This window comes from Varanus komodoensis, unplaced genomic scaffold (assembly GCF_004798865.1).
Source record: "Varanus komodoensis strain SLA01 unplaced genomic scaffold, ASM479886v1 scaffold6_2, whole genome shotgun sequence".
NCBI classification, from domain to species: domain Eukaryota; kingdom Metazoa; phylum Chordata; class Lepidosauria; order Squamata; family Varanidae; genus Varanus; species Varanus komodoensis.
In genome coordinates, this window is record NW_025336346.1 from 19004807 (window position 1) to 19076895 (window position 72089).

The 72089-nt window shown below is 40.7% G+C and overlaps 2 protein-coding genes across 5 annotated transcripts in view; both read right to left on the bottom strand.

The window, feature by feature from the left end:
* Window positions 1-969: 969 nt before the first annotated feature.
* On the bottom strand, window positions 970-42748 carry ABTB1 (ankyrin repeat and BTB domain containing 1). 4 transcript variants are annotated; one of them, XM_044451185.1, is made up of 12 exons: window positions 42519-42742; window positions 39841-39903; window positions 37671-37726; window positions 34822-34966; window positions 33036-33195; window positions 30536-30581; window positions 28189-28305; window positions 23633-23748; window positions 19265-19363; window positions 18347-18514; window positions 8516-8716; window positions 1679-5721 (listed from the first exon to the last, which is right to left on the bottom strand). In XM_044451185.1, the coding sequence occupies exons 1-12, from the start codon at window positions 42572-42574 to the stop codon at window positions 5515-5517; spliced, it is 1434 nt and encodes a 477-aa protein (XP_044307120.1). In that variant the 5' UTR covers window positions 42575-42742; the 3' UTR covers window positions 1679-5514. The 4 variants fall into 4 exon arrangements, with proteins under 4 accessions (XP_044307122.1, XP_044307120.1, XP_044307121.1 ...); XM_044451186.1 differs by lacking the exon at window positions 42519-42742 and adding an exon at window positions 42361-42504; XM_044451187.1 differs by lacking the exons at window positions 1679-5721; window positions 8516-8716 and adding an exon at window positions 970-1266 and having other exon boundaries at window positions 42519-42748.
* Window positions 42749-47481: 4733 nt separating this feature from the next.
* PODXL2 (podocalyxin like 2) overlaps window positions 47482-72089 on the bottom strand; it is a 64577-nt gene continuing 39969 nt past the window's right edge. The window contains exons 3-8 of the mRNA XM_044451412.1: window positions 71728-72089; window positions 69210-69284; window positions 65136-65292; window positions 62358-62419; window positions 57586-57765; window positions 47482-57432 (exon numbers count right to left, since the gene is read on the bottom strand). The exon at window positions 71728-72089 is cut by the window's right edge and continues 567 nt beyond it. Of these exons, the coding sequence (XP_044307347.1) occupies window positions 57223-57432; window positions 57586-57765; window positions 62358-62419; window positions 65136-65292; window positions 69210-69284; window positions 71728-72089 (1046 nt within the window). The 3' untranslated portion in view covers window positions 47482-57222. The remainder of the gene's footprint in view (window positions 57433-57585; window positions 57766-62357; window positions 62420-65135; window positions 65293-69209; window positions 69285-71727) is intronic.

Consider the following 72089-nt stretch of genomic DNA (forward strand, 5'->3'; position numbering starts at 1 on the left):
TAATTTTAATTATTAATGTTTAATTATTTAATAATTATTAAATAATTGTTTAAACTAATTGTTTAAATTAATTGTTTAATTGTTATTATACTTTGTTGTAAACTGCCCAGAGCTTGAGCTATGGGGAGTATAGACACTAAACAAACAAACAAACAAACAAACAAACGTGTTGCTTTCAGTGCCAACTGGAAATTAGACATGGTAATCCTCAAATCTTGACTCAGCAAGTTCATTTCTATGTTCCTTTGCATGCATCTACAACCCTGTTGACACAGAGTCTGTTTAATGAATGCAGAATAAAGTTCTGATTAGTGGAAGCCTTGCTCTGCTCAGCTAAAATCTGGATAGCAGTGTCCAACACAAGTAGCTACAAAATTTTATGGCCCCAATCCAGCTGATATTTTAGGTAACAATATTAACTGGTTGACCTTAATGGGAGTGTAGATCCTGTTGCTCCATCTAAAAATGCATCCAAACTTCTCACTGGGGCCCAGATGAACCTCATAATACAAATGGAGAAACATACCTTGCTGTCTTAGGGCACCTTTCTTAGCTTCTGGGGAAACACATTCCATTTTTCAGCTGAAATTTGTAATGCAATATTGTAATGCACACACCACTGATATCACTCCCTATTATCGGCATAAGGGAATGTTTCCCTGGGATTTTTTATCTTTTCTCCAGTAAGATATACTTCACATTGTGCTTTAAAGTGTTGCTAGGACTCTGCCCCCTCTCCCTTCTCCTGCTGTTCTTGAGGTCAGAATTCTGAACTCTACCTCTGACTTTCTTTCTAAAAAGCTTCAGTCCTCCAGTCATGCCACTTTATCCAAGAAACATAGATCTGGCCAGCGTATTAGGCACTGAACCTTCTTCCTTCAAACTATTTATCTTCCCTGACCACTGATTTTTGCACTTAGTCGTCACCTAACCCATGAAGTTAGAGAAGTCCTTTTAAAAATGGCCATGTTGGGAGTCTTGTGACTGCTGTGGTTTATTAAAGCAAGCATCTCTGGTATATTTAATTACTCATGTTCAGTGTAATGCTGTCGCTGTAAATCCCTTGAGCGACAGCCACGGAAATGGAAGTGCCTTCACCTACTTACTAAGTAGAAACCAAGCAGCAGTGGCAGGGCCTTCTTCAGGAGTGCACTCAGGCACTGAGAAGAGGCCCAACACTACAGGGCTTCCAAACCCTTTTTTAGTCCAATGGATGAATACCTCCTTGGAGAATCTCTCAGGACCACATTGCAGTGGAAGACTGGGCTAAGGGGAAAAGAAAAAAAAGTACGTGTTTACATCTCAGTAATGGTACTTGACCAGATGTTTTGGGCACAGATGCAGGATTAGATAACTGTAGTAACACCCTGCAGAGGATGCACTGCTCTTAGTTCCCTGACTGTTATATTGTAGGAATGAGAAAATATTGGCATTTCAACAAGGCAAAGGGGCTGTGAAATTATGCAGATTATGTGTAAGCATGATCATTGTCAGAAGTACATGAATTAAACCCACCAACATTCAGCTTTTTTCACTCACTCCAAAGCCAGAATATTAACATATAAAGCTCTCCCTCATCCTTTTCCTTCAGCTTCACTGGCACAGCTATGTGCTCCAAGAAACCTGAGGTTCTCACAACATGTGTTACTGTAATGAATGAGGCATGTCAAAACAGATCTAATGAAATAGACTCTTTATTGCTGCACACATGCTTATATATTAAGCTTTTAAATATATTAAAATGCCATTCTGAAAAGCTTTACATTCTCCTTATTTTAAACAAGGATGGGCGGAGCCAATATAAACAAAAATGGGATAATAAACTGGAAAAAGAAATCTTATGTTTAAATTGCCTTGCAATACAATTATATCAATAGCCAAGAATAAGTTCAATAAATAGCAGAATTCCATTAATTCATTTTTTTTTTTGTTTCTAAAGTAACAGTTTTTCACTGTATGTTATGCTAGTAGCGGTTCACCCATCTCTGTGCAGAAATACAAAGGGCAAGAAACTAAATACTACCAACTGGAGTAATGGGACAAATCACCTGAGGACAAGAACTCGAGACTTAGCTATTAAATGCAATCACACTGGCACGTACTCTTATTTTGTCTGCCATATGTAACAGTCCAAGCAAAGCTTTATCACTTGCTGGGTAAAAAACAGAAAGGACACCCTGACTTTTTATTGCAGAAGTAAATCTTTTCATAGCCAATGTGTTTTCTTAAAAAGAAAAATTTGTTTAAGTGCAAGGACCCATTGGCATGTTTCTTGCATTTCACTTTTACTTTACTGGACACTTGGAATAGGAAAATTTTAAGGTGCTTTTCCCCAGACCTCCCTGTATTTCCTAGTTTCTTTTTGCCACAATAATTTAGTGGCCATGTAAACTCTAAGTGTTTGTATCGTCTTGCTAAATATAGCAGATATAATAAGAAAAAATTCAGATGGCTCTGAGGACGACCAAGGGACACAATGACATCAGCAGAAGAGTAAAGGAGTAACAGGTCCCTTCTAACACCATTTCCTTTTGTTCACAGAGGTGTTCTTTCAGGTGGCAACTCTTACAAAAACCTTAACAGAGAGGATTTAAGCCTAGGTAGGCCAGGTTCCAAGCATTCCAGAAGCAAACTTAGCTTTAAAAACTACTTTTGGTTAATGAAATGCAATAACTTGGCCAGGTGACTAGTTTACTGTTCCTGTATAATAGACCTTTCCACCTGAGTAAGCATCACTCCTTTTAACAGGTGTGTCTTTCCTGGCACACAATCAGGAAACAAAGCATCAACATTCTAAGCCACTCTTGTAAAGATGAAAGGTTTCAACTTTAAACGCAAACACTGCATGCGTCCTTTCTGTATTTGCACCCTGATGTATAGTACCATTATGGGTTATGTTCATGTACAATTGAGGAAAGTCTCATTTAGAGGCCAAACTTTACTATGAGATGTTCTATGTTCTGCAAAGCAGAGCCTGAAACAAGACAGAGTTGAAGTGACTCAACACCCAGAGTCCACTTGGAAACATCACCACCTACAAGGTAATATACAAGCCTCCGGAGACAACCAAGACAAGACCAGAAACACACTCAGTTCAGCTACTGTATCTGTTAAGTGGCATGAACAGCACACTGCTGGGCATACACATCTACCACCTACTGCTGTACCTCAACTCTGGCACAAAGCACTTAACAAAAGGTATGCCTAGTTTGGCAGGTAACAGCCCAGCTTATACGGTTGCCTAGAACCCGGTTACAATAAGAAAATAGACAGAAAACTGAGGTCGGAGGTGCAGATAGCATTCTGACTTCACCACGGCCCTGGCCATGGAAAGGAAGAAACACATTCTTGGCCTCACTTCGGTTGCAAGCAGAGCATGGGAAGTTAGAAAATAGGGGCACAATATCACATCGGCAGGACCAATGCTGCCACTAAAGGTAACTAACCTATGAATGGAATTGCAGTGACACTTAGCAGCAATCACTGTACATGAACAATGATCCCCCAAAATGGACTGTACCTATTTCCCTATCAGGTTTGTATTCATAAGTGCACAATCCTAAAGATGTAATGTGTTAAGAGCCTGGCAATTCCTTGGCCAGTGTTAAAATGTCCAGGTTTAGCAACACACCCTTTTCCTGCATTTCTCATTTTCTCCCCAAACCTCCCTAAACTACTCTTGCAAGCCAGAGAGAACATGCTGAAGTCTCAAAGAAGTGATTGCTTGGAAAATTTAAGAGTTGTTTGCCTTTAAAACCCACTAACTCAAGCAGCCTAAAGAGTGTATCTGATTTTTACCAAATTCAGCAGGGATAAATGCTTACACTGAAGCTGGAATGGCACTATACAGCCCAGGTTATACCTTCCTCCAGCTCTCCATGTTATTGCAATTGATGGATGAACGGCTCGTAACTAATACTAACTATAAGAACTTCTGTGTCCTAGGCTCACCGCTTTGCTTGTAGTTATTTTCCAGCACAGAACAGGAGAACCTTGTCCCACTTTGCCAAGTTAGGAAAGGATTTACTTCTCTTACAACTCTTAGCAGCCATAATAATCAACTTGACAAAACCATTTATAGCTTCTAATGTCATTGGACAAAATAAACATAGCTATTGTATAAGGATACGACATTTGACCTGACACTGTCAGTGCATCCAACAGCTAAGTGCTGAATATCATATTTACATAAGGATCTGCATGTGTGTTCCAGACATAAGAGCCCCCTATGTGCACTGGTGTACACAACTGTGGACGTTAAATGTGTGGACACTGGGTGTGTCAAGAGGCGGACCCAGTCAGCATGACAGTAATTCCTTCATCCCACCGAACACCAGCATCTGCACAGGGTTAATTTTTGCTTCCACTGCAAAGGAAAACTATTGTATCTGTCCATCACAGAATCATGCAAGCATGCACACACCCATTCCACACCAGATTCTGAAGTGTTGGTAGATCACATCAACTAATCCCTCGAATCCAGTGAAATCTAAGAAATGCCATGATTGTGCTTGCAGTGAAACAGGTATGAAGCAACGTTTCCTGCTGCACCTTCACAGTTGAGTGCACCCTACAAAGGCAGCAGTTTCAATGCAGTAGGCAGCCATGTGCTTTTGCACTCAAGACAAATGCCAAGCCATGCAATTTGGTAGAATGCCACACTATAGAGTGTAATGAAAATGGGGAATAAGAAAACCAAACTTGCAAATTAACATGAGCTTCTGGAAGATCAAAACAGAAACCTGAGTTTTTTCTTCTGCTTACACTGTAAATCAGTCTTCCTCAACCTGGGGGCTTTCAGAGGCATTTGGACTGCAACTTCCAGAATTCCTATCCAGAAGGACCATTGGCTGGGAACTGTGGGTGTAAAAATCCAAACATGTCTGGAAGGCACAAGGTTGGGGAAGGCTGATGTAAATCTCATGTAAATGAGGTTGCAGTATGAATAGACGCAGCCTTTTCTGCAAGGGTAGTTATGGGTTAGGGTTAGTTATCATGTAGTTATCATGTAAATGTAGTTATCATGGCACTGCATGAATACAACACACCTACAGCTTTGTAAAAGCATCTAATTTCTCCTGTAAAATATGGGCCATGGAAGACAACCTGGTTTAATCTTAACTGGCCACGGTCTTGAATTTCATCTGCTTTGGTCTTCTAGCAGGAACCTGTTGTGCCAATCCTCTGCAGGTTACACCAATTTTCAGTAGACACTGTTGGTCTGTGACATCTGGTGATATCACAATGTGCCAAATCATACTTTCCTTAAATTGGACTTGTGCTATCAATACAAACTGTTTTCTTTCCAAAATGTGAACTGCTTTTGAGACATAATTCTTGGGAAAGGAAAAAAATATCAGTCAAGATACTAAAGACATTAGAAACTGATAGTATGCACAAAAAGTGAATGGAGCTATAACATTCAGGGGCAAGGAGGGAAGAAAAGATGAGAATAGCATCGGTAACTGAACTTTGAGCTGATCCGCCATACAGTCACAAAGGAGATTTTCCAGATTAGCATTCAAGTCCTATACTGCCCAGAAGATTATCCAGAGCTTCCAGTTTTTGGTTAGCTTCTTCAATAGCACTGTATGTTTGCACGTTGCTGGTTATGTGGAAACGGATGTCATCAACAAGAGGGATGGAGTCTGTCTCCTGCCGTTCTTCCACTGCCTCGGCATTCTCCTTCACTGCCACTGCAAACTCCTCAAGCTCCACCAGCTAGAGAGGCAAGAGGTAAAGGAACAAGCAGGCTGATGAAACAGAGAGAATCCCCAGCACAGAGTTTTCATCTATATTTTAAACAGCAGTACTATTAGCTGAGAAATAATTATGATTCAGAGTGGATAATTCTGCACCATACTGACACAAACAGTGCCCCAAAAGTGCACATTCAAAATAAAATATTAAATTGCAGAATGGGGAAAAAGAGCAAACACCCTTCACCAAAGGCCAGTTTTTCCATAAGACAATCTAATTTAATTTCAGGCAAGAAAGAAAAGGACATCTTTAGAATGCAAGCTTTTGTTTAGAGCAACTTTGCTAATGAAATGGGGGTATTAACTCTTTGAAGCATTCTTTGTATGTCATGAAAAGGCCTTCCTCTTGTGAACCTTGCTCCATTATTGATGCTGTTCTGGTTAAAGCATCCCCTTCAACCCATCATTTAGTGGAGTATTTCACAAATAAAGTAGCAAACTTTACTCAGCACAAAGTAATGCAAAAAGTGGTGTGTCAACAACTCTATTATTTATTTCATTTCTATGCTGCTCCAGAGCCCAAGCAACCTGGGCAGTTTACAACCAAATCTTCCCCTTTTGATACACGCCATCGTCCATTCCTCTTCTGGAGGTTTCCATAATATTCCTGTGGCACAGGAACAGGTCTCTATGACCTTTCTGCAGGGAGGGTGGAGACACATGTCAGCCATCAGATGAAGAAATCAACCCATGCTTCTATCCCATGTTCCAAGATTGTGGTACCAATTCCTTAAACAGTTACTGCTGGTGGCTCCGTCTGCACCAACCAAAACTAAGATGTAACAAAAAAAGAACCTCCCACAATGAACGGTGGTGAACTTTAGGAGCAAGCTTTCATTTTGGTTTGGTCATCAGATCAGAGGGATCAACAGTGAGAACCAGTTTCAGGTCTATGACAAGACAACGAAGCTCTGCTTGTTCCTACTGAAAAAAGCAGAACTTTTGTGTAAGAGGAACTGTTAAATTATTTTGTTCAGAGTGTTTTCACAGGCAGGAAAGAATTTCACACCTCTCTCAGTGTCTGTTAAGTAAAGAATGTTGCAACTCATGTGGGAGTTTTAATTAGAGCCATTTATAAAGAAACCAGTGAACTGACTTGGTTCCAAAACACTTAACAGAAGCAAGACTGTGCCTGCCACATGTGTACAACTGGTCAAGTGTAAAATGAAATGGAAAGAAGCGAGTCCACTTTGCATGTACCTTGGGACAAGGGTTGCTATGAACAGCCAATTTTACTATTCGCTGTTTAGAACACAATTTGGAATTTAATTTCGACACCAGTTTAGCCAGGATGATTTAAATTCCTCTCCTTCATAAGGATCTCTAAGGGATGCAGCATAAAATAGCTCAGAGTTAAGGCAGCAGGATGTACGTGCTCTTGTGCAGTAATTCTGCAGGGCTAGGAAAACATCTTCTACTTCATGAGGAAATGGTCCCCGCCACCAAAATTTGGCATGGGAAGGTTAGGCTTTAGATGGACAGTTAGGCCAAAGTTCCCTCATGGGCTCTTGCCATGTATTCACCTCATGACAACGCAGTAGCAGAATGAATCCGGTGCTATAAACCACAGACGATGGTCGTGCAGGAGGCACTTTCCTCCCACAACGTACGCTGTGCCAGCACACTTCTGCACGACTTGCAGCACCAAACACTTCCATGCATCTGGAAGTCCCTGCATCTTGCCAGCCAAATTAACCAAGCAATCAGATGAACTCTGGATGTCTCGGATTCTCAGAGACCCATTACTTGAGAAATCATAAAAACACTCGTTTTTTGCCATGCTTTATTTACGTATCACATATCTGAAGTGCCAACATACTTTATACATTCCGGTCTTGTAAATTAGAGTGATGTTCATTCCCATGTTACAGACTGGCAGGAGGGGTTTAGGCCAAAAAAGCCTGTGGCTTGTAGAGGGTCAACTTGTGACTTCATGGCCAAAACCAGATTTAAAACAAGGACTTCCTCCCACACACTAGTTACCACTAGGCTCTGCCAACTGGGGTAGTGCAGCTGCCAGCAAATACAGGTTTAATGCTCAATTACCATACAGCAAACTCTTTGTCCACTAAGCTCAGCATTGGATACTTGTACTGGTAACAGCACTTCAGGGTCTAGACAGAGTTTTCCCCTTACCTGCTACCTAACCAGGGATTGAACCTGGGCCCTTCTGCAAACAAGGCAGCTGCTCTACTGCAGAGATAATCCCTCCCAGAAATACAGTTGCCTCTGAGAGCCAGTGTGGCACAGTGGCTAGAGTGCTGGACTAGAGCTCAGGAGATCCATGTTCTAGTCCCCACTTGGGCAATGAAATTCACTGGCCTCATAAGGTTTGGGTGAGGATCAAGCAAAGAGGATAAACACCATGTCAGCCGCCTTGGATTCAGCACAACAGGAAAAGGGTACAACACAAATACAATATAAACAGAAACTTCCACAGTGATGTGTAAAGCTAGCTCAAATGGAGCTTGCTGACCTGCACCACTCCATTACATGCTTCAGAGTTAGTTGTGCACAACAGTGCCAACAAAGGAGGAAGGAAGAGAATTAGGGAATGTTTTTATTGTCTGTCCTTGCAACATGGGAAGGAGCTCTTCATCTCACTCAACATCCATCTCTATTTGGCATGCATGCTCTTCACTGTGATCATAATGCTCAGTTTTTGAAAATGTGGGCAGGTTTAAAGGCTTTTAATAAATGGACAACCATCAGCTATTTGAAGCTGAAACAGGCAACCATAAGGTTTCCCCCCTTACCTTCTCAATGATCTTTGCCATGTATTCTGTGCACTGGTCCTCCAGCCGAGTCAGCTGGAACAGCTTTGCAATCTTCCAGATGCTGACCACACTATCTTCATCAAGAACCTGGGCCAAAGTTCTCCCACACAGACGCTTGAGCCCAGGTAACAGGTATATGTCTGCGACACACAACACCTCATAGGCATTCTCAGGAGAAAGCTGCCAAGGCAAAACGGGCATCAACCAAAACCAGCATCCTGCCTGAACACCAAACCACATATGACTGCAAAACCATCTTAAATAACGCAAATTATATTAATCCATTGGAGGCTCAGAACTATCAGAAATATCTAGATTTCTACACAGATCTGCACACATACAAGCTACATCAAACAAACAGACTTTAGTTTTGTCTGCTCAAATGTATAGCAAGGAAAAAATGGAGGAAAAAAACATATCAGTAAACAGGTTTGGATACACCTCTATTTGCAGATCGGTCACCAAGCACGGATACAATGAAATGTCCCAACAATACACAAACGACATCACTAAAAGGATCGTCAGTTCTCTGGTATTACAACAGGGCTTTGCAAGTGCCAATACACAGGTGGAAAAGAGTGATATGATAGCTATGGTTTGCTTAGATTTCCAAAAGACTTGGGCCACTCCAAACACCCCTGAACAAACTTAGTAGCCATGCAAAAAGAGGGGAGGTCAGTTGGCTAAAGAACAGAAAGCAGAGAGTAGGAAAAATGGCAAATTCTGCCAACAGAGGGATGTGAACTGTGGGGTTTCACAGGGATCTGTTCTGGGACCAATGCTTTTCAACAAATTCATAAATGATCTGGAATTAGGAGTAAGCAGTGGGGGGAAAAGGGATTGTGAGGAGCTCCAAAAGGATCTTTCCAAACTGGGAGAATGGGCACCCAAAGGGAAAATACAGATCAATGTAAGAAAACAATGGTGCAGAGGAAAAAATTCCCTATTTTATGTATAAAATCATAGGATCTGAGCTAGCATCGACTGAACAAGGATGAGATCTTGCACAGCTTGATGAAACTGTCAATCCAGTGTGTGGTTGCTCTGTGTTAGGCATAATTAGGAAAGGAACTGAAAATACAGCTGCTATTATTATACTATTCTTATTCTTATCTATGATGTGACCACACTTTGTATGCTGTGTCTACTTCAGGTCACTGCACCTAAAAAGGATTTTACAGTTGGAAAGGTGCAGAAAAGGGCAACTAAACTGATCAAGGGGTGGAGCAACTCCCCTGTGAGGAAAGGTTTCAAGAGCTGACATTATTTAGCTTGGGAAAGGGGTAAGTAAGGGGAAACAGTATAGAAGTGTACAAAGGTATGCATGGTACGGAGAAAGATGATAAAGAGACATTTTCCCATCTCACAATACAAGAATCCAGGGTCACCCCATGAAGCCAACTGATGGGAGATAAGAGAGAACACAAATAAACTATGGAATTCAGTTGCACGAGATGCAGCAATGGCCACCATTTGGATGGGCTTAAAGGGGACTGGACAAATACATGGAGGACAAGGCCATCAGTGACTACTTCTCCCGACAGATACAGAGTCGTGCAAAAGCACTCGCCTCCTCTGACTTTTCCACACTTTGTTGTGTTACAGCTGGATGGAAATTGATTCAGTTGACATTACCACTTGATGGACAAGTGCACAACATCATAAAGATGCAATGCATTTTACTGTGGCACAAAAGTTTAGTATGTAAGACAATCTGGCCCTTGTTGGTTGCACAGTCATGCACCTGCTTTGTTATGGCATGATTCAATACACACTGGTGCAACCCATTGCCTCTGAAGCACCACTGGTTGAAAGGAATTCACTTGTGTTCAGTCCCAGTCCCAGATGATCTTAGATTAAATACGTGTTTCCGGAAGGCCCCAGAGTCTGAAGAGCATATCTAAACAAACAGTATCATGAAGGCTATCAGAACAACTCTGGAGCTATTGAAGGAGGAGCTACCAAAACAGCTCTAGGAGGGGGTTTTAGGAGGGAACAAAATTCAATTCTACAGTCTGCTCATGATTTGATCAAATGAGTAATCAGGCCAAGACGGTGCATTCTGACTGACTGATAGCTTGAAATTGTTCACCTTAGGTAAAATGTTCATATATTATAGCGCCTTTCTCTTCAGTTAAGTCCAGTGTACAGACTGGATAGTTTCATTTTGCCTAATATGGAGAAATTAAGCAAGGTGGTGTGCTGGTGTTCTTTTACAGGAAGAAGTGGAGACCCCACTTACAGGAAGAAGCAGAGGCCCCACACCCTGGAAATGCCAAGTTCTCACAGAACAATTCTGAGTCTTAGTTGCAGATTTCTCTATTGTAGGCTACAGCATGATACACTGCCACAGGGCCCACTGCCCACATAAAAGATCCCATTTGATCTTAAACAGCAAATCTCACCTCTAGCAGCCTGGGATTTCAAGGACCTTATTCATTTCTCCCTGTCCCACCACATGCATAGTTTGTCATTCATCAAGTAAAGTGTAGTTAATTGCACCAAAGCATTCAGAATTTTTTATGACAAGTAAAAACTATAGTTTTCTACTGGACTTAGATGTTAGCATCTAGCAATAATTGATATGATCCTGATGGCTCTTTCCACTGGAGCTTTCTATATCAAATCTCCCAAGTTGTCAGGGATGCTCTAAAAGTGCTGTCCTCAACATAGCACTTACAAGCTGAGAAGTACCCATGAAGACCTCTCCAGGAGCCCATGAAGCATCTGTGTTCTCCTCGCTTGACTACCTTCTGCTGCACTTCAGAAGCCAGAAGGCAGTAACTGAGCCTCAAAAAGTATGCTAAGAGGTGAGAGAAGAAGTGAGAGTGTGTGTTCTTTTCTCACTTTCTCTCTCAACTCAGTGCACTTCTGCTGGTTGAGGTGGGCAGCCAAGCAGAAAGCGCAGCAATTCAGAAGGAAAGTGCCCTACAAAAATGTTTTAAAAGGCAAGCAGAAAGCAGAATACAGAGGGATGGGGAGGACGGTGTCCTTTCATTTTTCATTTCTGCCCCCTGTGGATCTCTGTGCCTGTGGCTTCCCACCCTAGTGTCTTTGTGCCCCCCCACCCCGATCCCTACATCTAATTTACCCTCCTTTCTGGGTCTGCTTTTTCCCTCCCCTCTATATGCATGTGTTTCCACGCTCTCTGGTGTACAAGGCTCCCACCCCTCTCTCTGGTCCCTCCCCATGTATGCACTTAAGAGGATCTCTGGGTATGGGCAGGCATGACAATGACCAGACTGCACAATCTGGGAAAGAAAACAAGCCATGGCAGCTTATTTTCTTGACCCGTGAGCATGAATCATGCACCGTGGAAGTACTACAATACCCTTCATTGGGCATTACATGTCATGCCATCTGAACCAGGCAAGGGTGGGAGAAAGGCAGGTCTACAAGTCACCCCAGAACCCACAGCCTGTTCTATGGTTACAGGGTAGTTTGTGCATTGCCCTTCCCTTCCCCCACCAAGTTCAGATGACACAACAACCCATGCCTGGTAAGGGTAATTATGGCAATTCCACAGAGTATGACTAGCATGTGCAGGGGGGTCGTACAAACCTGCCCAGTCTCTCAGAATTCCAAAATGGTCCAAAAACCCCAGACGCAGGCGAGCCCTGCTGTAAGCTGAATTTTTGAGGCCCTTTAGGGTAACTGGGAGACATAAGATGACCCTGTAGGAGTTCTACATTCACCCTTGGCTTCTTATTCTTTTTAAGAGAAAGAAGCTGCCAGAGCTGAAAGCTATCTTTGATGTTTGGCATGGCATGCTCCATCGTACATAAGCTTGTAACTGAGCCCAGATTGCTCCCCTCCATACAGAAATCAAGCAACTATTAACGTATGGAATGGAACAACACTTTTTGCTACAATGGACATTTTAACTGCTGCAATACAGCCTAGCCAAGAGAGTTTACTATCTAATATTGCTTAAGATCTTGCCTTACTTGGCACAACAGTGGACTGCAGTTTAATTATTTTCCCTCCAAATAGGTGAGGTTTGAGGGAATTTGCAAGCAAAGGCATTTAATGAATTCGGGATTTAATGGTTTCTTGGGCTTCTGGTTTAACATCTTGCAACAGCACTTCTGACTTCAAAAGCCAATTTGCAAGCCTACTACAAAGCCTCAATTATATAACCCCAACATATTCTTGGGGACAGCACTTCTGGGGGTGGATAACAGTAGGGCTATGTCGGCTCCAAGCAGTCCTGCAGCACACTGTACTGAGCATCATGCCCTGAATGTTAGGGCTGCTGCTCAACCGAGACTGCCAACAGCAGCAGGGAGCGAGGGCAGCCTTGCTTCATCACTCTACCTCCCTCTATTGTTTGACAATTGGTCCCCATTACTGTTGATATTGGTAGCAATAAGAAATTGTTTCTGCAACCTGGCTCATGGTTGTGCTCAAAGTTTGTGGTTGTGATCCAAAAATGTTGTGAAACCAGCAAACTCATCAATGAATCATGGCGCGCCCACCTGCAGATTCTGGGGAATCAAGCAACTGGAGGCTTTGAGAACGTCTGGTTGCATTTGCATCCTGTAATGGTTTTGGGAAGATTCTTCTACTTTTCACTGGTTCTTGATGCTCAGATCTAATGTTTCACCAGCTGCCCCTGCATTATCTCTCCATTTTGCTACCATATCTGACATGCTACTCTTTAGTGACTGAACTGCTATCATCCACTCTCTTTTTGTAGTGTGATTTTAGCAGTTCAGTGTTTCACTCAGTAGTATCTCTGCACCCTTGTTATTTAAAAATCTAGCTATCTTCAGCAGTGTGTTTGGGCTTCTGTCTTCATCTGACAGTACTAGATTTGCTGTCCAGCACTAGTCCAAGATACAATTTCAAATCCCTTTTGTATGGCCAAATTGATCACTGCTCCATACCCGACCTGAATGTCTTAACTGCATCTATGCCTCCTTCAATTCACATCAAGCAGTCAAGCGAAGTTTCCTGTGCCATCCACTGACATCAGGTCTGACCCAAACGGTGAGTGCAAAATCAGAACACAGAAACTAGCCTTTAAGGTCATAAAGGACAGAAGTACACAGTATGAGAGGAATGTAGGTTTTCCATCCCAGTGTGCCTCATAATGCTAATGAAGGAGCATTTGCAGGGAAGAATCAGCAGGAAGAGGCTGAGTGCTTAATCCTTCCTTTGCCCTTTAACTGTTCATTGCAAATACTCCTACCTCTCTGGCTGTTTGAAGATATTCAGAGGTAAGGAAATGGCACATGCTTTTATTTCTCCTTGTTTTCTTGGACTGAACTTTAGCACTGGAAACGTGTTGCTGGGTTGAACTCTGGCCCTTCCTTAAGTAGAAGGATGCAGCTTTATACAGGGGATAATATATGCAATGATTCTCATAATGCTGATGCATGCATTAGGGTGGGATGTGCCTTCCAGAGAGCTTTTGCTGAGGAGCTGTGAGACGGATATACAGCAAGAATCCATGACCTACCCCAAGCGGAACAAGCTGAACAGATGGCACATACCAACATCTTTTGATGTGAAGGATTCTAATGAGACCATTCCAGAAGCCATAGCATGGTTCAAAGTCCATTCTCCAAACTGGATCACTGTTTATTTTGTCTACTGATCAAATGCAGATATGTTAGCATTGCATGTTCAGTAGACAGAACTCCTCCATTCTTCATTAACAAGACTCTTACAACAGCTGACTGATTCTCATGCCATGTACAGTAATCACCCTCTTCCAGCAGATTCAGCCCCAGGAAATCTGGCTTACTGCTAGTTCTTTGCTCTGCTTGAGTTCCTTGGCTTTGACATTTCCTCCTCTGTATCCCTATAAGCCACCCATACAAGCACAGGGAAATTCCAGAACATAACACCAAGATTAATTTGACCTTGCCTCTGCTCTTTCCCTTGTCAGTTCAAATCCTTGAATCTTCACTTTAATTGGGACCATGTGTCATTAACATGATAGACCCTTTGCCAGGAGCTTTGCTGCTGTTTGGAACTAAAAGCAGCAATGCTCTGGTTTATTTCCTGCTTCAGAGCTGTTGGCTTTGCTTACCGAAAGTGAAGGCTCTGTACTAGGATGGCAACTCCCTCTGCAAGCCTTTACTGAGTTCCCAAAGGTATCTGGCAGCTCCACCTGAACTCTTCAGTCCCTCCAAAGAGATCCTCATACCAAAAACTGCTTTTCTACAACTTCTAGTAATGAAGAAAGACTTGTAACAAAATGCTTGAATTTCCTCTTGGGTAAATTTGATTCCTTTGCCAAAACAGATGTCTTGACTTTAATTATTTTATCCACATGTTCTTCTCCTGAATGCAGCTCGTGGCATAATCTGCTAGATGTTCTTTTATTCAAAATAAGACTGGTCTTCCTGTTCCTCCCACAGATCATACCAAACATTCCCCGCAGCCCATTTTATACACTGTGCCTTACAGGCATTTTCATTTTCTTCTCACACTGAATGTTGCTTGGAGATGCATTTTGAGTCATACAACTCTGACCTCAGTAATATCTGTTTTAAAGTCTGGGGTGGTGGAGGCACATAGTCACTATACTGACCTCAATCTTATGGACCACAAACACCTTTTACTATCCTTTCAAATACATTGAATAAAATAAAAACGTCTTGGTAAGGGATCAAAATTATAAACAGGTAGTTCAAAGAGGCAATGAAAAATCAAAGTCTGTGTGATAGTGGTTAGAGTGTTGGAATGCAGACCAGAGTTCTAGTCCCCACTCAGCCGTGCAGCTTGCTGGGTGACTTTGGGCAAGTCACAGACACTCAGCCCAATCTACCACACAGCATTCTTACTGTGAAGACAAAATGGAACTACATAAGCCACCTTGGGTTCCTTGGCAAGGAAAAAAAGGTGGGATAAAAATGCAATGCAGTAATAACACTAGTGTGAAAGCAAAACAGTCAACAGTCTACGGTGTTGAGATTCGTGAACTGTGTTAAGAATGTGAACTCAGGTCCGCCTTCTGTGTGTGCCTTCAAGGGATTAAGCGGGAGTAGTGGCTAACTCTGTGAAGGTGCCCTGTGCTAACTGTGTAACTGGATCCTGGAAGCTGCTTTGGAGCAGTTTAGTTGATGAGGTGGCCCAGGAGACCTGGTGTTCCAACATTTATCAAGGTAAATTTACCAATAGTTAAAACAGCTTTTAACCTAGTACAAATGTTTCGACTGAGAAAGAACTAGTTTTCTTTTTCTTTTTTTGTAGTAAGTTTTATTTGAAATTATAATCCTAAAAACAAAGAAAAAGTAAAAACAACATAAATCATCAAAAACATCAGGCCTGCTGGGTCAGCCCCCAGATGGAAAGAACTAGTTTTCTATTACAAGTCTGAATGGTCAGTGGAAAACGCCTTTGGTGGTTTGAACACTTTATGCGGCTCAGAATGAATTAGTAACAAATTGAGAATATTAAGATAAACAAAGTAATCAGGATCCTTCTAAATGGACAGATGACAGCTGTGGACAGTGGGAGGGGGAAGAAACCAGCTTCAGCAGGCCCTGATGTCTTCCTTACATGCCTCCCTCTGCCCTCAAATTCCTTCCAAGGAGTACACTGATCACCGGCTGATATCATTTGGTTTCTGTGTGCTTGTCAAGGGCAGTCCCACAAACAAGGTGTTACAGCCTGGACATGACTGCAAATAATACACACAAACATGAAAGCAGAACAGATCCCACTCCCAGGTTAAGCACAGAATTGAATACAGCCAGTATCTCAAGTGCAAGCAATTCCCACAGTAGTTTGTATATACACTACCCAAGAGTGAGTAGTAGGGGGTGGGGGAGACATACTACAAGATGCCTTCCTAGGTTTAAAAGGAAAGAATGTAGGAGAGTCAAATTCAAAAGAATTATTTCAAGCCTTCCTTAACTAACTAAAGGAAGACAAGGATAGAAGGCTTGGTTGGCAGCCTCAATCTTGCCCTGCAGGAAGGCAGATCAAAGGAGACAGGAATATGCATGGCCTTGGAGAGTATTCCGTGGAGCAAACGGTACTCCCACAACAATCTCTCCTTTACAGAACAGTATCGCAAATCCCTACAGAGCGAAATCCCTTCCAGATGTAGTAGCCTCAGGGATGAGAGTTAGAGAAGAACTAGCTGAGTCTGCTGGTGAAAAAATTGCTTTCACTTTACTTATGTGCAACATGTGTGTGAATATGGTTACTGTAAGGATCATTCACAAAACAAGGCAAGTATTGATGTGTTGAGGAGAAATAGCCAATACTCAAAGTCCACTTGAAATAGAAAGCTGCAGCTATTCTGCAGCTCTGAGGGTGTTCTTGCTTTCCAGAGTGTGGCTTCTCTGAGCTCAGTGGAGTGGGATAAGGTTTGCTCACTGCATGACAGGAGTACAATTTTCTTGAGGATGAGATTTCCACCTCCCACTCCACCTGTCACCACTGCGGCTGATGCAAGAATGCAGCCAAAATTGTTAATGGATGTTTACTTCTCAAGATACTAACAAGAGGTTTGACAAGCCATTTTATTTTACTGATGACTTCATCTCAAAAGCCTTTACTGATTCTTTGTCTACAGAATCACCACTCCTCGCTTTTCAAGTGCTATAGTGAACTGCTGATGTCAATAAGAGCATAAGAAGCTGCTTCAGATCAAACACCATCTAACCAACATTCTGATGGTTATAACACTTAATTATTTGCCATATGTATCTATAACTCCATATCCCACTATGGAGATTTTAGAGTGGTGAAATCATATTGCTAAAACCATCCCAATAAAAGTGTGGGTGTTTAGATCAGGAAGGCTTCCAAAGAAATGGATCTGCTACCCAATAACAAATTTTACAGTGATGAAATAACATCCTATAATGACCCTATAATGTCCCGACAACTATATATTTTCAGAGTTCGTATTATGCAAAGCTTCCACTATTCAAAACAAATGCTCAATTACTCCTTAGGTATATTATGACTAAACATGCTAGAACCACTGTATGACAATGCAGTGTTCATACTGCAGCGTTCAGTCCCAATTAAAATGTTTAGGGGAAAAGTGCAGCCACCACTTTTTCCTGAAGGTAACAAGAGAATGCAATACAAACAGCAGAATCACTAGCTTGCTTCTCAATCATGTCTCAGCACTACACTCTAGTGGTAGCATGGTGATACTTGGCCTTGCAGCACTGTCCTTGGATGAGTATCCCCCATGGCACCAGAGAAAGAAACCACATGGGCATGAATCCGGTCAGTAGGAGAGGCGTGTTGACTTTTTGACCAGAAAGAGCTAACTGCTAATATTCATGGATGGCTACACTGTGGTACTGTAAAATATAAATCATTTCTAGCCTCAAATACAATGAGAGCAAGAAACAGATATAATTAAATTCAGCGCAGCCTGATGCCTTGTGGAATACCGGTCATGAACAGAATTGCCCTGCCTTTTGCAGTCTAAATCTTACGAAATTGGTCCTGCCTATAAATACATCACTGGCTACTTAGAAAGGAGACTGAAGACTCACTAGATTAGGTGAGAAAAATAGAGAAACCGTTGAATAACCCAACAAGGAACTGCTACAAATAATGGCTCATTTCAGTGATGTATTACTACACTGGGAACTTCAAGGTCTGGGCAGAGAAAGACAGGTATTTCTGCCCATAAATGATATACTACAAGGTTCCAGGCTACATTCATTGAACTTAATAGTACCTGTCTACTGCTATTAACTTTTTTGCTGTGGCACCAACACTGCACAATGCTAATTTTGCCCCTTCTGATTTCTCCCAGGATCATAGCGCTTCTTGCTAGGATGAACATTCTAAAATCAACCACACTCAAACCAGTCTCACCTCTGTGTCATCACTGTAGATATAATAGAGGACCCTGATGAAGATCTCCTCTGAAATGTCATGAAGGGTCACCACAGGGATGCTGGGCTGGCTCTGCAGCTCCTCACTTTCAGAGAAATGATCCTCCAGGAGAGCTTTGAAATAGTCACTGCGGCCACAGAAAAATGCCTGCAAGCAGAGAATGTACAGGCCTGACACAGTGGAATATTGCTGGCTACAGCAAGCAAGCAAACAGCTGTGCTGAAGTACAGCCTCAGAGCACCTAATGTGTAGTATTTCTGTCCAAGCCTGTACAGGGTTTTCAAGATTTGGAAACACAAATCTGAAAATACAACACTCTTGCATTGAATCACAGTACAGATTTTCCTTTTTTTTTTTCAGCCACACACACATACAAACTGCTAGTCCCAGTTAAACAGCTGAGAGCCAATTCTGTTGAGAGCCAGCTGAGTCAGGAAGAGGCTGTAAGTGCCTCTTCTAATAAAGGCACACAAGCTAAGGTTTTGCTGTACTATGCCAAGTGCATTTATTAGAGACGAAGTCCCCTGGAACTTAGTGAATACTTTTGAATAGATATGCATAGGATTGTGCTATGTAAGTGTATATGACACTTGTTTGTGAATTACAGTAATTAATTGTTGTCAGTGTGTTTTTCTCCCCAAGCTGAGCTAAAAAGCCTGCAGTAGAATACCGACAAGTCCTTGTTTGATTGCCTGGATTTTTTAAAAATATTGTGAGTTTCGTGGTGAGTTCTTCTTGGAGTAGAAAAGCAGGGTAAGATGCTCACAGATAAATTAAAGAAAATAATGGGAGCATCATTCACACATGCACATGCACCAAACATAATCTTGAACTCTCGTATTGGGAGGTGTAGATAAAAAGGTCACACTGGCAGAGTAAGTCAACATAAGCACCTACCTTGTGACACAAGAAATTGTAGTCTGCCACCCGGAAACATACGTCAGGACAGCTGCTGAAGCTGTCAGTGCTGTCAAATGGTAACTCTCCAAAACCTACCTATGCAAGCACACACAAAAAGATTCTGTTATTACTTCTTCTCCATTAGAATCCATATAAAACTGACAAGTTTTAAATAAATAACTATTGCACAGTTAAGGTAGGTTCCTCTATATTAAAGTGATAAATCCTGACATAACTTCCACAAACTGCATGAAAACCAGATGGACTCTTGTTCTGATCCAGCCTTGACTCTTAAGTTTTTACACATTGAAAGCCTGGCAACTTTCAGAAAGTCAACAATAATCAGAGTTAACAAAACTCTGTAAAACAGAGGCTATGCACAAGCCTTTTGTGCTCCATCCTCATGCCACCCTTTACCTCCTTAGCACTCAGTGATTAAGTCAATATGTTTTTAATTCATCATTTTATTTATATTGCGATTTATATCCTGCCTTTTTCCTACAAAGGGCTCAAGGCAGCTTACATCATTCTCCTCCTCCATCTTATCCCCACAACAACAACCCTGTGAGGTAGGTTGGGCTGAGAGTGTGTGACTGGCCCAAAGTCACCCAGTTGGCTCCATGGCTGAGCGGGGACTAGAACCCAGATCCTCTGAGTCCCAATCCCATGCTCTTAACCACTGCACCACATTGGCTCTCATATAGCTTCCCTTAATATCTGAACAGGTAAACAATGATGCCTGTAATTATTTACTGTGGGACAGGACCCCCCGCCCATGCTTAGTCTGTCCTCAGCTGAATATTTTTTCAAAGAGTATCCTGGACATGAGAGTGCCATATAACATCTCCCAGGATTTCATACCAGAGGGGGAAACAAGAACTAGCAAAGGTTTCCCAAACATTTCTCCTAATTATGATACATCCTGCAGCAAATATACTTCAGTCACCAGCAATGCTACTGTGTGGAATACATCTTTTCTTCTAACCTAGGCAACTAAAAATGTCCCTTGGGTCTGCAAATAGTAGCTGATTTATCATCCCAGGACAAGATGGCCACAAACTTGTTCCAAGTTAAGAGAAAAAATAAGAAACAGTTCTCGGGAGTTTCAGCTTTGGAATTAAGAGAAAGCTGCCACTGCTTTATAGTTGTCTATAAACAAAGACAGCTATACAAGCAAAGCTACATTGAGAGTCTCCTAGTGAAAAAGGCACAGGGTGCTTGAGAATATGGTCCAGCATACGGATTTTATAACAAAGAGTCTTGAATCTTGAATACCATGATGAATCAGAATCAGTCAGTGAATCAGAATCAGTCAACATCTTTTTGTTAACACATCATACATGTTAGCAGCTGCATTGTATAAATAAAATTATTCACTGCAGAACTACTTCTAGAGATTTTGAAGCACCTGCATCTTGATTCAGAACTGTATTACATCGTAAGACAATAACAGGCAGAAAGCACAAATGACATAACATAGGAACTCTTTCAAAATGCCAAATCTATTTATTGGTGAGTTTCCAGGTCTGTAGGTAAACTCCAAGCCAGCTGTATACTGCCTCAGATCCCTTGAAGAACAAAAGTGGGCCATAAATGTAATGTAGGAAGGGCCAGAGTCAAAAGGAGGCATGCTTGTCCACATTCCATACATATACATATCCACTGATTTTTGTACAAATATATGAAAACATATCCTAAGCCTCCGTAACTTCAGGTACAAGAACTTTTTAAAAGATGGAAAGAAGATTATGCATGTAAAACGTTCTTTCTTTCCACTCCCATTTCTCAGGGAGTTTCAACCTTGTTTCCAATGTCTTGCCTCTTATACTCTGCAAGTGCTAGGAATCAAGAAAGACTACACAGGGCAATGTTGGCTGGATAAATGGTGAGCATCATCTCCTCACCCTTTCAGAACACCTCAACAAATTTCTAACATTAAATCTCACATTTACCATTTCCCTGTATGACACCAGAAGTGCTAATACAGTGCTTCACAGAAATGGGTGGGACAGCACCCCATCTAAGGGATATCCTATCACAATGACCAGATTAAGAAAGAATGGGAAACAGCAGCAACATCTTACGATTGATAGTACTCAGTTTCTGTTCTAAATGCTATTTTCCTGAAGAAGCAGCTCTCCTGCTAAGAAAACCCATGAGACTTCCTAGATTTAAGCCGGATACAACTGCACTGGTGGAAGTAGACTTCCCTGCCTCCTTCTCTTCATGACAGTCCTTCCAGCTCCCTGATAGTGCTATACAAAGTGCCAGGCTATCTGACTGAATGGGGAAAGCACTGCGGTGGAGGAAGACGGAATCTTCCAATATCAGGAGAAATGCAGATGCTAGATTCTACATCCAGTCCTTTGTTTGGAAAACCAAAGATCTGTTTTCTCCCTAGTCCACCCACCCCATCTCGTGAACATTTGTTTGCTCTTAATCTATGACTTAATCCATGTGTACAACTGAATTATATTGAATAGATACTGCTTGATGATGGAAAGGTTGGATTATCAGCTAACGGTAAGGAGAGGTAATTTCAAGGCTACTGGGCAGTACTGAAATTAAATAAATAAATTTCTGTTGTTTCACTGTATTAAAAAAGGTGAGCACAATCCTATGTATGTTTCAATAGGAAAAAAATAGCTCCCAGCATCCCCCAGACAGCAATGGCTTCCTGGAGCATGATGGGCTTGTAGGACTTCTTTCCGACAAAACAGACATAGGATTTAAACATTTTGGGTCAGTAGAAATAAGGTGTATATATGTGTTGGTCTGGGGATTTTAGAACTGAATTTTACTACCATGTTATTTTACCACTGTTGACCTCTGATTGTTAGCTGCCTAAGGATGCTATGGCAAGATAGGCAGCATATAGTTGTTTTAAATTAAATTAAATTAAATTAAATAATTAAATTGAATTAAATGTAACTATGAGAGTTAGGATAACATTAAAATTCAGAGAACTATGGGAATGCTGTGTGTGTGTGTGTGTGTGTGTGTGTGTGTGTGTGTTTAAAATGGTAATGGAATAGATAGGAAGACTGCATATAGCCCAAAAAATGTGCTAAACGTAGCAGCCATCAGAACACTCTATCATTTTCATTATTTGTTCAGAGGTTGTAGGGCAAACAGTTTGTGTTCTGTACCTGTTCACTTTTGAACACTGAAATGTAAACACAAGAACACAACACCCATATACGCATATTAATGACTGTTCTCACAGAAACATGATAACCTGGACTATACTATAACTATAATCTTCTTGCAGGGAATATTATACCTAACCTTTTATTTCAAAAGAACAAAGGGTGAGGGTATTGACTGTCTAATCCAAATTCACATTCCTAACACTAGAAGTTCTAAATGCATACAACAAATGCATATCCTTATGTTTTGGTTTCTCAACTATCACTGGAGGCTAGAAACATTTGAATTTTACAGAAAAACATGAAGATTACTTTTGCTATCACAAACTAAGGCCTATCACAAACTAAAATTATCTGAGCTGGCAATACTAAAAATTGATGCCAAGAATGTGCTTGACCACATTTCCTTTACCTTTCATGAAATATTCATAGAAAGTAAGACAGATTGAGAAGGTTTGGCAATAGCAGGCCAGCAACTTCAGCAAAGGATTCATTCGTCAGGAAAGACCACAGCATTTGGATTCCTCATGAGAAAGACACCTCCTACTTCAGACTAAAAACATCACAAGCATCTGGCCTTTGTAAGTCAGGGGATATTTATGATGGCACAAGATGATTATGCAGTAGGGGAATATCAGAAAGCCAAAGAAAAGGGAAAGGTAAGATCAGTATAGTACTGGAAAATCAAAGACAGAAATCCTTTTCACTAGAGTTTAAGTGTTTTCGGGCAAAAAGGAAGTTAGAACCTTCTATTACTCTTAAAACTATGAAATGCATTTGTATGGTGTATGGTTGCCTTAAGGCTCTTCCTCACCCACTATCCACACTGAAAACTATCAAGGGGAGTGAGCTCCAAAAAGGCAGACACACATCCAATTCATTTCTTTTGGCAGGAACCTCTCTCCCCTCGACCCTCACATGCACTCCCACGCACATTCAGTAGTAGACTTGAAGCACAGAATTATAGTGTGTCTTTCTCACAGTAATGTGCAGACATGAGTTCTGAAGCTTATTATCTACAGGAAGGGAAGGAAGCAGAGAACAACAGAAGACTATCCGGGCACCCTGGAGGTTAGATGCCCTCACTCCATGGGAGCTGGCAAAAATCAACAGCTACCAAATTGCAGCTGCAAGGTTTAAGAAACAGAGCAAAATGAACAAAATGGAAAGGATTCAACTACAAGGATTCAACAAATAAGGGGGAGAAAATTCCTACCCTGAGTTCAGCTGGCAGGGCACAGTCTGCTAGCAGAGCCAGGTCTTCCTGCAGCCGTGAGTTACCTGGGGGCTCAATTGTCAGTACCTTCACACAAGTTCCTGGCTTGGAGGAGACTGAAAAGAACAAAACAAAAAATCCAGCATAAAGAATTCAGAACAGTCTAGGGATGACATCTTGAGAAAAAAAAGTTATCTGGGCATCCTTTGTTTATTTAAAAAAAACCCAAGTTTTTAAACACACAAGTACAACATTTGGTGCCTTCAGACCTTTTGGAAGCAATCCATGACCAGTGCCCATGCCAGCTGGGCCTCATAGAAATTACAATCCAAAACAAACAGAGGTGCCAGTTACATTCAAACATCACAGGATGGTCTAAACTTCCTCTTCAAGGCAAGTATTATGAAGATAAATGATATGGTTGATTTTATGGGTGTAGAGACTACTAAGTGTAACATTTTCCTTTTTCTTCAAAAAGCTATAGTTCTAGAAAAACATGCACCACAGTTTTTCTAAAAGCTCACACACATGAGTGTTAATGGCATCATGTACAGTTAGGCCTTTACTTGGTAACAATTAGCATTTTCTTTATTTGCAGAGAAAAAGCTACAGCTGAAGGATGCCCTTTATCGGGTTCTTAATAGGACAAAAATAGGTAAAGCAGAATCAAGCCCGTTAATCATTCAGCATGGATTTCTGGCCAAGTCACTCTTTTCACACATGCTCTCTCACATGGTAATCAAATCTAGAAATTCTTGAACTTTATAAGAACAAAGCAGTACACATGATAGTGTTCTGGCTAGGTGTGGGGGTTGTGAAGTGTTTGATTCTATTTTAGCCCAGCTCTCACTAGCTGACCATAAGACAATGTCTCTCAACTCTAGCCCACTCTAATCTGCAGTACAGGAAATAATACTGATCTACCTTACCAAGTGGGAGTGAGCAACTTCTGGCCCTCCTTGTTTTTTAGCCTACAACACCCATCATCCTTCACCATTGCCTATGTTGGCTACAACTGATAGGATTTGTAGGCCAGAACATCTGGATTGCCACAATTTGCTCACTCCTTTATAGCATTTTTTAAAGCTTACAGAAGGATTATATGTGGAGTGCTCCGATTACTGAAAAAGGCTAAAGCAGTATGATAATTACACTATAGCTCCCAAAGTTGTTTTAAAGAATAAACCTTTAGCCCCTCTTACTGTAAAGAGAACAAAGAAAAACTGAACATCTCAGATGCTAGCACTCACTCCCACTCTCTGAAGAATTGATCAAAATAAAATGGATAGATTAGGAGTGGATGGGTCCATATTTAAGTTCAAAGGGAACAAAAAGAAACACAACACCATGATAAATGAAACAGTTCCACTGGAAATGGGTCCAATGAAAACACAGCAAATATAGTGGAAGAGATCAGGGAGGAACTTAACACTACTAGCAATACTTAAATCTCTTAAAGGAAGCAACTCTCACACAATTTGTGGACAGTGCCTCAGAGAATATCTGGGTTGGAATAGATTCAGAAATTTGGTAAGCAGATGTGATCATTTAGTGCATGTTTGGATACACACACACACACAGAGTGAGTGAGAGAGAGAGAGAGAAAGAGCGCGCGCACGAGCAAGCGAGCACAGTAAAGCTCCACTCTGTAAACTCTTGCATAATTACAGGCCATTTTAAGAAGCATGACACCTTTAAAAAAGTTGTGATTCTTCTGATGCTATAGATGCTACTCAGCCATTCCTTCTTGCCAAGGAAATTAATTTAAGTATGAATTTCAAATTTATCTGAAAAGAAATAGCAACATGGCCAGAAGTACTCCAGCAAAATTTTGAAGCATTCCTGCAAAATTTTGAAGCATCACATTTAGCAAAACTGTCTTGGTAGCTAGTTGCATAAGCACCAAAGCAGCTCACTGAAGTAAATGCAAGCTGCCTTGGTCAATACTAAATCATGAACTAGACACATGCATTTATGATGCAGCACTAGATCCAACCTGTGATTATTATAGGATTGCCTCCACACACACAACCCAATACATACACAACCTTAGTCTGCCAGTTTTCTGCATGTGGTGTCTTTATTTCAGAGAACATTCTTCAGCTCCTTTGTTAATGCAGACAAACCACATAAGGGGAAAACATTGGTCTTCCGGCAACTACTACAATATATTATTGTTGTTTCTTTAATTTTTATTTCATTTCTATACCAACCCACTGCCTAAGCTCTTTGGGTAGTACTAACTAGTTAGCACTGTAGCAGTTTAGATAGTTCATTAGCTTACACTTGCAAAGTCAGTGGGAAAGAAAAGTTATCCATGTGCTGGTTAACAATTTAATACTGCATCAGAAATAGTGATGGTTTGACAAGCGTGACTCAATGGTTTTAGAACTTCTCTCTACCTCCCCAAAGCTCAGATGACTCACATCATCAGGAGACATAACTGTTCCTGACATTTTACTGATGATCACACTGCACTGACATCTTCTTACCATTCCATTAAAAGGTGGACAAAAGAAAATTACCACAGTACAATATCTTTTTCTCAAAAGGCAACATACCCAATGAGACATGGCCCTGAATGGTAGCTGATTCTAATCCAGATATGCCACAAATTCTAGTGGGGAAAGGACCCTCCAACTACCAGCTGCCCCCACACCGGGCTGACACCTGCCACCTTCTAATTGAGAACAGGCTACATAAAGCCTTTCAAAAGACACCCGATTACTGTCAGCAGATAGTGTAATTATACCTTTTGCCTCTTGAAACTTTCTTTAATTCTAGCAACTTTGTTCCAGCATATAAAAGGCTGGATGCAGGGCGGGTGAAGAGAGAATTTGCTCACATGGTTCCTTCCCACTCCTTCCTTTGTCAGAGGGATTGCTAATTTCTCAATATAAGTCTCAGAAAAAGACATAATCACTCCTTGTTCGTAGGAAAGACATTCCATCTGGGTATGCTATGATGTAAACCAGGGGAAGATACATGTAGGTGACGTAGGTTTTATGGTGCAGAGGTATTCAGGCAATATTGCGCTGTCTGTGAGGTTATGCTGTAGGCAGCTACATTCACATTTCTGTTCACTCATGCAAAAAGCTTCCTTCCGTCATCATATGGTCTCAAGCAATAAGACCCCAGTAAGATTCCCTCAGCAATAAGATCCCATTCATTTTCTAAGATATCAAGAGAATAGCTAGGCCATTGTTTAGAAAAACATGGACAAATCCACTTTCATCCAAAACATAACTAGCCTGCTTTAGTTCTGATCAAATGTCTGGATGAGCAGAAAAACTGGACAAGACATTTAATATTCACACAAAATGTGTTTAACAGTAAAGCACAAAAAGTACACTCTCTTTCTTCAGCAGAAACAGCTAAGTATGGCCTCCATGCCCAGCTCTTAGCCAAATCAAGACAGCATAACTTCCTGCATGCAGTTCTTATGGGATACACTTGACCAGGAATCAATTTTAATTCCTCAAGAATAGCTGAAAAGGAGAATCCAAGGAGTTAAGTCTCTTCCAGATACTTAGATGTTTAAAAACCACAGTAACAGAAACTCAGAAAGAATACCTATCACAGAGTTCAAGAGAAAGCTAAAACATTTAATGAGCAAAGTTAACGAAGCAAAAGGCTTCCTACTAAAAGTGGACATCTACCTCGGACAAAGTGGTATACAAACGCTGGCTTAACAAATGAGTCAGTAAGTCAAGGAGAAACACAGTTTGATCATATTATACAGACTTTAAACCAAAATATAAAATATTTTAATACATTAGAGGCTGGAAATCCAGGAAGGCAATAGGACTAGTGGAGGATAAATGAGTGACAGGCTGCTGAAGAAATGATAGGGAAATTTCAACAAAGCTGGGTGAATTCACTGTGCTGCTCTTCACTGCGTTACAGTGTGGTGTAGTGGTTAAGAGTGCAGGACTGGGACTCAGGAGATACGGGTTCTAGTTTTCACTCAGCCATGAAGCTAACTGGTGACTTTGGGCCAATCACGGACTCTTAGCTTAAGCCACCTCACAGGGTTGTTGTTGTGAGGGTAAGATTGAAAACAGAAGGAGAATTATGTTAGCTGCTTTGAGTTCTTTGGAAGGAAAAACTATAAATACCCATGTTAGACAGACATACTATCTAACAGGGCTAAACCACTACAGGAACCTCATTTTTGCAAAAGCAAAAGGAGAAACTTTTCTCGCTCATGCAAAAGTAGAACTTAAGGTCACTCAATGAATTCAGGACTTGACAAAAGAATGCACACTGTACAAGTAGCATGTGGTATTAATGGCCACAGGACAAGGCAATGGCCATTACCTTTGATAACTTTAGAAGGGGATCAAACAAAATGCTTAACAGATGTTACTATGTTAATACGTTTTAGGTTGTTAACTTCTTGGATTCTGATCTCCAACGTGCAAGGGTAAAGTACAACAAACAATTATTATTACATTTATATTTTGCCATTCAATTAGTGATTCATCAAAACAAAAACAGTGGCTGATTTTCCACTTTCTTATAAACTAGTGTGCCAGTGCAATGGCAGGGCTTACCGAATTCGTACACCTTTTTACATTTCGTTTCCAAGTCATCAATGAGATCCTGGAGCCAACATTGTTTGGCCAATCTTTTGCAGTCATTCACATATTCAACATCTATGTCTAAACGCCCTGGCAAAGAAAAACCAAAACCAGTCACCCTTTAGATCAGCTCCTTTATGTCAGCATTTTGTTGTTCACCAAAGTGCAAAAGCCATTCCTATAAAACAGAGTTGCAAGTTTATACTCCAACACCATCCAGTGGATTAAATGAGAACTGCTCTTAATTTTCTGGAATTCTACTTACACACCTAGTAAAGCTACTGGTCTTGAACCATTTCTAATAACATTTGTCAAAGATACAACCTGACAGAATTCTGTACTTGTAGTTTTGTCTTTTGTATCATTTGTTGTATTATTACTTAAATAGTATTTTAAAAATTTAAGTTTAAACTACAGTAAATCCATTCATAATACATAAATGTACTAAATATAAAAAATACTGATGAACACAACCAGAGAGGATAAGATAGGGAATGTAACATGTAGGTCTATTTCTTCCAAGACCAGACTGAAATCCAAAAATTCTTCTAGGAATTTAACTTAAGTTGTACCTTTATGTTAAAAAGAGGTATAAACATTGCACTTTGCTGTATTTTCCAGCATTTCAAGGATACAGTGTGAAGCTATGTCTTACGGAGCAAAAGAGGGACGATGAGTCATACTCATTCTATGAATGCAGAATACCCAGAAATAATATTGCTGATGAAGGAAAATTCAGCAAAATAATAGTCTTCTATTTATTTATGGTTTTTATAACCTGTTCAATTAACCAGACTGGCTCTCAGAATGTTTTACAAATCAGCAATCTATAAAGCACATCATATGTTACAGAAAATCACAACCAGTTACAATATATCAGAAGATGGTTACAAAGGCTATCACAATAACAGTCAGAGGTAGTAAGATAAAACCAAATTGCACCAGGCCGAGAACTAGTAGAATAAAAACCAATATAAAATCCATAAAGTTAACAGCTGACAGTCCATTAACAATTAAAATGCCAGGAAAATAAAAAGGTTCTAACCTGGCACCAAAATAGGTAAAGAGTCAGTGCCAGCATTATGAAATCAGCACTGGGGAGCTGATCCCATAATGGGGCACCACAGTTGAGAAGGCCCTTCCCCTCATGGCCACCTTCCTTCTTTTAGAGGTGGCTCCCAGAAAAGGACACCCATATATGACCTGAGGGTTCAGGCAGGCACATATGGGAAGAGATGCTCCTTTAGATATCCAGGCCCTAAACCGTTTAGGGCTTTGTACATTAATGTAAGCACCCTGAAGAAGGCCCAAACTTCAACTAGCAGCCAGTATAATTGATAGAGGACAGGGCCTATCAGTCCCTACCTGCCTGCCTCTGTCAGCAGGTGAGTGCCCCTATCCACCAGCCCCATCTTCTGGAATCAGCCAATCAGGTAAGAGTGGGACCACGGTAAAGCAGGGCCTCTAACTCCCAACCCAGCCAGCCTTTCCAGAAGGATAAATGGTATCGAAAGCTTCTGAGCGATCCAGGAGAACCAACAGGGACACCCTCCTCCTGTCTTTCTCCTGGCAAAGGTCAAAACCTGGCCTGAAACCAGATTGAAATGGATCTAGATAATCCGTTTCCTCCAACTGTGCCTGGACCTGCCTGGCCACCACCTGCTCAAGCATCTTGCCCAAAAAGGAAATGGAGCGCACAATGTTACACATGTCTAGAGAAAAGTTCAGTTACACTGAATTCAATGAGACATACTCCCTGGTAAATGTGTATAGGACTGCAACCTTGTATTTTCAAGATGAAGAATTCTGAAATAAAAAGGACAAGTGGCATGCTGCTTTTACAATTAAAAACCAATCAATGGCTGAACTAAACTGCAGCTCTACAACATACCAGAAGAGTGCCGAGGCAGAGTTGGGTCATGAATCCCTGGGAATGTCATGGCCCTTACTGCTGGTTGGGAGATATTTGGAGCAGTAGGGATTGTATGTGTCAAGCTGATTGCTCTGAATTGTTCTTAGAAAGTTACATGCGGTTCCAAACAGTGCTCAGTGGCTCTAATATCACTGCCTTGTTCACCTCTATGCCCTCCTTTCAAGGCTGTTGTTTATATCACCCACCCTTTTTCAGTAACTAATGTATTCCACCAGTTCAGTCATTACAAAAAACCCAAAAAAATATACCCAGACAACCAGGCAAATTCTAATTTTCCGAAAGGAAAATTAAGCACAACATGTACACCTAAGTAAAATGCATTTTCTCAAGGATATAACATTCAAAAGCAGCAAGTATTGTAACAATGCAGCACATAACCAACCCTACCTGTATAGAGGTACTGCAGAAGGGAGCCAAAGGCAGCTGGATTGATCTGTACAAGGAAACGAAAGGAATTATTTACAGAGATTGCACAATGCTATAGTCTGAAACAGACACCCATATTAATAAGAGCTAAATTCTAAGGCCAGCCCTCCCTAACATGGTACTCTCCAAGCGTGCCAGATGACAACTCTCACCATTCCCAGCCTATGGACTGATTTAGTATTTGGTTGGCCAAAGTCCAGATTAATCTCCCCTTTAGTCAACTGACATTTTAAAGAAACTGAAGCTACTCTGGTTAGTAATTTCAGGTTCACCATCTCTGCAAGAAGAGATTGCTGAAAGGACTGCACCATTCAGAGTGAAGATAGAAAAATCATACTTTTGATTGTTCAAGTGTTCTGCAGCAAGTAGAAAACTAGCATAGCGGGGAAAGTGCTGGCTGAGAACTTCTGCCCTTGATGTGCTAGTTTCACTACAGGCTCTTCTTTTTTTTTAATGGCACCCACACTTGCAGTCCCAATGAAGCAGTGCTTCACCTCAGAAGTCTATCTCTGACCTCATTTTGCTGCATACACAGGGCAGGCTTTAGTAGGCCCTGAAACTTTAAGCAAGCATATAAATTAAGCATAAGAAACCTGTACACTGGAACTAGATAATATATGAGGTTTCTGCTTTCAACTGGTTGCCTTTTTTAAATAAGGAGGTAATCTGAATTTGTTTGGAAAGAAGGGTACTCATTTTAAAAAGAAGAGCACAACAGAAGCAAACAGGTAAAGCTGACAGGCCTTAATAGATTTTGTATGTTCAATGCAATGGCTTGGAATTTTGCTATGCAGTATGAACAGCTTTTCCTGACCATTACAGCATGCATGTAATTGGTGCTTATGGCTATAATATTCAACACAGAATATAGAAGGATTATGGATGCTCTGTAATATGCTCCAGCAATGTTATGCTTCTTTAAATTTCAAAACAAAGAGAATTAGAGAGACATATAGAGGATTGGCCTATCAATAGAAACTCCATGTTCAGTGGTAGTGTACCTAATGACAATTGGACAAACCAGCAATTCGCACAGAAGGAGCAAGCAAGTGAATTCACCACCTCCTTCCTGCTCTCCTTTGAATCAGCCTTTCAAAACAATCCAGGAATACCCTGCTCCTAAACAGCAGCAAACCTTACATTAAAACTCTGGACGGTTTCACCCTAAATAACCCAGAGTACCAGGCGCTCTCTCTTTCCCTCTGGCTGTATTCACACACAACAAAAAGCCATGGCAGGAATGGCTTGTCCTGTGCGAATACCAGAAGCATGGTGAAATGTCACACATTTGGTTACCATCACCACAGAGAATCAACTGTGTGTTCTAAGGTTTCCACATTCCAGCATTCCTTCTGTGTGAATTACAATGTTTTTCCATGGTTTTCCCATCTTGGCCAGCGAACTTAGGAGGAAGAGTAGCCACCATTTTCTGCTGCCCCGTCTGCCTAGTAACAGTTGAGCTGCTGGTGGACGGGTCACTGATTAGTGGTCTCCATGCCCCCATCCCCCTCTTGGCATGCACTCCCCAGTGCCCCGCCTCTCATGCATGTAAGAAGTGAGGACACAGGGGCAGAGCACAAGTGTCATGAGAGCGGCACGGTCATTCCCCTGACCTCTGGACCTCTTCTGAGGGACAGGCCCCCACGAGGCAGCAGCCAGCACTGCTGTGCAAGGCGCAGGTCCCAGTGACCTGACCAGGCAGAGCGTGGCAAGGCAAGCATGGTGGCAAGTGGTGAGGGGAAAAGTAACAGAGCAAAGAGGTGAGGAGGATGAGGAGCAGTCATGGCAGCAGCAGGGCAGCCAAGCCCTGGAGAGCATGCATGAGCCAGGAGAACGGGGAGCACCTCCAGCAGCAGCAACTGTGGGGGCAGCCATGCCTGGCACCCCTGCCTGGTCACTGCTCTGCTGCCCCAGTGGAGCCACCATCCTACTCTAATGAGAAAATGTGAGCGCTGTGAAACAGCAAGGAAAAGAAGTGGCTGATGGCTGAGAATATGTCCAAGGGAGCACGCGGGCCAATGTGGAAGAGGCAGGCAATGCATGCAGGAGCAATGCACTCCGGGATGGATTCCCAGCCATGGGTAGCCAATGGAATGTGTGCCGCCATTTGGAGGCACACAGAAATTATTCGTGAGTCGTTACCTTGCCAGTGTGCGTACACAGGACACAAGGTAAACAAGGCAACTTCATGGAACTTCTTAGCTTTATGTGCGAACAGCCCCCATCCCTATGTTTATGTGGGTGTATGCATATATATCTATGTAAGATTGAATTCAGTGCTGACCATTTGCTAGTTGAATACAGAAAACTGGATGAGCTAATTCCCTTCCCTGCTGTAGGCGCTTTGTGCCCTCTTGCAGGCCCTTTGCATCGTATCAGTCATTAACCTCTGGCTAATGGCAGCTACAGAAGCATCAACAGCAGACACATTCTTCAAAAATCAAAGCGTGGATCTCCTCACCAGTGGATGCTTGAGCACTATGACATTCTTCCCTTTCCACTTGCTCTCAAACATTTCTGCAAAATATGCACTTCGGGCACCAAGTATGCAGCGATGGGCACAGAAAGATTTCCCATGGACAATAAAGACAATGTCACTTTGGTAGCCCTGTTCCAGAAGCCTAGAAAGAAATTCAGGAGAAAAAAAATCTGTTGAATAGTCAGAAAACTGTAGAGAGAAAAAAATGGAACACGCAGTCAGATGCTCCACTTTCTAAGAAGAATCAATGTAAATTAGCATATTCTTTCAACATTTAAAGACACCTTCAGCAAGTTTCCCCAGGACAATTGCAGCGGAGGGGGGTGTTGCACATCCTAACAATCTACCCTGAAGATAAGCTACAAAGGGAGGGCTGTTCCTGAAACAATCCATGTTGCACCTGATATCTGAATATGTTCACATATGCAAGACTCACCTTGGTAGCTCTGTCAAGAAACCCCTTTTAAAAGGAACTGGAGTTTTGACAGCTAGCTATTAAAGCTCTGTGCTCCTGTAAAAGGGGTGGCTTGCAGTCTTTCATTTTCTCCAGCCTTCTGAATTTCAATAAACAGTGAAAAAGAAAAATGATGAGAAGCAGGTCCAAAAGAAGCCGAACCTCTAGACTAACTGTCTTTTATGAGCAAAGATCATACACAGTTTTGGTTCCTCTCTACAGCTCACCTTCTGACAGGTGCCAAAGAGAAAATAAGTGAAAAATAAAGCTCTCTGCAGCCTCTCTGGATCAGTCAGGGCCAATGGTGTGTGCCTCCTCCGTTTTGACAGCAGACACCCCATAGGACATTGTCTGGGTAACACCATTTTAGACCCACCCAGGCCCGACTAAATAATTAATTAAAAACATTCAAAAACATTTGTGCATACTCCTTGTTCTTTTTTTAAAATAAAAGTGCTGATGAACGTGCAACTGCCCCCTCTAATGGGCTGCTTGGGGGATTTGAAGGGACTGTCACCAGCTATCAGAGAAAACAAACCAAAGAGCGGGGAGGAAAGTGGGGGAACAGCTGCAGTGGCCACAAAATGGTTCACAATTGCAGCAGGGACACCAACCCACTAGCAGGCGCTCCACTATGCCACTTGCGTACTGGTGGGAAAGCTGGTGCTGGCCAAGGATGGTGCAGCAAGAGTAGCAAGGGGATCTTGCTGCTCTTGGTAAGTGGCTTGCTAGTCACTTTCCACAGCCCACAGAGGGTACACCTGCCTGGATCTGAATGGCACAACAACCCATCATGGGTTAACAAATTCAGCAACACACCGTGGGTTGTTCAGGTGGTTTTTTGCCCACAAGCAAGCCACCCCATGGGAATTGCTCCAGGTTCAGCGAAAACAACAAAACACCATGGCCCACTGCCCATGATGAATTGTCATTATCACATAAACCATGTATTTTCAACAACACCAAATAACCAAGCATATCAATTAAACCCAAATACAACAAACATATCCGTGTAACAGCTGCAGACTAAATAGCAGCAATGGCTCTGGACTCAGAAACAAACAGGCAGCCAGAATTGGAGTACTAAAACTCCATCTGGCTAAACCAGTTAAAATTCTTACTGCCATGTTCTGCACTAACCAAAGCTTTTGAATCATCCCTCAGACCAACTTCAGGTATTACGCCTTACAATAATAAAGACAAGAGACCATTCATTCCAGGCAGTAACATGAAAGATGGAGTCAAACCCTGCCTCAGCTCACAAGTCAACAATGAAGACAGCCATCCTCCCAACAACAGGATACATCTCCTCACCGTTGCAGGAAGACATCATAGTAGTCCCTCTTCATGCACTTTGCTGTGATCTGCTTGTATTCCTTCAGCACCCGCCGGATAGCATCACTCAAGGCCCCATATAAACAGCGCTCCCCATCAAAGGTGTTTGCTTCACATTTTGCACCTGTAAATAAAGCCATATTTATGATTTGCCCTATCACACATACTATATAAAATGCAACTTTCTGCAAAAAACAAAGAAACAAACAGTAAAAACCACCCTCACCCCAATAAATATCCAGACCTCAATGTTAGCACTTTGGTGAGTTCTTCAGATCCCAACACAGGTCATCACGTAAAGTAAAACTTAATAATCAATCCCTGTCTGGTACAGCTGCCAAGTTGCTCAGTTAGCAAAAACTGCTGAATAATTCTACCATCAGCTTCAATACAATTTACAATATTTCCCAGAGAAAGTTCCTGTTACATTCATAAAGAAAGAGATGAAATATTTTATTAAAATGCAAATTAGAACATGCTTGTAAAATCCCCTGTAAATGAAAATAGGACTCAAAACACAGTGGCAGGTAAAGGCATACCCACTGGGTCCTTAGACATGCTGTCTAGAGTTGCACTATCTTACAAGAATATCTGAGAATGACCTGGTTGATAAAACAAAAACAAAACCCTAACTCACGTTATGTTAACCCATGGATTGTTATCTTTTGGGTTGTCATGATGTGAAAACCCATCCACACTAATTAACCATGATTTAAACAGTGAAAAACCCAGAAAGAGAACCAACAATTTGTTGTCAGGTTGTGCCCTCTCGATTGTTTAAATCATACACTGACATTACATTTGAACACAGAACAGCAGGTTGTTTCTTGGGATGCTTTACCAGGCTACTGAGGATGAGCACGTAAGAGCAGAAGAGAGTGGGGGTAAAGAACACTAGCTGGTTTCCTGTGTACTAAAAAGCCACAAAAACATCTAAGATTCAGTGTAGGGAGCAGGCAAAAGAAGAGGGAAACAATCTAGAGAATGAGGGGGAAATGGTTTCTTTAATCAACTATCAGACAAACCCTCGGAAGGGAAACAAGCAATTAAGTTAAATAAGCATTGTGTATGAACCAAGTCCAAATCACTTTACAAAAAGAACACTAGAGATTCGGGAAAGAAATTGATAGTCATTTATTTATTTATTGCTTTTATATGCCATTCAACAGCCATACAGGGCTCCCAGAATGGTTTTTTTTAAAGCACTACTTAAATAGATGTTCATAATTACATCATATAACAATTACAATAAAAACAATAAACATAATTACGGAGGATCATTTTAAATATATCTAAAAATCTCTCTAAAAAGTCTCTAAAAATCTCTCAGCTGCCAACCTACCCACCTCTTGTCCTCATATTAACAGTGGCCATGCATAACTCTGCTTGACCTAACAATAATATTAAATATAAATAATTAAATAAATTCAAATAATTAAATTCTTAACTACTATGAAAAATTCAATTAAATTGATCACTCCAAAATGAATAAAAATAACAAAATAACTAGCTCATAAAAGTAGTTATTCCATAACAGGCACCATACCCTAAAATATAAAAGTAAAACATTCTAACCATTAAAACATTAAGAAAATAACAAGGTCTTGGTCCAGTGCCAAAAAGTATGGCATGTCAGCACCAGGTAACCTCTCTGGAGAGCTGGTTCCATAATCAAGGCACCACAACAAAGAAAACTCTCTACTCGATAGCTGTCCTCCTTACTTCTCGGAAGGACAGTTCCCAAAAGATGACCTCCACCATTGATATTAAGGGTCGGGAAGGTATATTATGTAAACCGTCCTGAGGTTCTTGCAAAGGACGGCATACAAATATCTTAAAGAAAGAAAGAAAGAAAGGAAGGAAGGAAGGAAGGAAGGAAGGAAGGAAGGAAGGAAGGAAGGAAAGTGACTGTCTCAGCAGAATATACTTTAGATGTATTTCTCAGGTTATAAACGTCTCGGTTAGAAACAACCCGCAATTATAGACACGCAGAGTGCCATAAACCCTATATAAATATCTCTAATGAAAAGCCGTGAATATCTCTAGGGAACTATATGATGCATTTGGTGATGTGTGATCAGTAGCTGCAGAGTTCCCTAGAGATAGCCACATCTTTTTGCTAGAGATAGACTGGATGTTTGATAGCCTTGATGTTGATAGCTTAGAGAGAACTCTAAGCCAAAGCAACTACTATGAATTTCTAATACTCACTCAACAGAATGGTGGATGCTACTGATTTACACTGTGTTTTAGGGAGGATTGAATTCTTCCAGAAATGCTGGAAAAACTAGATTTCCATCTAGTCCAGTTTACCCATGAACTTCTGGACTGCTACAATAGGAACAGACGTAGAAAGTCTTTTAAAAAAGCAGAACTATTATCACCAATGAATCCTAATTTATATATGTTGATTTTTATAATGAAAAATTGGCACATTCAGTAACTATGTTAGTTCATGATGTTTTATGAAACATTCTGTCCATTTTATGCCAGAAAATCCCATCAAGCAAACTAGATTAAGAAACTAGTGCCAACATCTCAAAACTGCCAACATCCTGTTTTACTTTCACGCTAGGATCTGAAAAAGCTAATCATGTATTGGCCTAAGACACAAGAAAAGGTCTTCACTGGGAAAAACATTCAAGCTGCTGAACCATCAGAACCAAGAGATTCCATTCTCAACACAATTATGTATATAGTCTTTCATCAGCACCAAGACTATACATTGCCTTTAATGTGATGCAGTTTCACATAGATAATTCTAGAAACACACAAAAGTGACCACATATATTGGACAGTCTTCAGAAGAAGGAAGATGTTGAACTTACCATTGGCCAGAAGGTACTGAACAAGCTCTTCATGTCCACAGAGACAAGCATAATACCTGTTAAGAAAAGCAAAGAGATTGAAAACATACCTGCAGAAATGAAAACTTCACTAAATGATTGACTGTATTATGATCCCCAAGAGTCCAACTTTGCAAGGTAACAGAGGTCCTAGATCCAGCAGTTTTAGAGATGCGATGCTTGAATAAATATTAGAGGGCTGGGAGACCTTTTTTCAGGACACCTTCCGACCTGAGGGGCTCATCTTCCGATGTCATATCTTTTTGCCTTTTGGTACTAGGGTTTTCATGGCAAAGATAATGGAGTGGGTTGCCATTTCCTTCTCCAGTGGATCACATTTTGTCAGAGCTCTCTGCTATGACCTGTCCATCTTGGGTGACCCTGCACGGCATAGCTCATAGCTTCATTGAGCTACGCAAGCCCCTTCGCCACGACAAGGCAGTGATCCATGAAGGAGTCCAGGTCTTTACATATTCTCATTTTTTTCAGTTGTAACAATGAGCCAAAGGGCTCCTTCCTAACTTTCTCTTCCTAAGGACTACAAAATAGCCCAAGATAACACTTTTGCAACACGCAAGTAGAAAACAATGTTAGAAAAGAATCTGAGCAAGGCAAATAGCAAAGCACTTGTAAACTGCTCCATAAGATTATTTGTCTAGCATTCATCACCAACTATTTATTGCTGCACTTGCTTATCTTTTAAAGGGCATGAAAAGAAAAAAAAAGAGCCACCTCAATCATGACCACACAAGAGATTCAAAAAATCAAACAAAAATTATGTTTCAGCTCATATTTGCTCTTGGCTTTATCCCAAAGTCACAGGCATTCAGTAGTAATTTTTATCTTCCTATATCACATTACTATGCAGTTTAGTTTTCTATATATATAAAAGACAGTAACTGGGTTCTAGCACAAGCTAGGAAGACCACAAAAGTGGCGTGATGCAAATAAAAGGGTGGAACTATGAAAACAGAGCTGCCTTTGTTCTCAACAAGATGCTACATAAGCCACAACTGGGGGAAAGAGGATACAATGAAATATGCAGTGCTGTATTGATCTGCTATGCATCACCAATAGGAATCCTAGGAATCCTATCTGTTAATTTAATAATTAGTAGTATTTAGATGAGCTGAGGAAGGCTGTCATGGATAGGACAATTTGGGATCATTCATTTATAAGGTCACCATAAGTCAGAAACAACTTGATGGCACATAACAACAACAGTATTTAGAACCAGTTCTATCAGTGCATGATTCCAGAGCAGCTTACATAAACAAGATGTTTAAACGGCTTAAGAGTAGTAACTGTCATGCAAAACAACACAATTATGGCCTAGAGGATGACATTTGAACACCTGCGTGAATAAAAAGGCCTCTACCTGTTACTGGAAAGACAGTTATGTGATTGCCATCAACCTCCCTGGGGAAGGCAGTGAAGAATTGGGCTGCCACAATGATAAAGGCCCTTTTCCCAATCTCTATGAACTTCAGTTCAGAGAATGAGCTAACCCAGAAGGCCCCTAACAATTACCAGAGTATACTATAAAGTTCATGCAGGAGAATGCAGCCTTCCACACATCCAGGGCCTAAGTTTATTGCTCTGAAGGCAAAATCCAACACCTTGAATTTTTCCAGTAACAGTCTAGTGAATAATGCAATGGTTTAAGGATTGATTCCCCTGTACATCATCATAAGTAAATGCTATGCAATGCCAGAGAGATCCATGTGCTATGCTGCCTGCTAGGGCACGACTTTTGATTTTCAACCTGTTTGCAAGCTTCCCAGAAGCATCTTGCTGGCCACTTTTTGAGATGAAATAATCGACTAGATGGACCTTTGCCTCAATCCAGTCAGACTTTTCTAAGCACATTACTGAAATACATAATCACACCAAAGTGGTGGTAGGAGTTCCAATGCTACCTAGTTAAGTCTTCCAAATTAGGAACTTTATTTCTATTAGTAAAAGAAATCGTCAACTGTGTTATCTGAGAGAGAGTGCTAAGAGCACCATGTAAGAACATGATACAAGATTTTTTTGTAAAGAGTATCCAGTGAGATGGGGAAATACAGTAAAGCTTGAAAGAACATGGTGTTTCTAAAAATCCTGTATAAGTTACCAAACAACATGTGTGTCTCAAGACCACAGAACTTACAAAGGAGTACTGTCCCATTTATCTCGGACATTGATTTCAACATCTCTCTGTTCAAGAAGGTATCTGAAAGAGGAACAAAGGGACAGCTTTAACTCAAGAATTCATCCAACTCCTATCACAGGTTCAGCACACATTTTTATTTTTGTTTTAAAGTGCTGTCATGGAAATTGTCCCAGACAGGCCTGGGAGTGCCCATGCAAAAGCAACATGGGGACTTTTCTTTTTTTCCTGTATTAATCCTCTTCCTCTTCTCACCCAAAACCAATAAACGAATCCTCTTCATTTTAGTTTTTGCAATTTGCTCTTCTACATAACTATTCTGGTTATGTAGCACATATTTAACCTGTTTTTTTCATAGTGACTGACAAAATCCCCATAAATTGCTATGTTCTACAGCATGGTTAAACACCATCAATTATATGGTGAACCAATAATGTACAAATAGACAATTTGAACACAATATTAAGGGAAAAGTCAGGTGCTGTTTCTGTTTTGTTGCCTGGAAACAAAAGAGAGAGCTAACATGGTAAGTGCTTACAGTTTTGGGCCAGGACTAGGGATGATGTACACATGGCTCATTATCTTTCAGTCTAGCCCATCTCAAAGAGAAATTGCAAGAATAAGTGTGGCTGGCGGGGAGGGGAAACTCTGAGCTCCAGGGAGGAAAAGTATGAATGAAATGTAGGAAACATGAGCAAAACCAGCCATGGTAGAGATTTGAAGGGAACTAGTTGATGTTTGAGGCTAGGCTATTATCCCTCTTTACTTAATGTGTGGTCACATAGACACAAAGCACAGAAAAGGCCTTTCATGAGTAGCCACCTGCCAGATGTGGAGGAACTCACAGAAGGCCTCAGATGTATATTTCTACTGGTTAATTGCATTCTGGTTTAAACGGATGCACAGGTTTTACAAGTTCCAAAGACTGATATTAAAATTAATTGATACCCTGCCAGTGTTCGTTATTGACTTAACACTTCACATTGAAAAGGTATGCTGCAATCAATATTAGTTTAGTGATTGGTGCTGCCTATCATGCAAATGAGTATGTAGTGTTATAATCGTGTTATGAAATGAGAACTGATAATAAATGGTTCATACTATGCTGATATGTGTTTATTCTTGCTATAATAAAAGTTATCGGTTTGTTTCTGTATGTTTTGACATTTGGTGGCAGTGTTGTATTCACACACCGTCATGGGAAAACCAGCATACAAATTAGAGTTAAACGCAACAAGAAGTTAAAATAAATATATTTTATTCTGACAAAAGGTGGAATAGCTTTACAAATTCTTAAAAGAACATTTATCCTTCTATATGTCTGTTTTTCATGTCCTGGTTCTCTGGTGATATCTGAAGTTGTCAGCTGTTTCAGGATATGAAACTGAGCTGATAGCCAGGAAGATGTTGTTTTTCTTTTAAAAACATTTCAAGAACTGGGGACTTCTTCATGACAGACATGAAGCAACATGGTAACAGTCATATTACTAGCAAATCATAGTGGCTTTGGGAAGGAAAGTAGGCAAATTTAGGCAAGGTAAAGTACTAGTAAACATAATGAAAATATCATTCTTTTCTAGCATGCAGGAATTTTCTTTAAGATATTAAAAGTGCAAACCTATGCAGTCAGATAGAAAAATGTCCTACACCTTGTAGGATTTTTATTTAAAGTCTGAGCCTGCATGGAATTGCATCCTAAACTAATACATTAGAGCTGTTTGTCACTGTGCAACATATCCTTTATGTTCCATATTAAAAACACTGTATTACTTCTTTTGCTCACCAAAACATTATATGCAATTATATATTACACATGCCCAGGATTTTGTTTTAAGAAGGAGGTATAATATGTCTTGTAAATAAGCCTATAAAACAGAGGGTCAAAAAGTCCTGCTGCTCTTCCAGCAGCCCACTGCAAGCCTATGTCTGTGGTGGGGGATATTTCCCTCCACTGATAGTCCTCTTCATTTCACTGTAAAGCAAAGAAAAACACTATTCTGCCAGGCTGCTCATTCACCTGTACAAAATACCATGCACTCACTAATATCCAATCCTTTGTTGAATACTGCTATCTGGCAATCCTTAAATACAATCCTTAAAAGCTGGCATCATGTACATAACATAGCTTGTCCAGTAGGAAAAAAATCAGGAAAAAGTATAAAATGTTGGGAATAAGTAGCACAGAGCGAACATCAGAAGCAGTAGGAAAATGCAGGGGTTTTTTTCCCTTTTAAGCCTAAACATGTGGGTTTGAGTTGGCTGGCCCTATGGAACGACATTCTGCATAGGTGCAGTGCTGTCTTGCCCATCTCATTTACATACGTGCCAATAATGTTTCACTTTGTTGCTCAATTTTACTATACAAACCACTTTCAGAACATTCGGTTGCTGAAAAGCAGCATGCAACTGTTTGAGATAAATAATAAAACAGAAGAGTGAGAACTCAGGGGTCATACCGACCCTCTCTACAGCCCCAAACTTCTACCCCTTCCAATCGGTTAGTCTCCAAGCGTTACCCACCTACACGGGGCCACCATGTATTTTTAAGCTCCTAAGCGCCAACCTGTGTATGTCCTTCCAGAGCCCGACACCACCCTGACAACTTTCAGCCCAGGAGAGAAGGCCGCTCGCCTCCTCGGAGGCCCCGAAGCCCCCCTCCACCGCCCCCAGGGCCTCACCGCACTCGGCAAACATCGCCCTTTTTGCAGCTGGTGAAGAGGTCGCTGGTGTCCATGGCCCGGCGGCGGAAGGCACCGCATTGACCCGGCCTGGAAGAGCGAGCGAGGAAGGTTTAGTGGGGGCAGCAGGCCGAGCCTGGAGAGGGCAGCCCGGAAGAGTCGGCTTCGGTTGTAAACACAGCGGCGCGGGAAGGCTGGCCCTGCTCTCGTCTCCCCGCCCTTGCTGGGACACGGCAGCGCGCGCGCCCGCCCCGCTCGCCGTCCCCTCGCCCTGGAACGGCGGGCGCGCTCTCGAGCTGCAGGGGGCGGTGAGAGGCGCGCGGGCACGGCTGCTCTGCGTCGCCCGCCCCTTTCGTGCCAGGCCAACCAGGTCCAATGACGCTCAGTTGTGGGCAGGCTGGCCGAACGCTGCAGCTGCTCTGCCCGCGCACGCGCGGAGCTCCCGGGGCGGGCGCCACTTCGTTTGCACCATGGAGGGAGGCGCTGGCTGCTTAATCCGCAGGAGGTTGAGTTCCCTGTTCCAGAACTACACAAACGAGGATGAGCATCTCCGTGCTTTGCCTTCATGGACGGATTGGAAAAGGAGAATTCTAGGAGGCTTTCCAAGCCGCCTGGAAGCTTTTTTTCTGACCCGGAACCTTGAATCCAGTTACACTGGAATGTAGAAAAAAGCGAGGCTCGGCTGACAGCTAGGCCTTTATCAACGGATGGGGCTTCCCGGTTATCTGTGATGCCATGCTTTGTTTGGTTTTGCGGGGGAAACATGACAAGAGGAAAGGAAGAAACTTAAGGCTTCAGCGTTTGCAGTGAGGTTGAAGCAGCCAACACTGCTGCAAAGTTCCCTCCCTTTGCACAGGAATCAATGCGCTTTCAAATTCGGTCTTTATTGTGTGTACAAAGTGTGATTTCGGTTCTTGTTTATTTTAATATGATCAGGCAATGTCCCCATTAAAGTTACTGTCTCTATATTGTAGGTAATGTAACTGACAGAGGCTCACAACAGCCTTGTATTCTTATTCTGTACTGCCCTAGTAACCCAAAGGTTCTGTGGGCAGCTTAGAAATGCTGAAAGCAGCATGTCAATAGAATCAATAATAATATTGAGGTAATACTGGATGGCAGAGGCTGAATGATCCAACATATTTTCTAAATTTGTAACAGTGAAATTAAAAATAATAAAAGAATGGCAAACACAAGAATGTAAAAACAACAACAGGTATGTAAATCAATTCAGTGAAAATAATTTAGAAATTACTTGGAAAAAACAACTAGAAGAATAGTAGCCAAGACGAATTTAACTGATCCCCCTACCTTGTTGAGACTCAATATCCCAATAATCATAAATCCTACCTGGTGCTGGATCTGTCCAGCAGTATGGAAAGTTTCCTACATGCAGGGCACCATTATCCTGCCCAGCACAGGACATCAGATTAAGAGCATCCTGTGCTAAATTAATATCCCAAGGAACTCAGCCATAGTGACCATGAAGGTCATGAAGTCCTGAACTACTCATGATAAGGCATTTCCCGCATATATGCTGAAGTGCTCCAGCCCAAAAGGCTTAGAGTATTCCAGTACCATTGGTGAGTCTACTCAGAAAGGAAGACTGGTAGGCCGCAGAATGGATGGTACACCAATAGAATCCCTATTCTCTCCCAGACATCTTTCTTTGGAAAATGATTCTCAAAACTGGACAATTGTTGGATGGGTCACCCGATCAGGGAGCTAGAAACACGGTGGGCTCTGCAACTCTGCAGGAACCAGGGTAGGCATGATTAGGCACCTGCTAAAGGCCTTGCAATAGCACCCACTGCAGTTGCTCCTCTTCCCCTTTGCAACCTGCTTGTTCACCTGCCTCTTGCTTTGGTCCAGATGATGGTGAGAAGCAGATAATGCCACTGCCTGTTTGCTCACTAGCTTTCTGCTTGTAATTAAGTAGGTGGTAGGAATAATGAGGATGAGAAACAGTAGTGTCTCAATAGTGGCAGGAATATAGACTCACTGAGAGAGGGAGCCCACTGCTTTTTGTTTGGGACCTCAAAAACTAGGAACAACCTACGAACATTGCTGTTGTTATCCCCTTTATTGCAGCTGGGAGGAAAGAACCACTCTGGATCATGATTATCACAGTTCAAATGGGAGCTGAAGTTGAGAAAAATATTTAACAGGATCTAAGAGAGGTGGCCTACTTAAGTTTTACGGGTGAAATGTAACACTACAAGAAAAAGGGCATCACTGCAATCTTACCCAGTACACACACAATTCTTGGCAAGGTGCAAACAACTCGTAGAGCAATTACGCAATGGTCTGTACAGATGTTTCAAATAATTCATTTTACAAATGCTTGAGATCATCATGTGGTCATGTTGTAAACAGCATAGCCAAGAGAACCTGTATAAAAATGCCTCAGACTGCAGCAAACTCATCAACTTATATCACCTAAAAAAGGTTAACATGCTTTGTGTTTAATAAAAGGTAGCTGAGCTGAAGGGCTCTTCACCAAAGACAAGCTAGTTTGTAGATACGTAAAAGCAGTGCCAGCAGCATGCACTGCCCAAGCAATTGTGTGGTGATCCCTTCTCATAAGTGGAGATTAATGTCAAATAAAGACCCCAAATAAGAAACCAGAGAGGTTTCTCCACTCCCAACTTTTGCCAAAAATACTGATTAGCAGAGGCCAAAGCAGATTTTAACCAGAGAAGATTAAAACTGAACCTGTTTGCAAGTGTTGGTTTCATACTGGCTACAGAAAGCCAACCCAAGTAAGTCTTACATGGCAGTTGAAAGCATGTTAGCGTGATACAGATAGCCTTACTATGATACAGAGGGAAGCAGACATTTCAGATAGTAAAATCCATTCTGAGAGTGCAACATTTTCCTGCTTCCAAACACAAGGCTGAAGTTGCTTCCTGGTCCCCAGTTCTTTAACTGACATAGCCAAATCAGCCTCCTGAATAAGGAACTGCCATTCATACACCCCCATATTCCAAAATGAGTTCCAGCCTTCATCCTCTGTATCAGTCCTTGATGAACTTCAGTTCAGCTTGCCAGTTGAAACTCACTTTTCAAATCTGAAATTTGGCTCTCTGTCTTTGACAGCCTACTGTGAATCATGCACCTGTCCTGGCACCTAGCCAAGATAAGCAGCTCGGTGCTATGTATGTCTGCTCAGAAGTTAGTGCTAGTAAGGCCAATGGGACTTACAGGTCAGCATACATAGGACTGCTACATCAAGTCTGCATCTCCATTTTAATATTTCACTAAATATGCATAATTACTTGTCTCTGGGACATTGAATTGTTTTAAACAAGACACAAATAGATTTTTATTTAACAAATATATTTATCTTCTAATAGAATTAAGTCACAGATCACAAGTCATATAGATACTGGTATTTGTGCAGTAGTAATCACAGTCCCTCAGGCTAATGAAATTGTATGAAAAGGCACAGAGATGATCTCTGTCCAGCGCTGCATCTCCTACATGGATTAGCATGCTCTGTGGCAGAGGGATGGACTTGATGAAGCAATATTTTGGCTGTTGAGTAAAACTGTCCCATTTCTGTATTTTCTAGTAATCAGGACACCTTGAATTAAATGTACCAAATGTCCATTTTATACTTTGTGTTGTTGCAAATTAACCATCTGAGGGTACTCTTTGGATCTCCCACTTCATGTCTTTTCAAAATTTTCTAGTAATCCAGGTTTTTTGGAGTATGTCTGTACCAATTTTCAGATATCTTCCTTGAAAATTTGAGTGGGAAAGGTTCAAACAACATGGCTTGTTTTAATCATTGGAACTAGATCAATGTGTAAGCACTCTGGCCATTTTGGTGCTTACATAAATAAATCAGTCCAAAGTATCCTCATACAATGAACATATACTACCAGTAAGAGAAAAGATGGAATTGTCACAATGTAACATCATTTTCTATTGCAGTTCATTCTCAGGTCCCTAAACCAATGCTAGCTTGCAGACCTTTCCCTGCCCGGCCACAGCAACTGAGCTAATTCAGACTCCTGCTAGGGTGCAGAATAGTGTAGTTGAGGGTGGCTGGGTTTATGTGAAAAACACCCCAGCACTGTTTCCAAGGTATGGTTTATGCCCAGATATCAGATGACTGTGTAGTTCAAAGTGCAATGCCGTTTCTACTCTCCCAACTCTGTTCTGCCTGCCTTGCCATGTATCCTGGTGGACCCTACATGTGAAATACATTCCCTATTTTTGAATATGGACTGCAGCAGCTTCCTCTTGATTAGTCCACTGTGGTCTTAAGGCAGGTTCCCTTGTCCCTTGCCTGAGTATATTTGTCTCAATTGTCCCAATCCCCATTAAGCGAAAACACAGTTTTGTCATGATTCCATTCTTCCTCCTCCTTTCTTCATGTTGCTTTCTTTTCCAAAAGAGGGAAGATGGACACATCACTTGGCTAATGGGAATAAAGTAAGCAATGACGTTTCTGTTACTAGCTAGGTGAGAACAATATATATAAATGGAAACCATAGAAACTTTAGAGCAGATTGAGGATTCACACTGTGGTTTCAGAAAACTAATCCTAACATGCAGGAACTCTGGCTCTGGATCCAGGTGACACAACAGACCCACAATGGCAAGATTTCATCATGGCTTCTCATGTCATGTTAACCTACCCCTTGTGGACTTGCTTTATCTCAGCCTTATTTGCCTCGCAGGGCTAATACTTTTCTGCATTCTGGGGATGGCCGGATAAATCTTTAGCGATGAATGCCAGGTTCTGATATTCTCTTGCTCCCTTGAATAATTTCAGTTTGTTTCTATGTGTGCTACCAAGTTCCAACACCAAAACTGACTGTCATATTTATGCACACATGTCATATATTATCCAATATTGCATACACTGAATATAATGTTCCATTTATTCAAACTCAGCATTATCCAGGAATGTAAGTTTAATGGGGGTGAGGCAGGAACAGACACAGGAATACTCTGTGTTTCAACCAGAAACTTTATTTCAAAAAGTGCTACAGGTGACTAGGGAATGTATGCTGGCAAGTGAAATGACAGATAGAACCATCACATTTTGCAGTGTGTAAAACTTCCACTGAGAAAAGTAGTATATTAAGGAAACTTTCCAAATGAAGGCCAATGTCTGTTTAGAAAAATAAGACTCAGATGAGAAGGAAGCAATCATGCAGTATTTCCCAAATGTTTTAAACTAACAGTGCAATCTTCAAAAGCAAATCTATATTCAATTTAATTTATTCCCTATTAACTATAGGTTTGCAGCCTCAATCATCATGAGTTCATCCCAATAAAATGATTCCAATTTACAAATTTCTTCCCAAGCCTTTACATTCATTTTTTTCTGGTTCTTTGCTAACCTCCCCCACCCCATTGCCATAGCCCAGTTATACTCTGGACCACCATTTAGGAATCACTGCAGTAGTCTGGAGATCCTCTCCATTCTCATCATCTGTACAATATACATAGCTAAGAACTAGGATAGTAAGGTTAACAGCAGTGTTATCATCACAAGCATGTAACAAAAGGACAAGACTAATAGATTCCTCCACATCTGTGGTTTTCAGATGAGAACATTTTTATTGCATGTGCATGGGGGTGGGGTAGGGAGAATGCTTTATTTTCATCAGTGATTCATGAGATGTCAATATCCAAGGCAAAGCCCTGCTGTGAGGCATCTTTGCAGCAATTTATGCACATGATTCCTCTGGTTGCTGGATCAATCAATAGAGACTAAGTTTTTGCACCAGACACTAAATTAGATCACTCAAGTCTTCTAAGCCAATAGTTTTCAAAGAATGAGATAGCCACAATAAAGACTGACAGTTGCCAAATGTTCCTTCTTGTGTTCTACGCATTTCTTGGACCAGAATATTAGTTAAGAACAGTGGCCCGTGAAGCTGTATGTAATCCTCTTTCTTCTTCCCTATGGTCCTTCTTCACCAACATGCAGCAATCCTAGACATACCTTGGTTTGGTGGTGTCCTTTTGGCCAAACCTGGTGCAAGACAGAGTACTGGCAGATGATATTATTTCTCCTCACTTTTAGTTTAGTTTTACTTTCCACAGCATTACTCAAATTTAAGAAAAGTGCCTATGATCATATGTTTGAAAAGGACACCTGCTTCATTGCATGTACATGCAGTGCTCCAGAAAGCTGTCTGGCCGTAACTTCCCAAACTAGTGTATACAAGGTAAAATAGATGTATATGCTGTTTACATATGGTAGTGTGTACATGTAAATATTTTTTTCCTACATAGAAATACCATAAAGTCTAGTTCTCACCAACTGCGGCTGAGGTAGTAAGCCTATGGGCTGTTTGCATGTTCAAACAGCCCACTGTTGCTTATTTAATCTATGGTGGGCTGAGGTGTGAATAGGCTGCTGTTTAAAATACTCAAAATGTCATCCAAAACCAGCAGGGGTGACTTACACAATGGTTAAACATGCTCACAGAACCTGTGGCATGTTTTAGAGTTATGTGAGGGTTATTTAACCCACACGTAACTCATCACCATTGTGTTCAGATAGTACAATAAGCTGCGGTTATGACTTGCATTCTCAGGAAGGTGCCTGTGAGTCATTATGTGAATTCAGGCTTTATGTTGGACTGCAGGTAGGGAATGACGTTAAAAATAAAAGTTTAGCTTGTGGAATACTAATATCTGGGGCAAATGTTCTAAAAGTCCACTTTTTGACCTGTCTTTTATGTATAGGGAGGGGTGCAGGGGTTGTTTTTGTTTTTCCTACCATGGGAAGCCATTCCATCATGTCCCCACCAGCAGTCTGAACTGGTATAGACCAGTCACAGGCTTAACTTTCTTAAGACTTTTTGTAAGGACTGGTCACTTTATGTGGGATATCCTACACAGGGCTGGCCCTTCCACGAGGCGGGGTGAACCTGCCTCATGGGCACATCTGGAAGGGCAGTGGATTCTGTGTGTCCTGTTGCTGGGAGTGTGTAGGTTCTGATGCCGCTGGTGCTCTGTGCCTCCTAAAGTGAGCATAGGGCAGGTAACAACTTCAAAAATCTCTGCTGGCCATGGTCCTGTTGCAGAAAAAAAGGCAGCAGGAAAGCAGCTGTTGGAGCATTCCAGAACAGGTATCACTGCCTGCCATTGGCCTCAATCTGAGTAATGCATAGGTGCAATGCCACTCTGCAAATGAGCACTGACCACTCTCCTTGTGGCAAAAACTGCAGCAAAACAGGGCTCAGAGCACTGGGTACTCAAGGGTTTACTGTGAAGATCCATTGGAACAAGGCAGTAGATGGGTAGGCTCTTGGAGGTGTCATGCCTGGAGCTTTCCTGCTGCAGCAGGAGAGTGGTCAACATGGCCCTCCCCAGAGCGCTGCTAGTCCAACTGCTCTGCATTCCCCAGGACCACTTCCATACCAATGCCTTGTTCTCGTAACACATCCTTCAGAGCAGGATACTGAAGAGAAGGTAGGTCGTAGGATTGAAAGGGGAGAAGGTGGAGGTAGAAACAGTTCATATTCTGTTCCACAGCTTCAGATGGCTGAAGGTGTTGCACTGTGTTCCAGCTCATATATTATTTCTCCTGGATAATTTGTCATGCTGGAAATGGATCTTCAAGAACACTGGCCCTTAGGAGAAATTTGATTAACTGCAGAACACCACTAAGCTAGTTTAAGAACAGGCTGAACTGAGCCATCTGGATGCTTTTAACATATTTGTTCATATCATTTAACTACCTTACAAGTTAACCCCCATTTCCAAAAAAGTTGCGGTGGGGGGGGAACCCAAGTCTGACAAAAGTCAGGAAGAGAAAGATTTTTGTGAATGTCACTAGCATCCAATGATCAAGATGGGCTTTTGTCAAGGAAAATCCCATTGAGAAGTTAGTACAGAAGGTACAGAAGCCAAATAAGAACATCTCAAAGGCCTTACAATGGCTTTTGATATTAGACTTTACTATATCTTAATCATATTTAGAATGGACCTATTTCAGTAAGCCTATTGGATCCAATTCATAAAATGCAATATTACCTGACCCACTAGGCATCTTCCTACCCCACCAAGTATGTACTTTAAAAAGTTTTAAAGCAATAATGCCATAATTGAGAATTTGCTGAAATTGAAACCACCATATTTAGTGACAAAGAATAAATCTTACATATATGTATGTGGAAAGTGAATAAAAGAATCTTAGAAGATGCAATCAGACAAGCAGTCATACATCTGAAAGAGTGTCAAGATATGTAGGTGTTATGTTTTAATCTAAAGAAAACTAAAATATATTCATATTCATCTTAGAGGAATTTGGGTTTGGCTCTTAGTTTTCTTCTTCAGTGCCAAGTATAACTGTGAGCAGCTTCTTTTGCCATCAGGGCACATTGCTGTTGACAAGACGGTAAACAACAGCAGATTTCAAGTGCAATGCTTTGAAATACAGCAGTACTCATACATAATGCTAATTTGGGGTATGACTGAAAACGGTTAACAAATCATGGCTTGTGATGGGCTGTATATTAAACAACCTTGGGAAGCTGGTTTGTTAACTGGATTTTGTGCTGAATGCAGTTTGCCTTCATGTCTGACTTTGCTAACAAACCACTTAAGGCCATTTTTCTTTCCCTAGACAGGAGCTCTATTATAGACAGGAACGAGCTTGTGAGCTTTAAAAGCTGCATGTGGAGCAGATGGGAAACAAGAACAGACACACTGTCTAAACCATGGTTTGCCTGTTATATATTTGGAAGCTCAAACTGCCATTAGGAGTTAGCTATGTTAGCATATGTCCCGGATATCAGTATTCTTCATCTTGCCTAGGGAAGATGGACATCACGATACACTCAGCCTCATAGGAAACACCAAGCAGGTGTTTGCTGTCAGAGATAATAACAAGCTCTCCATTCCAGTATCTAACTAGCTTACATTTCAACTAGATGTGATGCCTGAGGGAATCTGCCAGCCCTCCCTGTAACCTTGCTTATTAGTAGGCTGCTTAGCTACAGCTAAATTTGCTAAGGTGAGAAGCTTGCACTTTGTTTTTGTTAGAACCAGCTTATTATGAGAACCCTGTGTGTCAGTACTGTTAGATATAACAGATATAACCTATTATCTTGCTATTAACAAGTATATAATCTGGACACTAGCCCAATCCCTCTTTGGACATCTTGCTCAAACCAGCAACCTTCACTGAAAGTCTATTCCAGTTGATAGGCACCTTGCCGATTACTCTGCTGATTGAAAACACATTGTTAAGTTCTTCAATTTATTCAATAGTCTCCTTGTAAGGAAACCTAGACCTGGCATATCCAAAAAATTGAGTTTAAATGGTGAACACAGAAGACTTAGAGTTTAGTTTTCTATTTAGCATGGCTGTCAGTTAAATCAGAAAGCAGTTGCAGCAAGTCTTCTGAGATTATTGGTCTAATTGTTTAAGTGTAAAATCCTATGCGTGCTTAGAAGGGAAAAATCCAATAGTTCCAAGCATGGGAATTGCAGGGCTTGCAACTCTAAACATGCATAGGACTGTGCCTTAAGAATTTTGCATTGTTCAAAACCTTGCACACTGTCACACCCGCAAAAGAAGCTGGTAATTTTATATCTGTAACAATTAAACATGTAACTACTTTTTCATACAATTAGTGATACAGTGAAACATTACAAGTCTACTGAGAATTCAAGGTAAGAAAAAAGTAATCATTTGATCAACTATTCCAACTCTATCATCACATTACCCACAAGTCATACTTCAGAAGTGTTATTCTGTTTTCTTCCATTCACTTGGAATATACTTGATCTTTCCTATTCTCAAAGCACCAGTTTTTTCCCTTCTTCTTTCATTACTGAAGCCCCTATCCACCAGAAATGTATTTTTCCACATTTATTTATTCATTCCAGAAATGTACTGATTCTATATTTATTTCACTGTTGGATACAACTTGCCAGGAACAATATACTGCTAAACTCAGCAACCTAGTTTTCAAACAAGTAGACTTCCCTGATAATAACAAAACAGCTTTCCCATACACTGGCAGAATCCAGTCCCTACCTTGTCTTTTATTCCATTACTTTTCTTCTGCAAGTGGCTTTAAAATGATAAACACTACAAAATGATCAATTTTTGTCAATTAACTGTTGGTATTTAAACCATGGTATTTTTAGGGGGCTATGCAGGGTGGTGGTAATGAGGGACAAATCCATTAGTTTTCCATGAGCCTGTTCTTCACAGGTACCACCAGAGGTCAGTGTACCTCAACATATATGGCAAAGATGGCCTCATAAATGCATTTTGCCAGAGAGAAAATTGTGTCCCTTCAGTGCTTGCAAGGTTGATAATTTAGACAGGGGGTGCTTCCAGCTGGAAAGCTCATAGATCTACCAGTCAAAATAAATTGTACAGCTATTTTCTCTTTTCATCCTTAATATATATATTTTGTGGAAAGAAAAAAACCTGAATGGTAGGAAAACAGAGGCTGGTTATCAAAGGAATCTAATGTCATCTGGACCTTCTATAGAATTCTATGAATCACTGACAGTGGTTTTATGACAAAAACCTCATCTGGAAGTACCCTTAATGCTAATTCTTATTGATCAAATTAACAACAACACAGTTTTTTAAAAACTACACAAGTGTAACAGATCTCCAATCAATTTTTCAATTTTCATTCAAAGTATAGATAGACAAATAAAGAGACATAAGATAAAACATTGATTTGATCATACCCAAAATTTCTTGTTCATTCAAGACAAAGGTTTTCAAAGATTGATTGTACTGGTTGCTAAAGACCCCTTTAATTTCCTTTCATCTGCCTGCCTATTTAGAAGAAATTGATTTGGCTATTACATGGTCAGATGTTAAATTTTTAAAAAAGCAGAATAAGCACAAAACCTGTTTACTAATATGACAGTTAAGAATTTAAGACATGAGAATCTATTTTGTGAAAAATGGCTTCCTTGAAGATGCATCTCCAGATGGTCAGTTAACAACCATGCACACACATTATTGTTAAATACAAATATCACCACTGAAAATGTCTGGGAATCATCATCACACAATGGTTTTTTCATGTGATAAACAGTCTTAACGGTTTAATGATTAGGGTTAATCTGTCCATGTGTATAATCTATAAACTGTACTTTATTTTATAAACTGCTCACTTTCTCCCTTGCCATCTCTGTGTTTTGTTGGTGTATAAACTTGAGTTAGAGAAGCCAGTACATTATCAATAAATTATTTAATGCTATAACTATAACTTAATCCAAATTAATTAAAGGATATGGTAGTCAGGATGGTTTTACTGCTGTGCATGTAACGTTATTAGAAAGTTCTGAATTAAATAGCCAACACATTGTATTACTAAAGCAAGTTGGAGCACACCCAATGGCAACCATATGAAAACCACTTTAAATCTCCTCTTGTAATAATTGTCTTCACTTGTCAAGTTGTCTGCATGAAGCAATTGAACATAGATCAGGAGATTTATGCCATGCCATCACAGTTTTTCACAAATAAATATATATTAGCATGACATGAAGATGATCCCTCATGAACATCCACCATCAGGCGTAATTTAAACCAAAGTGCCTGTGGTGGCCATTTTGTGAATAATGGCCCTAACTTTTAATGAAATATACAGCAACTATGTGGACACAAAAGCTTCTAGAAAGTATGTGTGTGTGTGTATATATATGTATATATGAGGCCTGCCCACCCGCCCTTGTCCCTAAACATGCTCTGGCTTAGAAGTGTGAAATGAATTCTATTTCTGAGCATTATAATAGTAGTAGAACACTATGACGCATGCAAGTAGGTTTGGGTCAGTGAGATTCCAATTTGGCATTCATAAAATGGGTGCATTCTAATCCTAAAGGCAAACACAGCTGCAAACTAGAGAAACGAGAGGAGGATGCAAAGTGATGTCTGTGTGATGACAAAGGACTCTCCAAGAAAGAACAGAATGATTTACCAGAAGTACAAAGTCCACAAGAGAGAAAGAAATAAAAAGAAAGGAGAGAGCTCTGGAAATGCAGTCAATTAGTTATTAATAGTTGGGGATACAGAAGTATAGTTTATTTCCACTGCCTCTACCTTATTCAAGAGCCTTATTTGATCCTAACTTCAGTATATTCAATCCGCAAAGCCACACAGCATTTGCACTGATGCTTATTTTGATTCCCCACTCGTCTGCAAGATGAACAAGAAAGGCCACAGGTTAAGCACAGAAAAGGCTATGTGAAGGAGCAAATTTGAGAATTAAAAAATGACACCCTATTATCTTTTGGGTGAATTATATTTATACAGACTTACTTTGGCCACTTTAACATTCACTGGCAGCCTTGAAAGCATTATGAGTAAGTTTCCTGTATCTGATTTATTCGTTATATGGAATACAAACTGGAGTTAGTGTCTTTTTCACTGTGAAAGTTTGTGTATGTACAAGATATGTCCATGAAAAATAGGAACATCGACGCTGCCTTATACAGTGTCAGACCACTGGTTGATGTGGCCAGTACTGTTGGCACTCACTGACAGCACTCTTTCAGGCCTTTCCAAGCCCTACCTGGTGAAAGAGGGGACTGAACCTGGACCTTCTGCATGCAAAGCAGATGCTTTACTGCTAGGCTACCCCCCTTCCCATAATTTTATCCTTTTGCTTAATTGTACATTCTGCCTCCATAATTAATATAGAACAGGGTCATTTCAATGTCCATGTTCTACCCAAAGATGAAAGGCTATTTGTTGCATAGTAGCAACACACATTCTATATAATGATTTGGTAATGGAGCAATTAATAATCAAACTGAATACTAAAACAAAGTTAGGAGATAAACAGAATGATGGAAATGGAATATGGCTGCATTTTTAAAAAACTAAGCAAGTAAAGAACTACTGCAAAGAAGATTGAGACTAACAGCTCCCCATAACCTATACAGATGAAAAAAGCAGGAATGGAGTAAGCTTCACTCAATAAAGCAAATGAACAAGGAAGGTTGTGGAAAAATAGCATATATCAGGGATAGTTCAAATGGCCTATGTTTCCCCATAGGAAGGAAAATGCGATCCTGAAATGTTCATATAAGTTGACTAAAGCAACTGAAATTTTGCTAGGAAATTATTTACTTTACATAAGTGCAATTTAAAAAAAAAACACATGTCTTTACAACACTGTCTAAAGGTGACATTTATGCAGTACTTCTATATTTATATATGAAATTAAACTGTGCTGACAAGATTGCTTTGTGTCTTGTGGAGATCAGATTTCAGTGCTCAGAGTGAGCTACAGATTAGATGCCAACAGATTTTAGTTACAACTCACTGTCAGTCCTTATTAATTATACACAAATCTTTTATGTGTAATGATTCTCTTCAAAAGCAAGTATTAATGGGAACTTACAGTTCAGCTAGATATGCAATCATTAAGCAAGTGTTCTTGTTTTTCAAAGTGACACAAACCATGGGATGTGTGTGATGGGGTAGCATTCTGGGGAAACTATCTCAGACCAATCAGCAGAACTGAATATTCTGTATATGTAAGTGCTTCTTAATAAATAGCCTCCAGAGAAGCCTGGAAAATTTTGGCTTGTCCAAGTCATGTCAAAAAAGCATTAATAAGGGAGCTCAAGGATCTAAATCTGATCTCAAGTGTATTAAGGAGCTAAACAATATACTAACTCTAGCAAGCTGGAGTTAAATCAAAATTTACAGGTACACAAACAGGTGTGGGGTTTTCCATCTGATTCATTCAAGATTAGAAGCAGTAATCACTCTTACTGTTATAATAAGTACAGTAACTGAAATGACCATGACCTTCCAGGCTCATTTTTTCCCCCTATCTAGACTTCTCTAGGTGTTCAGGAGGTCTTATTCAGGTGATATCAGAAATTCATTCTTTATTAGGAAAGCAGTCCTCTCAATTCAGACCAACCAGCCTAGATCAGTTCAGGGCCAGGTCAAATTATGCTATTTCCATGAAGAGTTTTAGATCCTCAAAAGGAGCTTCTACTGCAAAGGTAAGGGGATAATGCAACCTATCATTTAGTAACTGGAATTAGGACACTATTAAATATCTGGTACCTGTATACAATATATTTGCTTGCCTAAACACAACCTTACAGAGAAGTTTAAAAAAAATCTCAGCCCACAAAAAGATACATTTGCTCAGTCATATTTATGTTCCACGTGGCAGCTTGAGTAGAAAGTCCATCAAGCCACTCACTGTAAGGTTCAGTTTCTCATACTGGCCAACAGAATGGGTGCCAAATTGCAAGACTGTCTTAATAAACCACACCACAAGCTTAGGTAAGAAATATGCAGAGTTTTACCACATTACTTCTATTGCACCTGAGACAGATTGTGAACAGAGCTCTTACTGTATGAAACTGGCCTACTGTCTCCATGATGAATATTGTAGTAAACTTCAATATTGCAACAATAAGCATTGATTACCATTCATTTTCCAGACCTGGCCATTCTCCACTTCTACCAAAGAACTAGAGCGAGTGCATTTAAAAGTAATTAAAGCATTGGCGCTACTGACAGCAACACACAAACACTCCCCACCCCCCATCCCTCTGCACAGGGTTACCCTTCTGGCTCCAGGACTGTGATGGTGCCTCAGGACCATGATGGGCAGATCTATTCCAAACCTGAAAAATAATTTCCTGAGGAGCCACCCTCACCATATGGCCCATAAGTCAAGAAGGAGTGTATTCAGGTATGTGGTCTTCTCTTTTAAAGGTGTGTATCCTCCTCAAATACCTCTCCCTCTTCACCCGCCCGCTTGTTGATGAGAACATTCCAGCTCTCTGGTCCATTAACGGCTCCACCACCATTTACACTTGGCTTCTTTTCTTGCATTTCTGATTGGCTATCACTGGCTACATCCAAGGTGGGATTGTCATGGCATCCATTCTCAACAAATCGTAACTCTTCACCATGTGACTGTAAGAGAAGTAAAGGGGAAAAGAGGAAGAATAAAAAGGTAAATAAATATGGCAGTGGGAATGAAGACAAGCAGTCAGGAAGCACTCTCCACAATTACTCTCGGTCCTCTGATAAGTAAGAGTTCAAGTGCTACACCATATAGGGACTCACCATATTCTTCATCTTGGGAAGGCGCCTCTGCCAGCAGTTGTAGATCAGTCCCATTATAATGATGATAACACAGATGGAGCCAATAATGACTAACACCACAAAGAGCTTCCCATAATCACTGTGGCTTTGGCTAGGACGCGACTGGCAACTTGATGTAGTTGTATAGTTCTGGATTCCAATCTAGGAATACAGATGTAGAAGTGAAATGCAAACAGTAAGACTGACTGCTGACCAAGATATTGCCCAAAGATATGCATATTTTGCCAGGCTTAACTTCTGTGTGTGTGTGTGTGTGTGTGTGTGTGTGTGTGTGTGTATAGGAGTATGAAATCTTCCAGTTCTTGCAGAACTATTCTTTAGGCAACTAAGGATACTCCAAACAAACTCACCACAAGGTGCCAAGTTATCCTAAATCTGGAAAAAAATTCTATAAGTACATAGCAAACCTTAAGATTTTCTTCAAAGTATCCCTGCCAAAACTAGCAGCCAGCAAGGAGAGGACCTTTTCATAAGTTATAGAATGGCTTTCCCAAAGAGGGTCAACTGGTGTCATATTGAAGTTCTCTTTCAAAACTTTTAAAATAATGTATGATTTTTAATCTAGGGTTCTTACTTGAAATCTGTATTTTAGTTTAAATTGTTTTTAGCATTTTATACTGCTATACTCTCTGCATTCCAGAGAATTTGTGTTATGGGCTAGCATATAAATATGGTAAATAAGTAGATAGGTAGGTAGGTAACACTCTAGTTAGAGGACCACAGCCCTATAAAGTTCCACAAGGCAATACAGGACTTGGCAGAAGCCCTGCTTTGCTTGCAAAATGGCAGATAAGTAAGTGGAATGCTCCACTGGCACAGTTACACTGGCCAAGAGATTAGTATGATCTCACTTGTGCTGGCCTCTGGACGTGACACAAAAGAGGGTAAGCAGAGCTCTTGATCAGCTTAGGGGCAGCGGCTCCTCTGCGGTGGCAGACCTCACTGCAGAAGCGAGATGCTGCTGGAGTCAGGATAAAACAATCAGTAAGGGTGTGAAGATGTCAAGGGACTGCTCTATGACGCTTGTAACATGAATTCAGGTCATGGAGCACCCTTTCTTTTGTTCTTGACATGACTCATTTTTTGTTACATATGATAAAGATGAGTGGCACAATATTCCTTTCTGCCTGTAGTGCAATTCAAACACCTGCATGCTAGCATGGGTGGATAAGTAACTGAATCCCTAAAATGGAAGCTTGGCAAAGCAAACTTACTAGGTTGTAAAAGGCGCACAGAAACACACTGAAATAAGAACTCAACTTTTTCTGTACAAGAGGCCCTGATTAAAGAAGCAATTTGGCTTTGCCTTGTTAGTAGGCTGTATTATCTACATGGATCCAGGGAAGCTGATTAGCTCTGCATCCTGGGTGACCCCTGCTATTATATCTTTAACACTCTAAGAATAGATTAACCCTTTGGTAAAATTCTCTATTAATGTCATCTCTTGCCATTGCTATTCCAACACTATGTCGTGTTTTCCAACCCTCTGTGCTCTGCAATTGACTAATGCAAGTTGGTACTGACAGCATGTCTGTGGCTCCCCCTTTTGCATGTCCTCAACTCTTCCTCAGTGGGTCTTGAAACTTCATCCACAGTCTGTGCAGGTTCTCTGAAGGCCTTCTGCCTAGGGAGTTATGATGATTCTGTGTTGTATGTGTTCTTCTTCTTCCCTGTGTATTTTGCTACAAAATAGTGGTTGTAAGCTTCATGAGACATGAACATCTGTAGGGAAAACTCAGGACTGGGTATAAAGGGATCACTGCTGGTTCTGCAACTGGAACTGACAGACAGACCTCTCTGGTGTCATTGTCTGTGGGGTGTGCATGGATAAATATGTGTAAGGTGATACAGGGTCTGTGGGCTAAATGTGGTCATAGTCTTTCACAGTCCTTGACAGGTAAGTTTTAGTAGTATTTCCAGGAATGTTAACCAGATGGTTGTCTGTCTTTGTTGCAGCATTTTTGCATCTTCTGTGCTGAACATTTTTCTTTTCCCACTTATCCTGAGCTGAGGATACATAGGATTCCGCTGATATGCCACTGGCATACCAGCAGAGTTTATGTCCCCTACCCTACCCTGGCCTAATTAGATTATAGGAGCCTTCTCCAGCCTAGTGCTCTGGCAATGCTGTCTGGGAATTATGGAGTTATACTCCAACTCATCTAGTGGGTATCAAGGTGGGCATGTTCTATCCAGTCCCTACTTAAAGGAGAGAAGTAAAAATATAAGATTAACATTTACCTGGAATTTTTATCTATATCAGGAAAAAATGGGTGTCAAATACAAAAAAGCAATAATATCCACTGTTGGATGTCACTAATCACCAAAGATAGATCTTACTGATTAGTTTCTCTGATTTAACACGGATCAAGATGCTACAGTCTAGATTATATTGTGCTTGGGGCAATGAAGCCTTGCCATAAATAGCACACATGTGAGAGATGAAAGAAGGCGAGGAGGGAGAGATCAGGAAGAACCACAGCCCTTTGTTTCTTTAGTGAGTGGGTAAGGGAGATGAATCAATGCATGCAAGGACAAATGGGGAAAGTGCCATTTTTAAACCCTTTGAAGCATTTTAGTGTAAAATGGTGGTTACACTGTTTTAAGATAAGAGCAACTGCATTAAAATTTTACCCCTGAAAATGACGTCAGAATGCAATAGAAATACTGCAATAATCATTTCCCTGGCCAGTGACACTTCAGAAAAACTGGAACAAAAATAATTTCATTTTGTTTCATGTTATTTTATTTTACAAGGAGATATGCTTGACATTCAGTTCTAGTATTAAAAATTTATTCTTGGACTGAGTGCTGGCCATTGATGAGGGCAGCAAATGCAAAATGTGCATGTTGGGGAATAGAAGCAGAGTTTTGTAGGAGGAAAGGCTACTCAAAAGAGTTAGAAACCAGGAGGGAACCATAGTAGATGAGTACATGCACATTATATTGATAAAAGAAGTAGAGGCAATACTTGGTTTAATTTCTAAACCAAGAGGTTTAAGACTATGTGAAAAAATCATTCCAAGTAAGTTTGGATTTTAAGGATCTAGAGGCATATCAATAAACGATCAGTTGCAGATTTTCAATTGAAAATCAAATGTACTCTGCCCCTAATAAGAAACAACTTTCATTAATATGGGGATGGGGAAAAACCTTGAGACGATACAACTAGAGAGTAAAGCTAAAGGCCACCACAATGGATCATCCTTGGGGAGGTTTTCAGATTTCATCTGCCAATTTTGCTCTAAAGAGCATTCTTGGCTGACTGGCTTAAACAAAATTGGTCCCTTGAGCAACCAGAATAGAATTTCAAACTGCCAGCTCCCTTGTTGAAGTTCAACGGAGCTGCTCAAATGGGCCCAATTCTTCTTGTTGTGCATCTTGACTCCGACTCCTCCTCTTTTTCTTCACTGAACAGACTAATAGATCTCACCTGTAGTGAATTCTAAGAGGTCTCTGGGTGATCTCTAGCTCTGCATTGTCTTTACTACAGACATTTCCAGCAGCAGTAGCATGCCACATTTTCCAAGCAGTCTGCTATTTAGTATTGTTATTTCTGTCTGTCAAAGTGAAATCCTCTGGATTGTGTTCTTTCTTATTGTAATTATCATGTAGAAAGTCAGAGGTATCAATTGGATATCATTTGTGATTCAATGTGTGGCAAGTATTACAAAAGTCTCTCTTCATGTCTGAAATATTTTGTCTTTGTTTTGTGCACTTTGTGTAAGATTTTGTTCAGGTCTTTTAAAAGTGGGCTATCCCTTGCTTTATACAACAGAGTATTATCAAGCTAGTTTATTTTCATAAAGCCAGTACAATATGGCGGTTCTAGTCTCCACAATGGCATGAAGTTTGCTAGGTGACTTTGGGCCAGTCATAGGCTCTCAGGATAAAATGGAGCTATGTAGGCCACCCTGAATTCCTCACAAGAGGGGAAAAAGGCAGGATATAAATGAATGTGGTGGTGGTCATGATGATGCAATTAGCAGCATAGCTATCCTATTACAACGACATTCTTTTATACAAACACACAGACATCACTCTGATGTCACTGAAAATTCAGGTAAGAATATTGCACAGTGCTTGAGGTAGGCATTCGGTGGTTATTCAGAAAGGTCCTTGGCTAGTTTCTAAGCTTTGGTAACAAGGGATTCAAGCCCCAAAGAGCGTTAAATTTTCCCTATAATATGCTTGGCTGAGTACCAGGCAAGCCCAAGGAAACTGAAAGGTCATTTTTCTCATTTGAACAGGGAACAAGAGAAGCATGAAGAGCTTCCTCACCAGTTAGAGCACCAGAAAGACAGAATGGGAAAGCTCAGCTGTTTCACAGAGCATGAAGTCAATGCAGAGTGAATAGGGATGCAATCTCTGTTCAGAGTGGCTTAAAAGGACCATAGGCAGTATCTGCAGAAATTTCAACAGATCTTGGTGTGACACATACATAGTCACTTATTCATTTCTCCATGCTCTTCAGCAAGGACATGCAAGCTCCCAAGAGACTATAATAGTAGTTTGCAGCAATACTCCTACAGAAGACAATCCATGGAACCAGTCTCAGCTAATGAAAATAGAGATTAGATGATTCAGCAGTTACCAGAGAAGAAAGAAGGGAATTCTGCTGTAAATTGCTGTGCCATCAGTTTCTCTATTCTGGGCTCTGAGCCCAGCTGGGCTAGTTTTCAAGGTGGCCAATTTAGTTGCATTGTCTCTTGTGCAATGGAACAAGGTCTTACCTCAGTTAGGCTCCTACGTATGCCACCTAGCGCCAGGAGAACATCATTTGTTGGAACAACCCCTAGGAAAAGAAACACATTGCACAGAGAGCACTCTTCTTTAGTTGATTTGCAAGGAATGAAGAAGTATTACATCTATGTTAAAAATTTTCAGTATAAGAATAAAGCAACATAGGACACCACTTTCTCTGTAGAGTAGCTTATTTTAGAATACAAAGGCAGGTATGATGGCTGCTAGCAAGGGCAAGTGAAGGCAAGGAATACATTTCAAGAAACAAGAAATCTAAAATGCCAGTGCTCTTTTACTTCAAATCTGATTCAGACTTTTTCCACTGAAAAATCTGCCAACAGACCTTAATCATAATTTGTTATGCTTGTAAGAACTTCACAGATCTTCAAAAATCTGTGTACTAAAGTGAAATTGAAGGATATACCACTGGATTGCCGTTGACCTCTGTTTTCCCAAATAGGAAGAAGCTGTACCACTGTACCCACAGTGAAAATCATTTGTCAGTGTGAATATTGGGGCCCAGAGCCCTAGTTCTGGCAGACAATGAACTGAATGGTTACTGCTAGAACTGCAAACTATTTTTTTCATTTTGATTATTAAAAATGCTTTTACTACTGAACTCATCTATACAGAACAGAAAACATAGTATCAATCTACTTGACTGGAAAAGCATATTCATTTATGCCAACTATGCAGAAAATCACCGTATCAGGAGCCTAATTCTTTTAACAATTACTTGCAATATACTTTTATGGTACTTTTTACCATTTGTAAATGTCTAGATTTAACCCTAGAGTCTCGTAGTTGAACATGAAAAACAAAAAAATTGTATTCAGAAACCAAATGGGACCATTCCAGGCCTGTCCCTGAGAATTCTCTGAGGTATGTGCTGAGGTACCACAAATATGTGGATGACACTCAGCTCTACCTCTCTTTTTCATCAAACCCGTGAGGCAGTGGCCACACTGAATCAGTGTCTGAGCATGGTAATGGATTGTATGAGGGCCAAGACAGAGGTACTGTTAGTGAGTGGTTCATCTGACCAATTGGGTAATATTCAACCTGCTCTGGATGGGGTTGCACTCCCCCTAAAGGACAAGGTTTGTTATTTGGGGGTGCTCCTGGATCCAGAGACAGAAGTGGACTCTGTGGTAAGGAGCACCTTTTATCAGCTTCAGTTGACATACCAACTATGACCCAACCTGGATAGACCCTAGCTACACTTATCCCTACTTTTGTTTGAATTACTGCAATGTGCTGTACATGGAGCTGCCTTTGAAAATGGTCTGGAGATGTCAACTGATCCAAAACAGGGCAGCAAGACTGTCAGTGGGGACTGGCTCACAAGAATGTATTAAGACCGTCCTCTTCCAGCTACACTGGTTGCCAGTTGATGTCTGGGCCCAATTCAAATTGCTAGTACTAACATTTAAAGCCCTAAATGACTTGGGCCAGGTTATCTGATGGATCGCCTCCTCCCATATGTACCAACCCAAGCCTAAGACATCTGTGGGGGAGCCCCTTTCACAGGAAGTGAGGTGGGTAGCTACCAGGAGGAAAGTTTTTCTGCTTGTGGCACTCTGGTTTTGGAATGAACTTTTCAAAGAGGTGTAGCTGGTACCTATTTTGTATAGGTATACCTCTTTATTCTGTACCACTGCTATTCTTCTGTGCTGAATTATAGCAACTGGAATTAATATTATGGTTTTGTTCTTTTAAATGTGTGTGTGTGTGTGTGTGGGTTCTTTAATTTTAACTTTTGTTAACCTCCTAGAGAGCCTCAGCTATTGAGTGATATAAAAATATATAAACCATTTAAAAATAAGGAATACTAAAACAGTAGTGTCCATCATAACATTCTGCTATCACTTTCCCCAGCATATGGAAAGCTCTGCATGGTTCAAGGAAGGGGACTGCCCAGGTATATGCTTCAGAATGGACAATGGATGTACAATTAGTTCAGATTACAAGGTCTGTCATGGTATACCAAAGTGAGCATGTAAGAAACCACTAGATAAGAAAAAAAGCTGATTCCATTGAGCCTGTGTGGGAGGGACAAACAACTGCACTAATGAATTTCTTCAGACACCAGGATTTTTCTGCTCACCTCCTCCTGTACAAGGGTACCAGAAAAAAAACCCCTCTGTTGCCAACCCCAGGACTGAATAATCTCAGATGGAGTGACAGCACAACTGTACACAGGCATTCTTGCCACTGGGACTGGAGCTTTTAAGACCAAATGACAGCTATATTGGGTTGGTATCTCTGTACATGTCTTCAGGAAGGTAACAGATTGAATGAAAGGAAAGTCCTAGACTGAACAACAGGAATAGCAACCAGCATGACCTGGGAGGCAGAGAGACTTTTCCCCTTTTCTACCCACTGTGGGATTTCATTCAGAGTCACCATTGTGCCATGTCCACTGGACCTAGACTTTTCCAGAAACATTTTGCTTGGTGTGACAGTGGTGACATCAGCTGGAACAGAGGAGATCAAAGCTACATAGAGCTGTTTAGGTCAGATTATAATACAGAAGGATGGGAAAAACCATGTGAGACAATAAAAGGGGATCAATGTAGTAATTACTGAGAGGCAGTCACTATATACATCTTGTGGCAATGCATATTAAGGAAGAAACAATATGATGTACAGAATGAGAGAAGATTTCTCCTCACAGGCAATAACTGAAGTCATCAGAAGGTGGGTCAAACACCCTTCAACTCTCTTTGTAGGACCCCCTCCCCTTCTTCTTTTCCAAACAAACTCACCATGTTCTCCTGCCAAAGTCATCAGCAGATGTTTGTCGTTCTCATTGGGTTTGCTTAGGGAGATCAACCACTGGGCCTGGAATCCATTTTCATACCTGGAGAAAGCATCCTCCACCAGTGCCAGCAACTGGAGGCCTCTCTCCATGCGGAACTCCTCCTGCAACATCAAATGTGTGTCACTTTCTTAAACACAAGCCCATGGATCCCAAGAATATATGCTTCCACCCAGTGCTTTTTTTGTAAAAAAAAAAAAAAAAAAAGGGTCCGGAACTCACATCCCCACCAGCAGTAAGCACACACACCAATCTCTCACTATCAGATAGCAGATAGCAGACACAATAGCAGCCTGCAGGCACTATTGTGTTAATGATGTTTGCTGCTGATCTGCTACTCCTTCAAAATCACTTCGTAAAATCCATTGAAAAAAAGGTGCCAGAATGCTGTTCCAGTGTGTTCTATGACAAAAAAAAGCCCTGCTTCCACCAGAATGCAATGTTTAATTTAAAATGCCTGTGAATGCAGGCTGTCAGGGAAAGGGACCTACAAGGATCAAATCTCTGGAGAGCAGCAATGACACTGTACAAATTACCCACTTTCTCCGTTCCTATTTTCTTCTCCAAACCTCAACTTTCCAAAATCATGTGCTCCCTAGTATTTTTTTAACATCCTAGTTACTGTCATTATCAAAACTCACATTTACTTGCTATTTACTACCAGCTTCATGGTCCTAATTCCTCACCCCCACCCCACTCTTAATTCACTTAATAAGTACTAGTTATTTGAATATCTGGCACTTCTGTATGAAGAATTTTTGAATAACAGGTCTTCATAGAAAAATGGGATAAATGTCACTTCAAAATTTAAAGCAGAAACAAACAAGCTTTCATCTTTGATGTAACTTAAAACTTTCAGTAAAAGGAAAACAAAGTATTACTACTGGAGCTGCAGCGATTAAGGGAGCAGTTTGGAAGTGTGCAATGTTTGAAGGTATAGGGGTAAGGATTTGGCCAAAGAATGTCCATGTATATCCCCACTGAGCTTTGGGAGAAAGGAAAATCTCAAATACTAATACATGATTTTAATAGGCCAAGTGCCTCAGCAGCTCTCCTCAGACTGCAGGTCAAATAGAGATAGTCCTCTTCTTCTGATACGTTGCACATTGCTTGGCAGCACCTCTCCCACTTTTGCCTTTCTATTCTTGTTCAGTTGCCGTGCCAACCTAAAGGCCACCCAGATTATTAATATGTGCTAGCACTGCTGGTTGCTATGGCAACCTCAAGCTCTCTGGGCAAGCACAGGCCTAATTGAGAAAGACAAGGAGAAGTCAGGCCTGAGTCACAAAGGCCCATCAGCACCTCATTTCACAAGGCAAAGATTATGAACACTGGCTGGTACATACTTGTATTAGCACAAGATAGGCCACTTGGCAGAAGGGGAATGAGGTGACAGAGTGCAAAGTCACTTTAGGGGATAGTCCTTGGACTACATCACTAGAATTGTGACAGGAATAATAAAATCCCTTGGAAAGATCTTCTCTTATGGCTGTACAATAGATCAGAGTTCAAACTAACCTTTCCTGTGTTACCAATATTAACACCCCAAAAGCCCCTAGTAGAAGTTAGCCTAAGGAAGGCCACATTGCAACAGCACAGCAGCCATGTTCCAGTTCCTGTCCAGGAGGGAGTGGGGAGAATAAGAGCGATGAACCCTGTGTGAACTCCTGTGACAAGTCAGCAAAATCCCAAAGAAGAGGCAACTGCAGAGAACTCATGGTGCCAAAAATCACTTTCAGGCACCATGAATTTCAAAAGTAGCAAAATACATTATGAATTACAGTAGGTGTAGAAACACAAGGCTGGTGTGAATGGTTGAAAGATTATTATTTATTTATTTTTATTTATTTTATTTAAAACATTTCTATGCCACCCCCATCGCAACAAAGCCTAGGGGCGGCTCACAACAAAAACAAACAAAATCATACAAAAATTATACAATAAAAATATTAAAACCTGGTGCATCTCGGCTTAAAATTTTTTAACAATTCTACATAATAAATTAACACTTAAAATAAGTTTTAAATAAAAAGGTCTTAGCCTGGCGCCGAAAAACAAATAATGACGGTGCCAGGCGGACCTCTCTGGGGAGCACATTCCATAGGTGGGGCGCCACTGTGGAGAAAGCCCTCCTCCAGGTACTCAGCCTCCTAATATCATTCACAGAGGGTTCCCGGAGAAGGGCATCTGTTGCTGATCTCAAGGGGCGGGAGGGCATATATGGACGCAAGCGTTCCTTTATTAGCAGACATATGGGAAGGAAGTCCTTGGGAGAATACAGGATTCCTTCCAAGAAATAACAGAAGGTGTCAACAATATGTGAATGTATCTACCATGTATCCAAACCTTTTGTCTGTGATCTAGGGTATATAATGTATGTTTTCTGTACTATGGAGACTGATTTGGGAAGTCTATTCCCCTCTGTCTCCATTTATTCTAAAGTGCACTAGAATAAAACTGCTTTTGGCTCTAAGTCTCGTCTCAGGGTCCTTTTGACTCAGGGTCTGGGGTCCAAACGGGCTTACTCTTGCTGTTGTCTGGCTGAGTCCAGTAACACCAGAATTCTTCAGTTTAGTAGCAAGAGAGGAAAAAGTGCTACCTGACAGGAAAACACTTTTTCTCCATCATATGAGCTGCGCAGAAAGAGAGAAGCCCCTTTGTTATTATAGATAATTGAGGTGGGTAGGATTTTTTTATATAACAAGCAGAACATAACACTGCAGTGTAGAATGATCCTGTACAAAGTTTTAGCCAGCAAGCTATGCTTTCCTTCAAGATATTCTATTTTAGGACTCCCTGAGCTTTTTGAATCTGTGGGCACATTTCAGAACTTGAGAAATTGTTCTGGGCACTGTCACAAAATGGCTCCTATACAGAATGGGCTAGTAAATAATTACTGCCACACAGCCTGGGCTAGAAAGAGAAAGAAGCCTGCCACAACATTTTACATGGTTTTTATTTAAAATATTTTTTGAATGGGACAGGGAATGGATAGTTTCATGGGTGCCACATGAGGCTCCAGCACTATTCATTCCCCAGTTCCTCTTATTTTCCATGTGAACTGTTTTCCAGTATTCCTTGCCTCTGAGCATGCCTGATACTCATTGGGCAGTTCTGAGGAGTTCCCTAGTATAAGGGCTTTTTTTGCTCTGGATTTTTGCAAAATTTCTGTAGCACTTCTCCATTTTGTACATGAATGGTGTATTTTTGACTGTATGAAGATGGGCACTAAGAGAATTGGGTATATTATTAGTATATAGGATGAGCTAGTAAGATACTGATAAATTAATCAAGCAGTACAGCCACAGTCTCTACAAGCAGAGATAGTTTAGGCCAAACAAGCACAAATATATTCAAGCATTTTTCACAGCTACAAGAACCAGGCCTGCCTCCTCTTCTTTTTCTCCTTCTCCTCTTAAAAAAAGACATTCAGAACTTTATATATACAAGTTAATTCTACAGCGCATTGCTAAATCCCTTGTGATTCCACACAATGAGATCCATGGGGCTTCTAGGGTCTTTAAAAGTTACAGAATATTCTATTGCCATGCAAAAGAAAGAATGTCATAAATAAAATTGAAATGAATTCAAAAGGTGTAGATAAGAAATTCCTGATGTGCCTTTTAAAAATTATGAAACATGGTCTGTTTACCAAAATCCACACATCTTTTCAGAGACAAAACTCAATCCAGATTAACTTTCAAAACACTCATTGATAGGTGTATTGCCAAGGTAATGTATTTGCCATTTACACATGACAGGATCCTATGCTGCCTCAGTAACACCTGAAAATCTAAGCCTTCAGTCCTATGCATTCTTACTTGAGAGAAAGCCCCCCCTGATTTTAATGGGACTTATTTCAATTAAACATGCACAGTATTGCACAGAAAATCATGCAGAGATGCTAGTACCAAGAACTTATTGTTTTATTGTGTTATAATTTTATGAACTACCTTGATTTAGCTTTAACGATAGATCAGAAATTTAGTAAATAATGTAAATAAAAAAGTAAGCTACTCACACAGTCGATGTTGTCTGACATATTCAGGATTATGTAGTTTTTGCTTGCCAGATTGCTCCAGTCCTTACAGGTAACCTGGAAAAAACAAGAACATCTCTCTGAGTTTAGCTGAAAATTATCTGGGAAGAGGTATTAACCTGCCTCTTATGAGCATACATAAAGCTTTCCTGTTCTCAAACAACTAATCCTTTTAGCCACTTTTTCTATACCCCAACTGGCAGCAGATATTCAAGGTTTTATACTGAAATTAGGATCTGAAGAATGAAGCGAACAGTTATGGTGACTCTAGGGTACTCAGTGTAATACAAACAACTAAGAAACTGTGATATATACAACCTAAAGTAAGCTTTGGATCCTCCTCCTCTATTATTTAACTACTAAAATATTTACATAAATGAATACCATATAATTTGGCAGCCTACCTGAGTTCAGAAAAGAAATGGGTGTTTAACTGGTACATAAAATATATTATAGTTGGTGCCTCCCAGATACCAGGAGGAGGTCACTGCACAAGGTGGGCACTGTTAAGGACAAGGACAAGGCCTGCTTCTGGCTGCTGCAGGATGGTAGTATGCAAGTTGTGGTACAACCAACAAGATTTCTTCCAATAATTTAAATGTACATGTCTGTACTGGGGAAGATAATCTATCAGGTAGCATGGTTCCAGGCTGTTCAGGGCTTTATATATCAACAGCACCTCACACCTTCAGAGGAGTATCATCAAAAAACTATGCCAATTATCTCTTCAAATTCAGCTTTCAGGAGCCAGATACTGACAAGGATACTGCCACCATACTCATAATAGCCAAAATATGTGTAAAGGAAAAGGAATAAGGAACTGGGGGTATGCATCTGAAACTAAAATTTAGGCCAACCAAATCATACACCCAAACTTCCCATGGATGTAAGAGGGCATCCTATTGCTTTAATTATATTGCATAAATTAATTTGTATCACATACTGTATCAATTCTCACACATCAATACATCTGCACATGTATTTTGGGTTGTTAATGTGTTTTATCAGTATTATATCAGTGATGGTTATAAAGTTACTTTTTGGAGACACTAACTTATATTAGGAACATTTTCTAGTGAGTCACTTGCACATATGTTTAAAGAAGACCTACGACTGTGAACATACATACACCTTGTTTTGTGTTTTTGTTTATGTACATTCAATTTAAATTTGTCATCTAATGTGACTGAGGCATGACAATAATGGCTGGGAACATTCTTCTGATGTACAGAACATACATTTATATGTGAAAAACAAAAATTAAAACTCACAAAGTAGTGGATGAGAGGACAGTTATCTGGAAATATTTAAGATTATTATTGCATGTCCACGGTAAGTTTGATACCTTAACCCAAAGTTGTATTTGCCAAGACCCTATGATGGTCTTCAATGGTCAATTTCTGGGAGTTCCTAACACAGGAATTAATGTGTGTGACTACTAAGAAGGGGGACGCTTCTGCTGCAGCAACCCAGTTGAGAGTTTCTTTTGGGAACCCTATCATCACAAGTATTTAAGTCTTTAAGTTCTGTTGTTTCAAAAGCATTACTGTATTTTTAATTTGGTTTGCTAGGTTTCATTTGATTATTATATTATTTGGTCACAGTTTAGAACCCTGACATAATTGGAGTACATGGGGCTAGTGTTAATGGAGCAGGAAGAAACCTCAGCTATAGAAGGGCAAGACAGGATTTATATTCCTTAGGGCCTAGTTTTTGAGAAAAGTTCCAGGGACCAGCCCAACTTCAGGATTCCAGCCATGAACAAACCACATGTTCACTGTAGCACTGACCCCTGAAGCGGCTGAAACAGGTCAGCCTCATTTAAGAGAAAAGGCCTCAGCACAGAAGCAGCACTGGCCAACTTAAAGGAAGGCAGAGATTTACAGGATGTAACTACGTGGACCTAGGACACATAATTGGCATGGCAACAAGCTCTCTCTTATATCTATGTTCTTAAAAAAACAAAAGCAAACCAACCAAGAGTATAATTATACATACCTTGCAGGACATACTATTTTAATGCCAACCAAAAGAAATCTTTTGAAATCCTATAAACTTGTCTAAGATAGAGCTGGAGTTTATTTATATTTTAAAGCAACTACCTCCAATATTTACTTGGATGCCTTTCTTGAGTACCATAAAATAGATGGACTATATTTAGAACACTATTGTTTTTGTTTACATTGCTTCATTTCTGAATTGTATATAATTTAGTTGCTACTTTCCTTTTGAAATATTTTTATAGGACAGTGTTACTATTTGGAACCCAAGCATTTAAGTGTGGCTGTATTTGTACTAGATCTCTTATTCATGGCTTTCATGGCTAAGAAAATAATTGGTGACTTTAAAATTAAAGGCCAATTCATGCTTGATCTAGCAAATAAGAAGTATAAAGTAACTTTTTATAATATGTGGCCCATTCCTAGTGTCTGAAAACAAGAATGCGTAATTGAAAATACTTACCCAACCCACCCAGCCGTACAAAACACTGAATTATTACCTGTGTCAGACTCCAGGGCACTCCTGTGGGAAGCCCAGCCATGCGGACATCTCCGGTTTGTGGTGCAAAGCTGGGTTCTGTCACAGCAGTTGCTGTAACTGCAAGCTTTGTAATATTGTGAATGGGGGTGGAGGTAGGAGCAGGCTCATCAGTCCAGTCCCAGAAACCCACTGAAGAGCTGGGGCTTGATGGGCTGTTAGGAGTCCTGGAAATGGTGTCAGTTACTTGTGTGCTGTCCCCATGAGATCCTGTTATTAGAAGATCTTCCCCTGTCTGCTCCACTTCAGCCATTTCTGTGGTCTCTATGGCCTCTGTCTCTGCTATGGAAATGGCCTGTCTGATTCCAGTTAAGGGGTTTGGGC

Excerpts from the sequence above, each read along its gene's own strand:
- ABTB1 (XM_044451185.1), bottom strand. The coding sequence starts at position 42,574 with ATGGACACCAGCGACCTCTTCACCAGCTGCAAAAAGGGCGATGTTTGC. Across the intron at positions 37,727-39,840 it reads AAATGGGACAGTACTCCTTT|GTATTATGCTTGTCTCTGTG; the intron begins GTAAGTTCTGTG and ends TTTTCTTAACAG. Across the intron at positions 33,196-34,821 it reads TATGATGTCTTCCTGCAACG|GCTTCTGGAACAGGGCTACC; the intron begins GTGAGGAGATGT and ends ATTTCTTTCTAG.